At 40.0% G+C, this 72,089-nt stretch overlaps 4 protein-coding genes and 1 long non-coding RNA gene across 13 annotated transcripts in view; 3 read left to right on the forward strand and 2 right to left on the reverse strand.

The window, feature by feature from the left end:
- Positions 1 to 259: 259 nt before the first annotated feature.
- ripk2 (receptor-interacting serine-threonine kinase 2) lies at positions 260 to 46,286 on the reverse strand. Of its 4 annotated transcripts, XM_079651300.1 has the most exons (14): positions 45,941 to 46,286; positions 45,032 to 45,051; positions 44,706 to 44,863; positions 13,035 to 19,293; positions 12,342 to 12,495; positions 10,927 to 11,082; positions 10,175 to 10,332; positions 7,176 to 7,225; positions 6,928 to 7,089; positions 5,026 to 5,111; positions 3,252 to 3,353; positions 2,466 to 2,562; positions 2,177 to 2,380; positions 260 to 1,259 (listed from the first exon to the last, which is right to left on the reverse strand). In XM_079651300.1, exons 4-14 carry the CDS (start codon positions 13,355 to 13,357, stop codon positions 871 to 873), a joined length of 1,881 nt encoding a protein of 626 aa, XP_079507426.1. In that variant the 5' UTR covers positions 13,358 to 19,293; positions 44,706 to 44,863; positions 45,032 to 45,051; positions 45,941 to 46,286; the 3' UTR covers positions 260 to 870. The 4 variants fall into 4 exon arrangements, with proteins under 4 accessions (XP_079507426.1, XP_079507424.1, XP_079507425.1 ...); XM_079651298.1 differs by lacking the exon at positions 45,941 to 46,286 and adding an exon at positions 45,485 to 45,779 and having other exon boundaries at positions 44,706 to 45,051; XM_079651299.1 differs by lacking the exon at positions 45,941 to 46,286 and having other exon boundaries at positions 13,035 to 18,904; positions 19,210 to 19,293; positions 44,706 to 45,779.
- Positions 33,097 to 34,947, reverse strand: LOC307019895 (general transcription factor II-I repeat domain-containing protein 2B-like; the record flags this gene model as incomplete). Its single annotated transcript, XM_079650996.1, has 1 exon — positions 33,097 to 34,947. One exon carries the CDS (start codon positions 34,945 to 34,947, stop codon positions 33,097 to 33,099), a length of 1,851 nt encoding a protein of 616 aa, XP_079507122.1.
- Positions 42,383 to 44,645, forward strand: LOC307020134. The gene is made up of 2 exons (XR_013802777.1): positions 42,383 to 43,671; positions 44,058 to 44,645. It is a non-coding gene; the product is annotated as an uncharacterized lncRNA (long non-coding RNA).
- Positions 46,287 to 50,955: 4,669 nt separating the features above from the next.
- LOC307020435 (uncharacterized protein) lies at positions 50,956 to 60,639 on the forward strand. 3 transcript variants are annotated; one of them, XM_079651772.1, is made up of 8 exons: positions 50,956 to 51,234; positions 51,671 to 51,731; positions 53,290 to 53,356; positions 53,598 to 56,305; positions 57,006 to 58,035; positions 58,893 to 59,045; positions 59,239 to 59,328; positions 59,993 to 60,639. In XM_079651772.1, exons 5-8 carry the CDS (start codon positions 57,022 to 57,024, stop codon positions 60,299 to 60,301), a joined length of 1,566 nt encoding a protein of 521 aa, XP_079507898.1. In that variant the 5' UTR covers positions 50,956 to 51,234; positions 51,671 to 51,731; positions 53,290 to 53,356; positions 53,598 to 56,305; positions 57,006 to 57,021; the 3' UTR covers positions 60,302 to 60,639. The 3 variants fall into 3 exon arrangements, with proteins under 3 accessions (XP_079507898.1, XP_079507900.1, XP_079507899.1); XM_079651774.1 differs by having other exon boundaries at positions 53,598 to 53,671; XM_079651773.1 differs by having other exon boundaries at positions 53,293 to 53,356.
- A 7,549-nt stretch (positions 60,640 to 68,188) lies between these two features.
- LOC307018293 (uncharacterized protein) overlaps positions 68,189 to 72,089 on the forward strand; it is a 4,718-nt gene continuing 817 nt past the window's right edge. The window contains exons 1-6 of one of the 4 annotated variants that reach the window (XM_079648461.1): positions 68,189 to 68,665; positions 69,407 to 69,540; positions 69,651 to 69,793; positions 71,158 to 71,301; positions 71,624 to 71,728; positions 72,064 to 72,089. The exon at positions 72,064 to 72,089 is cut by the window's right edge and continues 239 nt beyond it. In XM_079648461.1, coding sequence (XP_079504587.1) covers positions 69,696 to 69,793; positions 71,158 to 71,301; positions 71,624 to 71,728; positions 72,064 to 72,089 — 373 coding nt within the window. In that variant the 5' untranslated portion in view covers positions 68,189 to 68,665; positions 69,407 to 69,540; positions 69,651 to 69,695. The remainder of the gene's footprint in view (positions 68,666 to 69,406; positions 69,541 to 69,650; positions 69,794 to 71,157; positions 71,302 to 71,623; positions 71,729 to 72,063) is intronic. The other 3 variants (XM_079648463.1, XM_079648462.1, XM_079648464.1) reach the window with 3 other exon arrangements.

Below are 72,089 nucleotides of genomic sequence, written 5' to 3' on the forward strand. Positions count from 1 at the left end.
ACGCTTATGAACGTATCGATTAGGAAGCACAACTACAGTAGAACAAAAAAAGTTGTTAGCGTAAAGAGTGATGTTAATGAGCTCTAACTGTGTATACTGCACTTTAATAAGCCGTTGAACTAAACATGTTCCATCTTCTCTGTTCATCTGTTAGATCTTTAGCAGATTAGCTGTGCCTCCGGAAGAATCTAAATGAGTCCGACATTACAAATACTCAGAGGTGAGGCCACTACTGAGAAGATCAAAGAAATCAGATCACTCTGGTCCACTTTTTATCTTGACACACATGCAGCCCTCTTATTTTGAGTGTTGTATTACCATTAACCTCCAAGAACATGTACTTAGCTATTATTGGAATTGAAGGCTTTTTTTTTTTTACAGATTTGATGTAAGTGTCATGTGATGCTCTTCATTCAGGTGATAAGCATCCTGATTGTTCACCCATGATACTTTAAAATTGCTTTTTATAGGAATACCTTATTTTTGCAGTCGGTCTTCCAGCATGTTAACAGTCCTCTAGCCGACTGAGTGTACACACACTCTCACACACAAACAAAAATACTCGGCTATATTGTGTTATTATCGCACTTTCACATAATGCTATTTTTGGAGACAAAAACATAACACAAAAACCCTGCGATACATCCACTCAGAATGAAGGAACTATAAATTAAATCCATAAGATTGTTAAATAAAAACACAGATTCCGACAACCGTTTTTTTTCTTCTGGAAGATAACCTTTTGTCTCATGTGAGGGACTATTCTTTGAAGCAGTGTTCACCCACAGCGTCTTTGAGGGCACAGTAACTGCAGCGGCCATCTTGCCAACTCCAGGGAGTGTAGTGTAAAGTTTACAAATGGTGTGGCTGCTACATGTTCCTGGTGATGTTGTAAGAGGTGCAGAGGGGGGGTGCAGAGGGGGCGAAGGTGGGGGAGCCCATCTCCGGGGGGTAGGGCTTCAGGCCGTTCTGCTTGTTGTCTCTCAGCTTGCGGACCACGATGCGGCAGAAGTCCTCCCCCTGCCGGCGGCAGTCGTCCAGCAGCTGGCGGACCTTGGCGGTGCGCGTGCTCTGGGTCATGATCAGCTCGTAGTCCTCCTGCATCAGCAGCGTTTGGGCCTGCAGCGCATCACAGCTCTGGTTCAGACACGCCACCGTCATCTGGAGGACGATCTCCTCGCGCCGGGCCTCGATCCACCGGGCGATCGGGCCTTGTAGGGGGGGGGAGTGACGCAGCGGGGGGGAGTAATCAGTTGCAACTGGGGAGAAAGCAATACAAATATTTTGTTTAATTGGACTTTTAAGAACTATATCAGAATCAGAATTCCTTTATCCGTCCCGCAGGTGGGAAATGTAGGATATTACAACAGCAAGAGTAGAGTTCAGATGAAGTAAAAAGAGTAGACTTACATATTATATAAACAAGGAGGCACACTTTATTAATAATACAAAACATAATAAGAAAAATTAATAAGTAAAGTATATTATCCACTGTACTTATTTAATATCTAAAATTAAAAAACAGCCGGCCAGCTAACCAATCAGAGCAGACTGGGCTCTGGTTTCAGACAGAGGGTGAAAAGAGGTGCTGCAGCACAGGCAGGATGAGAAAAATAAAGAGCTTTTTGAACATTAAAGCATGGAGACATGTCACAGTAGAGGAACTAAATATAAATATAAATTGTGAAAATGAGCAGAATAGGGCCCCCTAATGTCCTAAAATGTACTAGACCTATGTTATATATTTAGTTGAGCGCACGTTCCAAAATGTTTTCGAAACTTAGAGAAATGTATTATTCCAATCAAAGTAACTGTCTGTTTATGGGGTCTGCCAGAAGATGTCATAAAAGCCCAATTTTTACAATTAACTTTTTTAAATGTGCTTGTTTTTGACAATAGATTAAGTATTTTAGTCATCAGAAATCTGGACCTTAACTTAGCATAAAAACAAGCTGAGCCAATGTTAGCCTTTAGCTCATAGCCCCTCCGAAATGTCAGTTTCCAGCCATATTGCATTGAAGAAACACTTTATAAAACTGCTTATTCAATGTTTTTACTAGTTTGAAAAACCTGCTCTGTTGGTTTTGGAGAGGAAGAGCCTGAGGAAAGTTGGGCTGCAGGTTTAAAATAATGAACAATAGAGGAATCTTAACCAAACTCTGGTAAACGCTCTTACCCTGTTGCTGTTGCTGAGGCTTGATGGTGAGGTTCTCCAGCTGGGTCTCACAGCAAGTGGCAGGCGGGCCTAGTTTGACGGGTATGTTCAAGTCGTTCATGGGCTTTGCACTCTGGTAGCTGTTCAGGTTGTTGTCTTGGTCCCTCAGAGACGCAGGGGCCTCCAGAGTATTTGCTATAAAAGACGACGGGAGCCCCTCCCCATCTGAAAGAGTGGAAGAAGAGGTGTGACAAATCTAATATTGCATGCAGATCATTGATTACAATAGATACAAAGTTAGTGTCCTCACCTTTAGAAAATGCCATATTGCTGCTGCTGAGGGCCCCAGGGACTGATATGTCTGTGTCCTGGGAGGAGCCAGAGCAGGAGGTGGAGGTGGAGCTCTCCTGTGGCACAACATTCATTTAAACTTCAACATAGGCATCAGATACCACAGACAGACAAGTTTCACTGATCAACATTATACTTCATCTGGATGTAGAGTGGTGCAGTGATGATGTATTTTCATAGCTTGACCCGGAAGTTAACAGTACAAGGGCGCCATCGACAAAAAGCAATACGATTTCCTCATTGGAATTTGGGATATGGCAGAAAATAAGCTCTTAGTCAAGACATGTTTATGGTACGTTTTATTCAGCTGAATAATCTCCACATATTAACACAACTTTTAGATTTTTAAATGCAATCGCCAGAAGTAAAATACATTAAAGTAACGCTAGTCTATAAACAAACTATAACATGTTCGCCTGGCTGCTCATCACCACTAAGCTAAAGAAATAATGGCGTTGGCGTGATGTTGTTTAGTCTTCTCATTTGGCCACTTGTTGTATGACACATGGAAGCTACAGATATTAACGAGTGGGGTATTTACTGAAGTATTTTTTGTCATAGAACCAAACATTTAAATCTCTCCAGCTCGTGAGAACCATAGATCTTATTTCATGCTTCTAACCGCAAACACGCTAAAAAAAATGACGAGACAAGGGAACTGGAATCGGTCAAATGCTAACTGCCTTCTGGGTTTGAGGACTCATTCCTGCACCACTGTGTATCCTCAGATATGTGAGCTACTGACCGGCCAGGGGCTGCTCCTGTCCTTCAGCATGTTGAGGGACCCCTCCTCACTCCTCTTCTCACTCACCGGCTGTGCTGAGCAGCAGGCGGACCCCCACCGCAGCTGGGGAGAGGAAGAGGATGTTAACAACGTGTTCAATCAAATATACCTGACCCAAACGGGAACACTTAATCCAACCTCTCATAAATGACGTAAACATCTTGTGTGATGCAGAAGTGTTTCATGTATCTGCCTTCCCTGTTCCTCGTACTGAATATATGAATATGAAAGCTGAACACCAAATACTACTGGCTGTTTATCCCAGTTCTTATCATTTAAAAGTAAAAGAGAGTAACAATTGATTATAGCATTTTTTGTATGTATTATATAATAGAAATACAATTTAAAAACACGATTAGAATGTGTTATTGATTACAATTCAAAGTCTTGTTTATTCTTAAATTGGCAAGTTTCCAAAAAGATTTTATGAAACAGCATTGTCATTTCAAAATTCTTTAAGTTTCTGAAAATGTAAAGTTACTGAAAGAGAAAAGGAGAAAAATGTGTTAAAGTTCAGCATGAATAAAAGTTTCCTTTTGTCTCTGTGTTTTTACAATATTGTCATAATTTGATATAACTGCTTCAAATATAAAAAACTCCATCATTTTATACACACTGCATCATGTCATTTGTTTACTGGTTCTTAATTTAACTTTATAACAGCCTTACTCATATGTGCACACACACAAACACCAGGACCTGAAAGAGGAAGGACATGCTGAGGGGAAATGATGAATGTGTTATTTTCTCTTAGTCACAGCAAAACTCTCCAAAATTACACACAGCGCAAGATCTACATCCCCTTCTTTGTGTGACGTCATCACATTCAGAATTAGCTTCATTAGCTTCTCATAACTAACTTCATATTCTGAGACAGGAGAATATCCCTCATCCCGCTCTAAAGTCACACTAAGGGTTAATAACGGATGAGGAAGAAACACAGGTCTTTGGAGGGGATACTAAAGCTACAGTTGTGCTCCTTTCAGTGTGACAGTAACACTTGAACAGTTGCATCCTGTGGAACGGTTGGCTGTAAAAAGGGAACAACTGTAGTGTGAGTTCAAAATGTGGAGCAACTGGAAGACATGAAGAGAACATGCCTGGTCATCAGCTTTCATTTCAATTTCAATATATCAGAGTTTACATGTTTTATTTAAATGTGTATTTATATGTGATTTGTGCTTTGTGCATCTGTTTATGAATTAACTCGATAAAGAAAAAGTATTTAAAAAAAATAAAAAAACTGAATTGATTATTTGCAAAATTAAGACTTTTAATATTTAAAAGAGTTTTTATTTACAATGAAGATTACAATTCAAGGATACAGAAAATGCCCACTTTAGGTTATGGTAACTTTTGACAAACCCTTGCCAATTATTTATGTTATAAATCAATAAATAAATAAATTATAGTGAAAACAATTAGTATTTTGCTAAGCACCGAGGCTTTCCTGTAATCAAAATTAAAATCTTTGGAGTATGCTGTTGGAATATACTCTGACAATAGATGTATTTTATACTGTCAGATATTTGAGTGATATTATCATAACTACCGTATTCATTATTGAGTTATGGCCAAAATTCACAGTGACCTTCAACCACCAAAGTCTACTCAGTTCATCTTTGAGTGCCAAATTGAAAGAAGATTGTGTCTTAAGGTGTTCCTGAGTATCGTGTTCACAAAAGAGATAGACAGCCAGAAACCAAAAAAAGCTGTGAGAAGATCCTGGACTAACCTTTGACCTCTTGATCTCCAACACGGCCTCCAGGAAGTCGATTTCGTCAAACGTCCTCACCATGGGCTCCAGCTCGATCAAACACTCTGAAACCACACATCGTAACTTTGAATCACACTGTGAGATCTAGTCAACAATAGAGAACAAAACCTGTTATACTGCTCCTGTATCACACCGCTCTCTGGGCTGAGATCAGGTCCAGAAACGTGCCAATGGAAATGTTACTGCATGTTTGGTATTTAGGGCACTTTCAAGAACAGATGAAAGGAAGCTGGATGGTTAACGAAACCGTTTCAGGGAGTCTGCACTACAAAAACTAGAAGTATATGGGTCTAGTATCTAGTCAAAATAAGTCTTTACACTTGATATACATGTAAGACCTAATGACTTAGAAACTATCAAGGCAGTGAGATATAGGGTCTTGTTTTTAGACGATGCATCTTAAGTATCCTGTTAAGTCAAAGACTATTAAAATCATCTTATTTTGAGTTGTATTTAAGATTACGTTTTTTTTTTTTTTTGATTTTTATTGGAAAATCACCAATTAACATCAGAAAACAGGACACTTCTGAGCATTTCTGGCTTGTTTTGTAACAACGTTTCCTGATTCTGGTCAAATATAGTTCAAAATAAGTTTTCACAGCTAATTACAAGATCTGATTTACAGTATCTAAATATCTTATTTCAAGAAATTGTACCAAGCAAGTTTTAATTTGTTGTATTGGCAGATTATTTTACTTATTACCAGCAATAACAGCTTGTTTTCATAATTTTTTACTCATTTTTGGAATAGCGTTCTTTCCAGTGTGTAGATTTACCACAAGAATGTATTGACAGATACATAACTTTCATTCACTCTAACCACCACACTATGCATTACATGAATGCACATAATGTGTGCTATTCTAGTTCATTTCAATGCAGTGAACGCTGCACATTGTTTAAACCAGTCTGTAGTTAGTCACTTACGGCCCGTCCACACAGCAGCGTTAAAAAAATCTTTCAACGCTTCTGCCCATTCACTTTGAATGGGGTGACGTCACTTGTCCTCACTTTTCGCCGAACTGCATTGTGGGAAGCAAAGCGGAGATTTCCAGGCATCTTCAGGATTGTCGGGATGTCGGGGGCGGGAGATTCATGTTATTGGTTGTTGGTCGCGTTGCTCGCAAAAAATCGCCAAGCATCAGACACGCCCACCTCCAAGATTTTTCAAGATTTTGTTCATGCCTGTGTGTGGACGGGCCGTCAGGATTCAAAAGTTTGAGCAATGTTCAACTTTTGAATCTTCTGAAGCTTCGGTGGAAGCGTCAGCCAATCAAATCATATGCCAGTTCAAGCTCTCTAGCCAATCAAACCGCTGCTTGTGTGTCAGGGGCGGGAGATTCATGTGATTGGTTGTTGGTCGAGCTTCAGACACGCCTGCCGGCAAGCTTTTTCCAAATCCGCTGTGTGGATGTACCGTGAGTTCGTATATCTGCTCTTTGTTAGTGATCAAAAAGCGTCTCTGATTACTTCAGTTTATTTCAAACTAGGAAGTCATTTGTGAAGTTCAAAACAGGAGTTATCGATACCATTTCACTACAAAAACCTAAAATAGGTGGCAGGTAAGTGTCCTTTCCAATAATTGACCCCATTTTTTTTAAATGAACTGTGGATTAGGACAGATTTCACAATTTTTTAAAAAGGCAGTCAGAGGACATTTCAGTAATGTGACCGGAGGCTGACACTGCTTAGTCAGAGTCAAAGTTAGCACTAACTAGGAGGATTTGTCTGTTACTCAGCATAAAAAAAGAAAAGTCATCCCAAACTGTGAAAAAGGTTAACCTGGTTCGACAGACTGCAACCCTTGGAGACGGCGGAATTTGTATTTTTCTGGCAATTTAGTTATTTCTGGGAGCTTACTGAGGAAGGAAGGTCTTTCGTCGGGGTTGGTGGTCCAGCCGCAGGTCATCAGAGTGATGAGGGTCTCTCTGTTGGGGATGTCGGGGGGCAGGCTCTCCTCCCCCGTGTCAGGACGCATCCCACGCAGCACACTAAACATGATCTGCATGACGTTGGTCACCTCTAAACACAAACACAGATGTTTGATTAGCCTGCTAGCTCCATAAAAGGTCACTCAAACTTGGATACAAGTTAAAAACAAGGGTTACCTTCGAATGGAATCTGCCTGGACAGTACTTCCCACATGATGATGGCATAGCTTCAATGTAAACATGACAGAGAGAAAAAGTGAGGAAAAGTTAAAGTTATGTAATTCTTTAGGACTGGATTTCCCCCTCAGAGCTGAGGGACTTTACATTGAGCTAACCATAGAGGTGGCTTTGAGGAAGGAAGATTACTGGTTGACCTGTTGCAGAAATCCAAAGCTATTGTGCAACTTCAAGTTCCTCCCCACACATGTTGAAAATAATGTAAAAATATCCTCACATGATACGCTCACAAAAAATCATCAGAAAAGCTTGATAGCATATCTACTTTACCTCCCTCATCGGGAAATTCTGGCTAGATGAATATTCAGATATATAAATATCTATATCCAACGTCAGAGAAGATTCAGCCAAACATGTTTGAATTACATGAGTCTGTTGGGAACCGAAATCGGCTGACAGATGTAACAGGATTGTACGGAAGAGGAATAGGGCCAGATGTGAATTTGGTTTTGGATCAGAAGTGAGTTTTTTTGTCTGAAGTGCAAGAGCTGAACGAAAACATTTATAAATCGCTTTTGGTCAGATCTCAAACAAATCTTCACATGTGGGTAATGCTCTTCCATAGGAGTGTAACTATAGCTAGCATTGTTTATGTTAGCTTGTTAGCTTGTCAGCTTGACACTAACAGTGGCTGATACAACGTTAGCAGTTGACAGGATTTTTCTTGAAAGAGCATTTCAAATAAAAACTGCACGCTCAACAGGTTTGGTGTCAAACTTGAACATGCTAATGCTAACTAGCGCTTTAGTCTCAGTAAACTTTGCTTGATGTTTTAGGTGATTTTGTCTGTGTTTGGGATTTAGACCACAATTGGCTTTTACATTTGTGATGCGAGTAAGATAATTACGTTATCGACTTATCATACGATATATAGACATTACCTTGAAAACGTTTACGTTACACATGCTCCATTATTTTTTGCTGACCTCGATTGTGCCTGCTGTGTTCACATGTGTGTTTGTTTCAATAAGAATGTCACCAACAACTTATCCAATATATTGCTAGAATCATTTCAGGATTCTTCCAACCATTATTAGATGAAAATGCGTTCTATTTATTGCTTTTGTTGTGTCGTTTTATTGTATTTATCTTTTATTTTTATACTTTTCATATATTTTTCCCACATTTTAATTTCAATATCTGAATATTAAGGAATAGGGATAAAAAGTGTAATGGTTAAAGGGTGAATGCATTATTATGCCATTATCATTATATCATCTTAAAAAGACAGTACTGTTGTTTTATCATGATTAGTTCTTGTATTATTGATTAAAACAACACCTGTGAAGATGTCAGAGATTACATACGCTGAAAGGCTGTGGACTTTTACACAGGTATACTTTACTCTTAATGCATTTAGTATACCATTATATTCCCATATACTGTGTATTTCATATATCTTACCTAATTTAACCAATGTGTAGACTGATTAAATACATATGTTAGACCATAAGTAGTTTAGTTTATTAGGGTTTTTGGTTAGTGTAATGTATTTTTGGGGATGTGATGTTTCTGTATGATACATGAATTCTCTTTCATTCTAGACGTATTCATATTATATAATGTAAATACTTTCTGTTTAGCGTCTGGGCCCATGTTCTCAAACTTCTGATAGCTTATCGTTGCATCCCATTTCACGTAGTTACATTAAGTCTTTTTATAATACTTATTTTTATTTAAATTGTGAATTAACAAATAATGATGATGAATATATCGTCCAACAAAAGTTGTTATTCTGAAAGTCCTAATACTTAATTTAGCCTTCCCGTGGTACATTTGAATCTCAGACTTTAGGGAGAGCTCCACCTACTTCCTTTGAGTAGAGGAATGTGGAAACATCTCAACTCATCTACTCAACAGAAATGATGAGCAGCAGACACCAGAAAACACATATTTTAGGGTAAGGGATCTTTAAGAGACTGCAACAGCCACGGGGGAAAGTGTATTTCTTATTTATACTTCTTATGTAACAGTTACCACTCCCTCTTTGACAGATTCCTGAAATCAAACCATTGTCCCGTCATGACTGACAGAAGAAATCCGCAGCACTGTTCTGTTTTGGTATGCTAACAATCCTACACCATGCCAGCTCATCGTCACACCTTGCCATTAACAAAACTTCCTTTCGTGCTGAACATATATTTACTATCAGATGGAGTCATCAAGAGCAGAATAATTATACCACTGACCATTTAAAGATCATACACATATAACATATCAAGATTAAACTCATGTTATAGACAGGCTTGGGGATCAAATGTATTGGTTTATGTAATCAGGATACAAAAAAAAAGGTAATTGTTACATTTCTAAATATTGGGGATCACTAGCAGGATTACAATGTTACTAAAAAACTAAAAAGAGAATACTCATGTAATAGGAGCTGATTTTGTTTCTGGTTAATGCTCTGTACTATCTGTGAATCGATACACCTACTGCCTGGATCTGCTTTATGGTTTTCCTTTGGTTCATTTGTTCTCCTTTTAATTTAGCAGGTGAACCTGTTCATAAAATAGTGTGTAGTGTGTATGAAACTAAAACGGAGTATTTCCTGTCAGCTCAGATCTTATTTCTGCTTCTTTAAACTGTAGTATGTGCTCATGTGTATCATTGTCACTGTATAGCTACTTCCTGTATAGGCTTCATGAAAGGCAGCTTTTCCTATCAATAAAATAATTTCTGATCCTAAATATCTTGGTTCCTTCTTTTCTAAGGTCACATTGTTCTGTTGTCTCGCATAACACACATAATAAAGAAAACATTTTATTGACATTTTGAGGTAATCCAAAAGTAACAGAAAGTAATCGGGTTATATTACAGCTTTATTTTGTTACTCAGATGAAGTGACATTTCTTTACAGGTAACTAGATATTACAGAATACATTTTTAAAGTATCCCCCCTCATTTCTAATAACTAGTCACTGAGTCTCGGGTCTCACCTGTACACGTCGTGCTTGACGTCGGCCCGGCGGCTCTTGGAGGGCTCGTACTTCTCGGGGGGCATGTAGATCACCGTGCCAACCATCTCTGTGGGCTTGGACCCCGACCCTCTGCTGACGGACAGCTGGCGCCACTTTGAAAGACCAAAGTCTGCAATCTGGACAGAAAAACAGCAGAACATCAGCATTACTAGATAATACTATATGTGTTTTTTTTTACTTTGATTTTCTTCGATATTTTACTAACCACAAACAACTGAAAGGCTTTGTTGTGGGAGAATTGTTCTCCTTGATATAATGAGAAGCCGAGATCTGTTTCTAAACACTACATGCTTCTGAAGCAGCATTTTCTACAAGTTAAGTAGACTTTAATTATAATACAAATTAAAAGTAGGGCTTCAAATAACCTCTTTTTAACTATCCAATAATTTGCTGATAATTCTTCAACATTGTTTGATAAAGTATGTGTGAGTGTGTGTGTGACTTCTCTGTGTTTGTCAGCAGCGGATCTTGTAAATTACTGGAACGATCCGCCTTATCTTTTATTGGCTCATTTATTAATCCATATTGCGCTATGACCTCTCATAGTTCCCTCCTTGATTCAGAATTCCAGAGCAATAATGAGTTAACAAGGGAAATTCCCTTAACATCTGATTATTGTACACATGATGATAATGCCAGTAAGACAACCACCCTCGGTGACACCTATGCATTCAGTTCATACCGTTCCATATGCTTGCCCCCGCACATACCTTTACATGAAACTCCCCATCCATCAGTATGTTCTGCGTCTTTAGGTCGTGATGTAGGAGTGGTGGGTTCATGTTGTGCAGGAAGTTAACCCCCAGCGCAATCTCATACAGGATCCTCAGCCGCAAGGGCCAGGCCAGCACGGGGTACGTGTCCTTCTGTAGCCGGGGGCAACACACCGGGAGACAATGTTAATATAAGTATCAGTTACTATTGTATTGTAAAGTTGCCGTGTACATTTGCTTCTCTACGGGTTTTTTAAAAAAGGGATAGGAGTGGCTGTGTGTGTGTTTGAAAGAGATAAAAAGGTATAAAAGGTACAGGAGCACCTACCGCAGGGCACCACAATTTGGAAAAAACGATTATATTTGCTATTATTTAAAGGAATTACCAATTTTGAAACAATATTCATATTTGTATTGGAAACCATAGTGAAATACGGATATGTACCTATGTATTATTATTAAATCTGTAGAATCCTTTTGAAGGCTTGAATATTCCCGCAGCCCCACAATAATCAATTTGCACAATTTCTAAATGTTATAGAAAAATACACTTACTGTAATTTAAATGTTGCACCAGTCTATAACGCGATTTCGATCAAATTTAGATGAGTTGTGAAGCCTTACCCCACAGTATACGTTAATTAAAATGATTACACGACTTAGCTTGATACTCGATTCTAATTGGTCAGTTGGGACATTTCAGAGGTTGTTAATACTTGCTACCTCACCACTGCTAAAGAGCTAAAGGGTCATTATAACTGTTTATAATAATGATATTAATAGTATAATAAAGTGATATTATGTCATACTTTTGCAACCAATTTTCCACAGTGCAATGAGAACACACTGGAGTGGGGATTTCCCTGACTGGTTTTGGAGCATGTGATGTCAGACAAATGTGGGAACAGACATATGAGTATTATTGTTTGTCTCTCTTCCCCTGCTGGTTTTGAAGACTGTGAAAACTTCCCAGTTTCACTTTGTGCTGCTGTAGAAACGGCTGTCCCACAGGCATGAAGGCCATTATAGACAATACACATGAATCATTGAACTTTAACAATTCATGCTCCCTTATCTTATCTTATCTCTGTAACTTTATAATAAGAGAGCTCTTTTCAAGAAGATTCTTTCACTAAAGCGCCTAAACAAAAATGTAGCACATTTCTGACTGTGTATAGAAGCCTTATAGTCTAGGAAAGTTGCAATCTTTTTAAATAGGATCATGATTAATAAACTTTGGGATTGGACCTATTGCAGAGCATTTACATGCACAAACACCTGTATACAGTAAGACACTACAAGAAAGGCATAACAGGGCCTCTTCAAATGAATTGATTATGATGTTAGGATTAGATCAGTTTCTAAATGAACTTCTCTAATTGTTATGAAACGACTCAATGACATAAATCTACCTCGTGGAGCAACTGGTCCAGGGAGCCATTGCTCATGAACTCGGTGATGATGCAGAAGAACTCGGGCTCGTTGCAGATGCCAAAGATCTGGATGATGTAGTTGAACCTGGCTTTGTGGAGCACCTCGGCCTCCTTCAGCAGGCTGTTCCTGTGTCTGAAACACAGCCAGGGACACACCGTCAGTCTCTGCTCTCACACAGAGAGATCATCATGCCAAAACACTGAAGCCATTTGCTGTGGGTGCATACAGAGTTACAAAACGCCAAAGGATTGAAACGTGAAAGCTGAATTTCATCAGGGCTGATATGGAAGTGATGTTGATTTACAGTACATCTTGATGGGCCAAATCCCATGTTCAAGGATTCATGGTGACCTGTGTACAACTGTTTTCTTTAAATGGGTCAAGTTTATTCATTCATTTGGACTAGAGAAAAGCAATGACAAGCACTTCAAGTGTTGCATAAACAACAAGCTGTCACAGAAAAGTGTTTAAGGTGAAAATCACAGCATCAACACTGGACATTTTGGAAGTTTAAATCAAGTATGAGGCTTGCATTTGTAGCAGATGTAGCCACACTGTCCCAGGCGTTATTTATTCTTTGTGGACATTCAGTTTAAAAAAAACAAAATTCTTTAAATATAAAGCTCTATAACATTGTAGCTTATAAGTGTTGGTCACATGATCACAGGTACCTTTCTTCAACGGGATTGTCGAGTTTCAGGCACTTGATGGCCACGGTGGTCCTCCAGTCGGAGTGCTGCGCCTTGAACACGGTGCCGAAGCCCCCCCTGCTCAGGTAGTACAGGTCCGTCAGCTTCTGGCAGGGGATCACCGGCAAGGTGCTGGTCAGACTGCCGATGTTCACACAGCCCACAGCCGGGTACGGCTCCATAGCAGCTTGTGAGCCTTTACGGGAACTCACTGGGGATGTATCCTCCACTAGCTCAGCCTCTGAAAGCTGAACTGCCCCTTTATGGTGAAAGCAATGAGGAAGAGCTCTTCCATTCACACGCATGAAATAATGTCGCTAATGTCTGCTAGCAAGCTAAGCTATTGTAGCGGAGGGCTGTCGAAAAAAAGAGCCTCCGATAAATGGTTCACCCGTTTACAAAAAGCAACGCCCAGCCAAAGACTACAGGTAACTGCGGGACCTCTCACCCGCCTGTTTATTCATGGTATGTTGCCGGCCCGCCTCTAACTAGCTGTCACAGTCAGAGGAACAACAACTGCGGGCTGCTGAGCGCCGCCAGGTGGGTTTGTTGTTGCTAATGACGACACGCTTCCGGGTTTTTGAAGATGCGTTCAGGTACAAACTCAAAAGATTCATTTGAACTCGTTTTTTTTATTGCGGGAATTATTTTCCAAACAGCCCTCTGATAACAAAGGAGGAATTATATATAGGGGCAAGTCCAAATATAATGATGTAGTAGCCTATGAATATGTTGTTTAATAAATACTCTGCTTCAAATTCTCTCTTTGGTTTCACTTTCAAACAAAAGTCATATCCTCCGAGCTTCACTACCAATGTTCATGTCTGTTTTTTGCTGGTGGAGTTTCCCAAACATGGGGAATTCCAGCCTAATGCTGATCTTGATGTGACGACATTATTAGCGATAAAAAAGTAAACACGGGATGCACCTCCAACTCTACCAACTAGGGGTCACTGGGAGCATTGGAATCATTTTTGGTTTGTGGCTAAGGCTGAAACAAGATAAAAAGTATATTTTTTATAATTAACATAAGTCTACATTTGTTAAGACATTTGAGTGTTACCTATTATATTACCAAAACAATTTAATATCCTTTTAACCTTTGAAATTCACGCCTCAGAAAGAAAGGAACTGACAAAAGCGAGTGACATAAGTTCTTTATGTAGGCCTATACAAGTCTATTCCAATAGTAGAATAAAATAGAGTAAAATAAAATGGATAGATAGATAGATAGATAGATGGATAGATAGATGAATCGAGATAGATAGATAGATAGATAGAGAGAGAGAGAGAGAGAGAGAGAGAGAGAGAGAGAGAGAGAGATAGATAGATAGATAGATAGATAGATAGATAGATAGATAGATAGATAGTCAATTATAACTGTTATACATTTCAAACTTATTCTGTAGGATAATAAACTTAAATCGTAAAAAACACATTCTGTAGGTCTGTCATTTTTGTTTCCACAGACAGATAAACCCCCTGGGGGACTGGAGCACATGACATGATGACTCACTGAAGCAACTGTCAGTAAGGTTTTGATTATCAAGCCAGCAGGACACTTTGAACAAAGAAACCCTGCTGTACGTCATTCTTACAGCCCTTACAGACGGGGATCATTTGCACTAAACTGATGTAAGAAGACTTTCACACTTCTGTGTGTTGAAGTACAAACTCACCAAGCATGGACGGTTCTAAAAGGGGCCAACAGGGGCCAGAACCCCTCTAACACTGAGCTTGGACCTCCCTGTGGCCCCCATCTAAAAGAAAAATCTAAAATAATGCAATTTGTAATAGTATGTAAGCAAAGAGTGTGCTGTAACCCGGGCCAAAGGAACAGGAAAGCTTTTTTTGCCAATTGTGTAATTTAATAGAATTGTTACTTACTGAAGCAAATTCATCTAAAACAAATACCAACACTTATCAGAAATAAAATTTTAAAAAAGGGTTGAAAACTTGAACGAATCTGTAATATGCTGCTCTCCTTAAATAACTGGCCCCAGCACTGCCCCACCAGTAAAAATGGTCTACTAGAACCGTCACCAAGACAACCAAAGATGGCCGTGCACTCTTTCCATTTCCAATCCAAGTGGACAAAACTCTAACATGGATCAAAAGGGGGGCCTACTGTGTTCCATGAAATGTGTTATAGAAACATAACATTATTAGATTTTTAATATTGTGGGGTGAAGTGGCATTTTATCATGTTCCGAATCATAATAATGGCAACTTTTTTTTTAAATAGTTTGTTTTGAATTGGATAATTTGACTTTATTCACCTCAAACTGCTATTTATTGCTTAAATGTTTGGAATCACATTAGGTCAACATTTTATCACATGTTTTTTCATTGTGAAAAGTATCTAAAGTGCAATTTAAGTTAATGTAGTAGAGTAAACAACACATAATGTCCCTTTAAAATGTATGGAGAAGAAGTAAGCATTCAAAGTACTTTTAACAGTACATGAGAACAGTACTTGAGTAAATGTTACTTTCCACCACTGTTAAAGACACACTTACTTTGATTGACGCTGAATGTGATGTCACACTAACATCATGTGACTTCCTCACTTGAAAAACCTTACATAACTTGTGTGATAGAGGACTTTTTTCTTCTTATCACATTATTGTAGTTATATATATCCAAATCCTTTTTCTATTACATCCATCAAGCCTCTTTCTTCAGAAGAAGAAGTATTAGCACAGTTTGTACTTTCTCTAGCTTTAGGCAGCCATCTGCCTCTTTGTTCCCTAAACGGATTTTCTTTCCCCCAACATCAAGGGAATGTAAATGTACTTAAATTGTATAACGCTGTTCACAAGAATGAACATTTCCCTAAATTATTCCGGACGTATAGTTCAACTCAGGTCTTCCCTTTTACCAAACCAGACGTTCTTCTTGTTTAAACCCTCTTAGTCAATTTACCACAGAGGACACAGTGGGTGAAATTTACTAAAAAACACTTTTGAAATGTCAAACTTTTGAAATGTAGTTAGGGTTAAGTCTTATTGCACCCTTTAAAGAGAAGTCTCACTCAACCGCTCACACAGTTTTATGGGTTTGGAACAAGCGGTGAACTCTGGGGCAGAGTCGGGAGGACAATAAGGAAGTGCCTCACACTGCAGTTCACCTAGTGGCCAGTAGGAGCAGTCTGCAGAAGGGAGCAATTTCCATAGACCCCATGTTAATGTTTTTTTATTTAGATTTGACGAAGAAACATGATTTTTTTTGTCAGCTTTCACATGTCAATGTATTTAAGGCAATTATTTTTTGACTTTGTGAAAATTACTACCATATTGTCTGTAAAAACGTGGTAAAAGTGGTTCTTGCAGTGAGACAACCGAACAGCATGAGACTACAGTTGCACTAAGTTCTGATAACAGTTGAATATTATTTTAATAATAACTTATATTTTAATGTTGATTAACTGCAGACTGTTCATTCATAATCTGATTGTCTTTGTAGTACAAAGTGATGAATTAAAAAATGTATTTATTTATTTATTTCTACAGCCTTCTAACGCACCTCTTTCATAAATAACACACTTACTGTTAGAGCCAGTATTTTTATTTGATAAGAAAGGCCACCTAATTGTGACGTCTGTAGTCAACGCACTATAAAAGACTACAATTCCCACGGCGCCTGTGCTAACGCCACAGTGATGGGCAACCTGTTGAGAGACGCCGTCGAGGAACAGTTTTGAACCGTAACGTAACCGTACTCGTACCGTACACTTACATACAAACCGTACAAATACCATTTAAGTTTTGAAGTTATAAGCATTATCACGAAAGACAGAACACCTAAGTTGTTTGTTTTATTTGAGTTTTGCCTATTTCTTTTGAATATTGTAAAGGCCTATTTTTCTTTGTTGCATGTGCAAAAGTTTGTTATTTTATTTTGAGCAAACACATCGCAACATCTTCTAAACCATCGGAGGCCAAGCAACACTTCAAACTGTGAGTAATTTAAGGAAAGAAACGAGTTAGAACTGTCTGTATAAGGCGTCTAGTCTAGTGGCTTGATGGAAAAACAAGGAAGGAAGCCACGACATTGTTAAAAACTCTCGCGACAGACAAATCCGTGTGGAATTAAATGGTTGCCACCACATTATTATAATGAATGAAATACTCTTGGAAATGAATGGATACGAGCGTATGTGAATCGTGAGTTTACAAATCACGGATTTCATAGCGAACAAGGAAGGACCGCATTGACTTTCTGGATTGTGACCATTGGTGCCGCCAGGGATTTTGGGCCCCGTGAAAAGATATCAAATTGGGCCCCCCATCACCAGGCCCAGAACACGCCAACCAAGCACAATTGCTAACCACACCTCCAGAACCCAACCCACTCATTTATGCTTTAAATAACTCCACCTGTACAGGCTTGCATCTATCTTGTAGTCAGTGGCGGCCGGCCCATAGGGGCGCTAGGGGCGCCGCCCCCCCTCTTCCCACATGTTTGATTGTCATTAAAAATTAAAAATAAATTAAAAAATATTTCCCAAATCTTTTTTTTGTTTGTTTTTAAAGAACAAGGTAAATATGATATAGTTGGTATCAATAAAATGTATAATCTACAATAAAATCTCGTTTTAAATTGTTTTACAATGTCTAAAGTTACTGATAAGTCACATGTTTCGTGCCTGGCCGCAGCGTGTATCATTACCCTCTCTCGTCCGGGCGGTAGAAAAGAGCCCTCAGCCAGAGCAGCTGCAGCCAACAAGCTGACTGTTGCTATCTGTAAACTATGCGGCCGAAACATAATTTCAGCCAATCTGCGTCGTCAGATCTGATGCTCAAAGGGCGACCTTTCAGCGCCCTGGCCTGTGTGTCTGTGAGTTGTTGATTTTGTCAGAAATCGGGAGAAATGCGGGAGTGTCCCGCAAAAATCGGGAGGGTTGGCAAGTATGACACACACACACACACACACACACACACACACACACACACACACACACACACACACACACACACACACACACACACACACACACACACACACACACACACACACACACACACACACACACACACACACACACACACACACACACACACACACACACACACACACACACACACACACACACACACACACACACACACACACACACACACACACACACACACACACACACACACACACACAATGTTCGTATTTAGTCTCCTGATTTTAAGTGCCCTACTTTGGTTTTGTCACCATTTCCATAGCCCACCAAAAATATTTTCCACCAGCCGCCACTGCTTGTAGTCCAATACTAACCGCACAATATTTACTGACACTGAGCTGTGAAAATATAACACTGTGTAGACATAGAACATTCTGCTGCAGTAGAATTCACTATTTGATATAACACTAACATTCCTGACAATAAATATCAATAGTCATCTTTTATGGTGTACATGCCTAACAATAACATTTATGAATGGAACATTCTCAACATGAATGCATAAATCCAAATAAATATAAATTAAATATACATGACCTCTTAAATTAAAATAAAGTGAACATTACCACCAACAAAATCATTTATAAAATGCTATAACACAAAAAATAACATAAGCAGCAGATTTTAAAATTAAATATACATAACAACTACAAAATATGCAGGTATTAAAGTGGAATACAACGGAAATGGAAATGAAAAGGCCTTATGGTGGTGCCAAATCAGAGCCTATTACCTTTTCTCAGTCTTTTTTTTACAGCTTCCTCACTTTGTCTGTCCTTTTCCTCACTTTGTCTGTCCCTTTCTGTACACCTTCTCTTGTCTTCACTGGAGCCTTCATCCTCATCATCTACACTGGTACTGCCACTGGCACTGTCACTGTCCTTCACCTCTTCCTCCACTTGTGTACATGACACATATGATAATATATTCTTTAATATTAGTATTAATATCATAACCAAAATGTTGGTGATTAACATTTTATTTACCTAATACAGACTGATCACTCAACGCTTCAAACATCCTAAATAGACTAAAAGCAGTTTTTTGTCTTATATAGATCAGTGGCTATGTGGGAAAATACTGTGTTTGAAATGTATAATTTAAATTAGATGTTAGCTTTTTGTTTTGATATATATATGTGTTGTATTCCAGTCTCCCTTCAGATATGTTAAGTGGCATGTCATTCAACACAATGCTGCTCACCTCCTTCAGTTGGGAGAAAAGCTGGTTCAGGTTCAGCCTTATAGGGGGACAGGGCTGCTGAGCCTGAAGATGGATCTGTTGGTCCTGGCACCAGGGGGAGGGACAACTGATTTAGTATGAATAGCTGATAAACATGTACCTGCATTTAATGTCAGCTAAAAGAGCAGTGAAATGAAAAACCTCTGAATTTTCTGTGAAGATATTAACAGTAGCCTACTTAAAGAGCCTGTGACACGAACCCAACAACTGTTGTGCAATGAAATAGTGGGCTACTAGTAATCTCGAACCGTCAGTTTAAAAAGAAAAAGCGATACCGTTCCGATAAATATCAATAATTTCGAACATCGCGGGAAAATTCCTTCGACTCATTTTGAGGTTTTGGGGGAAGCCGGAAGTGACGTCAATGCGGGAACGCTTCACTGTGCGGCGAGAGAGCCAAACACGGACAAAGTGTGTTGTCATGCGTAGAAATGGTGAATTACTGAGTTGAGGCATGTTAATAACGTTTTAATGAAGTTGACTACAGTATATTCATATTTGTCAGTGCTTTCATGTCAATTCGGCGAACATAAACATAAATGATATTGGTGAAGATGATGATTAAATTAGGATTAAAAATCGGTAGTGAGAGCTGCTGAATTTCCTCCCGTCGGATGTGATATAAAAACAAATCGATTATTTTTGTAGTTGTAAACTCAAGTGGATGAAACTACATTTATTAGTGCTTTCATGTCAATTCGGCGAACATATGATACATTAAATGATCGTGAGGATGATGATTTAAAAATCTTTTGTTTGAGCCGGTCTGCATTTCCTGATGAGAAAACAAACCTTAGCTTTTTGTAGTTGCAGTCAGTGGTGTAGTGGGCGTTGGACGCGGGGGTACGCCGTACCCCCACTTATTTGAAGCATGATTTCTTTTTTTAATAGTCTAATACATCTAAAATCATTGCCAGTGTTATCAGTTGGAAGTGTGTGTTTGTTGTAATAATGACGAAAACATAATAGGCAGATTTCACAGTAATTATAATAAAAACGTAGCTCAAGCATTTATGCAACTTGATTTGAAGCGTGTGTATGTGAGGGGCAGAACTGTGTGTGTAGGGTGACCAGGTGTCCCGCACTGTGCGGGACTGCACACACAGCATTTTTATTATTTGTCCCGCGTCCCACACTGAGACTATGTCCCGCATTTGAGTGATAGTCGCGCAGAAATGCCGGATCGGTTCGCTGACAGCCGGCACCGCCCTTTATTATTATATTGTCTAAACGGCATCATGTAAGTTGCGCTGACAGGCGACACAGAGGTCCCCAAGCCCCCCCCCTCGTTGACAGTTCACGAGCGCGTCCATAGTGTCTTCCGTCCACCCACCACCCCGTCCACCCAGTAAAAACATCCCCACTACACCACTGGTTGTAGTAGTACACCAACATGGATTAAACGTGTGTTTTTTATTTACCACAATGTTGGGGAAATTAATGGATAAAATGCACGGATTATTATTATTATTATTATTCCCACTCCGATCGGGACACTAGGTCCACCGTTTCCCTGCAGCGAGGCTCCCCCCGTTGACAGTTTACGTGGGCTGGGCTGGGTGCAGTGGCGGATTGGCCATCGGGACGAATCCCGATGGGCCGGTACCGAAGTGGGCCAGTCGGATAAGTCACTAGCACATCCCCCACTCCCCCCGTTGACAATTTACTAGTGGTACCGAAGTGGGCCGGTCGAGAGTCCCGGGCTGATTTTTAGTCCCAGTCCACCACTGGCTACATGACCGTATGATCGCCCATATTGACGCACCTAATTCCTAAACTTCTAACAGATACAACATAAACCGATCCTTCAGCCTCATATGAGCTCTCAGACACGTTCAAAATTAAACTGTCATCGCTGTCTGAGCTTGCTGCTGTGTGCCCCATCGTGCATTTACATGCAGATGCTGGGATCCTGAACGGTGCAGCTGGAACGCTGTGCCCGCAATGACATCACACATAATTTGGCGGGACTTGAAGAATCCCAGAGAAGATCTAGAAAATTGTCAACATTGAAGGGCAAATTAATGGTTATCAAAGTACAAATATCCAAAATCAGTTCAGTAACGGTTTTCAAGAGGACAATATTTACTCAAATTGATGGGTTTGGATGATGGGGGAAACTCGTGTCATAGGCTCTTTAATGTCATCTTAGTAAAAAAAAAACATTACAATTTACAATGGACTACGTTTAGCTAACAGACTAAATTCCACCACTCATGGACCACACCTACCGCATCCCTCCTTACATGCTTTCACTCTGCGAGAAAAGTGCTGTGTTTGGAGGCAGGAGTCTTAGGACCAAACCATAACATGTAAATAGAGGGGGGTGTACAGAGGCTTTGGATAATTAACTTTTGGAAGAAAATAAGTTAAATGAATCGTAAGTTTAGTGAGTAGCCTACTACGCAATATAACGTTATATTAATGTTAATTATTGATGAAAGGGTACTTACATTTTTTTCCTTAATGTTCTAAAAATGTTGGGACCCCCTGCTAGTCATGGGCCCTTAGAATCGTCCTAACCTTTCACCCCCTTACGGCGCCCCTGATTGTGACAACGTGGATTTCTGTGGAAAAAGGCTTGTGCCGCATGTTGTGGATGTTGCAATACAGTATAGTCTCATGCTGGAAGTGGAATAAATTCGCTTATGACTAAAGTGTGGAACGTAACTCAAGGAGAGCATCTTGAAAAGCGCTTTAATACGTTTGTCTATCTGGCTTACTGTCGCGGATCCAAGCCGCACACTAACAAAGCGCAACATTAAAATAAGGACAGCTGTTTACAAGTGGATGTTTAATGACAATAAAGCATAACAATGGCTGAAAAGGAAAATGTGGAAACGAATGAAACTCCTATGGACCTTAAATTGAATGAACGTGAAGTGCCTGTGGAAAATGCTGACGTCAGACCAAAAAGAACAATAAAACCTACAGAAAAGGCTTTGGAAGATAAACTGGCGTAGTTAATTTAAAAAATGAGAACGAAATTGGGTCAAGTCTCAAGGGAAAAAATGAGATTGATTCACTCATGATTGATTATGGGAATATCATTGAGATGCAAGGTTGTCGTGGGTTTTTCAAATACTCTCCAAAGAGTTTTCAAACTCACATTACTCAGTGCAAGAAATGCTGTCGGAGCAAGAACAAGAAAGTGATCATGTTGACTGGTATCTCCCAAAAATGGCATATTTCAATGAGTTTCAAGATGTGATGAAGTAATGGTTAGCTAGAGCTGCCTCCTTTGAGCATGTGCCTCCTTCTGACCATGGCTCATATACTGCACTTATGTCAAGTCCACATAAAGCAATATCAGTGGGCATGATAAGCAAAAAAGGTAAAAGTTCTAGTGGCAGCAACAAATCTTCAACAGCTTCATCAGTAAGAAGAAAGGCAGAGGCATACAGATGGAGCACTGAATTTCGGACTCCAGCTTACAGCTTCCTGCCTACCACCAGCCAAAGACCAGTATAGAGGAATGTTAAGCCCTCCCACTATTTTCCAAGAGGGCGTTGCCAGATTTTCAATTTCAGGTTTTAACCAGGAGATGGCGCTTCATTCACAAATACAGAAAGACAAGTTTCATGGACTTTCAGTTGTGTTTTAAAGAGCATTTTAACACATCAATATTTTAGATCAACTAAAGTATATCTAATCTTGTAATTCAATAATATATAGTCTTTATATATTAAATAATCATAATTATAATGTAAATGTTTACATTACACTTCTTTATTTGTTATGCTCATACTTTAACCTTTACAATCGTTTGTTTTAATATGCAGTATATTTTTGTGTTTGCTTCCTCCTGCTCCCTTTCGGACACATACTGTATGATTTATTATTATTATTAATATGAAGATATTATTAACATAAGATAAGATGTTACTTTATTGATTGAACATTTTAGTTTAGAATGTGCTGTCCCACGGTAATTCAGAAGGCTCACAGGTCACATTCCGACCATTATTTAAAACAATAGGTGCTTTCACACCTTCTACAGTTTGATTTGTATAGAGGGAGCTCTGTCAGTTTTCGAATTACCCATTTGCTTTCGGGGAGCCCTATTTTTCAGAGCACATCCTGCTTCTAAATATGTCACACGCACGCTCTGTTGACTGGCGCAGCAGCGCGGATGCGATCAATTGCTATAAAAACACTCTTCTACTAATACAGACGGTGTCACTATGCCGGCGGATGTGGCCGTTGTTGAAGCCTCTTCAGGCTCCGCATCGGCAGGCCTCTCCCTCGGTGTGGAGCTGTCAAACTCGACCCTAACGCCGCTTACAGCCGGCCAACTAAAAGTTGTTTTCCGTTCACGTTGTCATTTTTAGACTCCTTCGCTTCTTTGCTTGTGAATCCAAAAGCTGTGACGCTTGGCTGTTTTCGTTTTGCCATATTTTTTTATTACACAGCCAGAGTTAAAAAAATATCAATATGAACATTTCAAATACCGCGCCGGCATCACCGCCATAATCATAGCAACGTAAGTAAGAATGCAGCGCCGCCACATACAGATGGCAACACCCAGACATATTCACAAATATAAAACAAATATTCAGAAACTGTAATGAACAATGACTATTATTTATTTCAAGAACTGTTATTTACAGAAACTCAACATTTCTAATCTGTGTGACACAAATATGCACGATTGTTTTGGGCTCCCCCTATTTATCTCAAAGTCAGCCTTCAGGGGAGCTCCCTCCCTCTTCGGGGGAGCCAAGCTCCTCCTAGCTCCCCCCCATTTCGAACAGTGTCTGTGGCTGAATGGCCAGCGATTAGGTGCGGCGCATTTGTCATAGGTGATCAGAGCTAACTGCCTGCCGTCAGATTTCATTTAAAAAACAGATCTGATTTTAAGACTATTTCTGCGCTCATAAAGAATGATAAGAATAAGAATAATGCGTATTGAACTGGTTTCATTAATTAGTGAGTTTATTTAATACTAGAACCGCCAATCGGGTCAATTTGTGTGATGTGTGTTGTGTGTGTGCAATGTAACTGTTTTTCAATAAAATATTAAAGTCTCCCAGTCCCTGACTTTTCCTGAAAGTGTGTTATGTAGCACCCTATGTTGTTAAAAATTGCATTCTAATAGCGGGATTTGACGGGTTTAGGTAGGCCTATACAAAAACCTCTGGCGGTTCTAGTGTTAAGGTAATTAGGTACAGTAGAAGCCCTTTTTTTTTATCAGTAACGAATTTAGCAGTTGAACATAAAAGTCAACTAACTGAGGGTCACTTGCAATGACAGTGTTGTGTCTAACTGTAAGCTTGTCACTCAGAGTAACCTACCGTTAATTTAGCTGCTGGAGAAGAAAGATCAAGGGGGGAGGGGGGGAGAGAGCTGTGGTTGATGGGCCATTAGTTGTGTAAATACACAGCTGAGAGCTGCCGTTTCATTCAGACTGTTTAAAAAACTGTAACAACGGACTATTTTTCTTAGCGGATGCATGTCAATTTAAATCAATACATACAACTATTTTTTAAATCAATACATACAACTATTTTTTAAATCAATAAAACATTTTTCTAAATCCATAAAAGCATTTCAATTAATATTGGGAGTCATGTCGTTACTTTGTTGAGAATTTGGCCGTGTAATACGCGGGATGATTTGCAGCGACTTGTTCCTTATGGGGAAAATAACACCCGTCATGTGTGTGTAGTAGAGGTGTGTGTGGTTAAAACACTTTCATGAAGTGAAGGAATTTCCTTCTATAAAACAGCTGTGGGCAGCAGTGAGTGTCACGGACATGAATTCATAGATCAAGGCAGACTGGTGCACACACTCTCCTGTCCTGCCAGGCGACACGCCCGTTCTAAGCCGTGTCCCTCACTCCTCACATCCCAAGCATCCCCACAAGTGTATTATGTTGTTACATCGTTTCAGATGTTATGTTTCAGTTGTGCTCTGTCTATGTTCAGTGATGCAAACTTGTCACCTTTCGGCGAAATTCGCCGTTTTGAAATCCAAAATAAGTCGTTTGTGTAATTCATGTAGATGTATAATAAGGCTCTGCTGCTCCGAGATGATGGTCTAGCTTCAGCAGCTACATTACCTACGGGTGCGTTCGTTAATATTAACTGTGCGTCCGGAGTCACTGTGGCACAGACTGGACCGCTGGTGAACAGCTGTTAGAACAGGCCGTTCAGGTGTTCAGAGCAGAGCTCCCTGTCGGAGCGGCAGAGCGTGATGTGAACTGAAAAGTTTTTCTGTGGCAATATTATTTAAGGAATCGTTGAGCTAGCTAGCTAGCATACATTGTCACTATCTGCTAACGTTAGCTTTAGCCTTCTATTTCTAATAGTTTTTTTCATAGGCTATAAACAGAGGTGGTATAAGTATATATATTGTACTTGAGTAAAAGTAGAAGTACTCAGATCTTGTACTTGAGTAAAAGTAATAGTCCCAGAGTGTAGGAATACTCTGTTACAGTAAAAGTCCTGCATTCAAAATGTTCCTCAAGTAAAAGTAAAAAAGTATTATCATCAAAATATAGTGAAAGTAGCGACAGTAAAAGTAGTCATTGTGCAGATTGGTCCATTTCAGAACAATATATATGATATGTTTTATAATGATTGATCATGAAAGTGTTCTCAAAGCTGCTAAAGGTGCAGCTAGTTTGAATGACTTTGTATACTGCAGGGTAGCTTGTGGATTTACTCCAGGTGGAACTAAAGTCTGATTTAACACTTGATTATATTTCACTTAATTAATCCAGATCTGTGAAGTAACTAAAGGTATTAAATACATGTAGTGGAGTCAAAGTACACCATGTACCTCTGAACTGTAGTGGAGTAGAAGAATAAAGTAGCAAAACATTGAAATACTTAAATAAAGTACAAGTATCTCAAAATTGTGCCCAAGTATAGTACTTGTTGAGTTTATGAACTTAGTTACTTTACACCATGTGGCTATAAAGATAAAAAGACTTAAGCCTTGCACAGAGGCCTGAAAATACATTTTCAAAATGCTCAACAGTGCTGCCAAGATTATAAACTGACTGCTCCACAATTTGAAATAAATGCTTTTATATATTTCTATTATGTGACTCTTTGGCGTTTCTGTTATTATTAACACTGCTGCTTTAGTTGTTCTGACTGCTAAAATCCTCTGTCATTCCGTGGGCTGGGGGAGCCGGGGGCTCGGATCCTTGTCACCTTTTTCATACCTGACGAGTTTGCATCCCTGTATGTTAAAAAGCCTCAGTCACCTTAATTCATGTAATAAAAACATCTCAGGTCAGTAACACTCAAAGCTAAATGTGCAATACCATGTTCAGCTATGTTACTATTTATAATATTATTGTTGTTACATCAGAAGATGTACATATTGAAATGATTTCTTAACTTACAGTAGGCTATTTTTTACAATGTGTGTTGGAAGGATTTATTAAATTACAATGAATATTGTCATTGTTGAAGGCTTTTAGAGAAGGGTGAAATATAAGCCTGAATTACATAACATTTTATACCTAAAAACATAAAAGTCACAATAAATAAATCACAATTATTGTAGTTATTTTTACCTCCCGTATTGCTTTCAACCCACCAGCTTTTATGGTGTTGTTACGTCACTAACTGTAAGCTTGTCACATACAGTCTATGGTCACTCAGAGTAACCTACTGTTCATTTAGCTGCTGGAGAAGAAAGATCAGGGGGGGAGGGGGGGAGAGAGCTGTGGTTGATGGGCCATTAGTTGTGTAAATACACAGCTGAGAGCTGCCGTTTCATTCAGACTGTTTAAAAAACTGTAACAACGGACTATTTTTCTTAGCGGATGCATGTGAATTTAAATCAATACATACAACTATTTTTTAAATCAATAAAAACATTTTCTAAATCCATAAAAGCATTTCAATTAAACATTGGGAGTCATGTCGTTACTTTGTTGAGAATGTGGCCATGTAATAAACGGGATAATTTGCAGCGACTTGTTCTTTATGGGGAAAATAACACCCTTCATCCAGATGAGGATCCCTCCGCTACACTTTGGGATCCTGATCGACCGACGAAACTCCATTAAAATATACATATTTTTGGTGAATTACTGAGTTTAGGCACGTTAATAACGTTTTAATGAAGTTGAATACAGTATATTCATATGTGTCAGTGATTTCATGTCAATTCGGCGAACATAAACATAAATGATCGTGGTGAAGATGATGATTAAATTAGGATTAAAAATCGAGAGCCGGGCTGCATTTCCTCCCGTTCGTTTTTTTCGAATAACAAAATTATTTTGTTAAATAACAACATGTTGATGTTTTGTAAATGATTACATGTGTCTTATTTAGCACAGAGTATGATATCCGTGACATATGGATCTTAACAAAGTTCCGCTGTACATCCAGCGTACTGTATCTGACTTTATTTCACATGAGCTCCAGTGTGGAACCCCACTGCACCTCCTGGTGGATCAATGATCCATTGCAGCTGGCTTCATTATAAATACATTTATCTATCACGGGGGCGGTCTCAAGTCAAGCTGGAGGTTTTCCCTTGAGCGAGGGCAGATCACGTACCAATCACGGCCCTCGCGTTTCAAACTGTCCGAAATGAATCGCTCCATCTGTAGAGAGCTGCGCTCAGATCACGCGCTGCTGCCTTATCACAGAAACACTCATTTGAAAAACAAGAAGCTGACCTGGAAGCAATGAAAGCCAATATCAGAGCTGAAATGGAAAAGCTTGAGCTTCAAACTGATATTGATGCTGCAACAGCCAAAATTAAAACATTGGAAGCTTCTGAGGATGATGACTCTGACCCTGGCCCTCGTGTGGGGGAGGAGCAGTATGACACGGGTCAGCCAGATGAAAATGATGATTTCCAGGATGAAGAGAACCAAGGAAAAGCTTTGGAGAAAGATAATAGAAAGAGTTTCATATACTCAAATTCAATTAACTCAAGTCATGCAGCCCCTAGTGGTCATGTCTAAGTAGTACAACCAGGGCCCACAACAAGGACAGCAGCATCAGCACAGCAGCATCACTCCATCCAAGTCAGACAAAGCTCTCGGACAGAAAGCAATGACTTTATTCAAGTAATGCATCGACAAACCGAAATCACTGAAATGCTAATGAAGGAGCAACGCTTAACATTACTCCCATCCAGAGAAATACCCATCTTTAAAGGAGATCCATTACAGTACCTTTCATTCATCGGAATGTTCGAACATACAATAGAAGATAAAACTGACAATTTCAAAGACAGGCTGTTCTTTCTAGAGCACTATACAGAAGGCCAAGCTAAAGACTTGGTAAAAAGTTGCCAATACATGGATTCTAAAAAGGGCTTTTTGGAAGCCAAAAGACTGCTCCAAGAGAACTATGGACATCAACTCTTAATCGCAGCAGCTGGTTTGGACAAAATGTTGAACTGGAATGCCATCAAGAGTGAAGATAGAAAAGCATTGCATTCTTATGCTATCTTTCTTCGTGGATGTTGCAACACAGATGTTGAGTTTTTGGATGAAATGAATAGCACATCAAACATGAGAAATGTGATCATGAAACTCCAACCCAGTCTCACAAAAAAATGTGTAATAACAACGTTGGTCCACAACGTAGGATGTAGTATTTCTACAAAAACGCCTCTGAAATTGTAAGATCCCTACGTTTTTTTCACCATTCATTCCAATGGCTGGCGTCTGTCACGTGATCTTCACATTTCTCCCTGCAGAAAAAAAAAACATGGCCGAACTTCGTTTTATTCTCGGTGTAAAATGCTTATTTTAAAGTTAGTTTGGTCATTAAAATGCGTTTTGATGTCATTTGATGCGAGAAATGTGAGTTGTTATTTCAGATTATGTGTGCAGTGGATGTACATGATCTTTAGTTTGCTAGTTATTAAGAAGATTACTTCAGGAAATTGTGTCTATACAACGTTTTCATTGTTACCAAGGTGGTTGCTAGGGACGCTGCTATCGATATTATTTCTGTTATGTTGTGTAAAATGGTGTTATCTTTATTGCTACCCCCTTCCCCGTCAATGTTGGTTCACAGCGCAAACGTATTAGTTTAACAAAATCCGCAATTGTGGCATAGGCCCTGTCTGAGGTCGACTATTTTCATTTCCTCGCTCCTCGGTCCTCGGTCTCACCGGAAGTTGATTTGTCTGCGCCATCTTGAGTATCGTCCCATGGCTCTTATTTCTGCCGGAGGACCGAGAATAGAGGATAGAGGAGCGAGGAGCGATAATGGAGGAGCGATAATCGAGGAACCACCAGTCGATCCTCCGATGAAATCCTCAGATACTCACCCCGCCCTCTTACTGTGTATCGCTCACTGATTGGACGATGCAGTGCATGCACTGATCTCATGCTTCTTGTTCTTGACATGAGAGCAGTACCCCAGCGGAGTGAAGAAAATAAATGAAACTCACGAGAGTCACTCCTCAGTTTAAACTGTGTTTTTTTTCAATTCATGTATCATTTAGTTACAAATATGTGATATATCTGAACAACAAAGTGGTCAAAAATCATTTTATTCATTTATTGGAAACATTTTCATGATCGTTTTTTTCCATTTATATTTTCATTTACTGTCATTTCCATTCAGTCAGTCATTAAGTGCTATTAAAATGTTAATGTGCTACATATCCACACAAACAAACAAGGTGTGCAATCCAATGAATGTTAATCTAACTGGGTTTTGATAGATAGTATATATTTTTTTCTTCTCTCAATTATTTTATTTCTATTGCACACTCTAGTCAATATTAATCAAACTATTGTTCGTTTATACATTTTAAGAATGGCGTTTATCTTTTTTGAGAATGAGTTCTTATTTGATTTTATTTATTGGGGTCTACAACAGATGATACAAATGTTTGTGTCAGTAAATGTGTGGCAGGGGTGTTTGTAAAAATAACGGGGACAGAGCTGCTGTCAGACGAACAGCTGTGCGGCGTCATCACAAACGGACGTCGCTTCACGTGACGCTCCGGAGGAAAGGACGTCCCATTGCTCTTAAAACTCATTTCCCTGCTTCTCGTGGTTTCCTTGCGTCCCTCCATGCTTCCCTGGGGGGAGGGACTAAACACAGGGAAACGACGCAAGTGAGGGAAGCAAGGATTTAATTTAACCGACCTGAGACGGGGCCACAGTGTGGTGCCGAGAGATGGGAGTCGGAGGCGGGGTATCAAAGGTACAAGCTAGACTTTTATTTAGCAAAATCAGACCGGCGGAGACAGGAAGTCCGGCTGACTAAAATGTCCGTGCAGAACAATACCCTAACCCATAGATCCGTGGGTGAATAATGTCAATCACCACAATAGATACGTTATTTTCCCCTGTGCAATTCTCAATTTACTCAACAATAACACATAATTATCCTTGTGTTTATGTATTTGTTTGATTAATAAACACAAGTTGGAGTCCGTCAGGACCAATGGCCGGAGCAGCTCATTTGCTTTACAGAATATTACACCCGGAAGTAAGTATTCTCTCCGCTTCGCTTGGCAAACCCCGTGATAGTCCTCAACCTCTGTGATTGGAGAGTGTGCTCCGAGGGTTACGCCGAGCGCCGAACAGCACTTTGAAATGGGATGGAACCACGGCAGACTGTCCAAAACTGGATTTGAAAGGGTCCACCCCGTCCCCCCCTCCGTCCCCAGAACTACACATGCTGGCTATTGTGTTTCGCAACATGTTCTCTATCTATGGCACGTCTCTACTGGGAGTTGTAGTTTTAAAAGACGTTTTCATATTTCCCATAATAAGAAGTTGCCAGTATTAAACTGTGTACATCCCTGGAGGTTTAGGGGATAGGAAACACTCAAATTTAAAACATATAATTAATAAATGGGTGAAAATTGCTTGTGCCCATAATGGGCAGCATTAATATATACCCACATGCTGAGACGTATTATGTGAAATTAAAAGTAAGATGTTGTTTAATTGCTGATATATTTATGATCCACGTCACGTTTTCAGTGTTGGCGGCGGTTCCTCATGTTTGTCTAGAAGTCTTCTCATCAAGGCTCTATATATCAGCAATTGAACAACATCTTACATTTATTTTCACACAATACATCTCCTCACAGTATCAACACTAATTCGGCTGACTTTTATATTTGATCCAATTGGTAGATAGGCTGTATTTACACCATAAACGTGCACTCCTGATATAAAGGGACACCTGGTGGTTAAAGCATGTTATTGAATTTCATTATTTTTATTATTAGCTATTAATAGGATCCCTATAAAGTATATTCATTACTCGTTATTCTCTACTAATAGTTAATTAAAGACTGTATATAATGACTATTTTGCACATCCCTTTCAAGATTTCAAGATTTTCTAAGGTTTATTGACATATACACAAACGGTGTAGTTATGCAATGAATGAAAAACTTTGTGTATACCTCCAGCAATGTTAACTATGTTGAAGCACTTATTGTAACTGATATTATACATATGTATTATACTCTTATATAAGATGTATGTAGATAGTATAAGAAATGTGCAGAATATGAAAGTTTAATGGTGGAGGTATACACAAATATTGATAGATGTCTTGTGATGCACTGTTGAGGAACCTGCGACCCAAGTTTTTCATCTCCGGCCTTGTCAGGTATTGAACAATCAATAAATAAAGAACACAGAATTATTCACTATGAAACACAGAATTTGTGTGATTATACTAAATGATTTACAAATAAACACCACTGCATATTTACAACTGTTACACATGCTGATGTAACGCAAGTGTTTCCAACTTGGGATCAATAAAGTATATCTTATCTTAAGATGATCGATGGCTACTGTCATATTTGCAAAATGTGCCTCTGAACCTTGACAAGTGCATGTTTCAGGCTTATCAATTAACAACAGGAGGGGTCACAGACATAAGACCAGCTGTTAAATAAAGCTCTTCTGACCTTAGCTGGCATGTGGGTATATATTAATGCTGCCCATTATGGGCACAAGCAATTTTCCCCCATTTATTAATTATGTGTTTTAAATTTGAGTGTTTCCTATCCCCTAAACCTCCAGGGATGTACACAGTTTAATACTGGCAACTTCTTATTATGGGAAATATGAAAACGTCTTTTAAAACTACAACTCCCAGTAGAGACGTGCCATAGATAGAGAACATGTTGCGAAACACAATAGCCAGCATGTGTAGTTCTGGGGACGGAGTGGGGGAAGGGGGGACGGGGTGGACCCGTTCAAATCCAGTTTTGGACAGTCTGCCGTGGTTCCATACCATTTCAAAGTGCTGTTCGGCGCTCGCGTAATCCTCGGAGCACACTCACCAATCACAGAGCTTGAGGACTATCACGGGGTTTGCCAAGCGAAGCGGAGAGAATACTTACTTCTGGGTGTAATATTCTCTAAAGCAAATGAGCTGCTCCAACCCTCGGTCCTGACGGACTCCAACTTGTGTTTATTAATCAAACAAATAAATAAACACAAGGATAATTATGTGTTATTGTTGAGTAAATTGAGAATTGCACAGGGGAAAATAACTTATCTATTGTAGTGATTGACATTATTCACCCGCGGATCTATGGGTTAGGGCAGTGGTACTCAACCTTGTCCTAATCAGGAGCCACATTGACGAAAAAATATTTTTGCAAGAGCCACAATCCAAAAACGCTCCTTTCCTCCCTGAAACCTTTATGCATTTGAGAATATGGATAATAGTAATATGTTACTTAAGAATGAAAAGCATAATGTACAGTGCAATAACTGTGATTTCTTATTTTCACTGCAACCACAAAACACACAAAACAACAGATAACAGACAGCATGTTTACTGATAATCACAGTCCATATAACAGCAGATTATACACAGCAGGGGTTGTCAGAAGAGTAATGTTGACCTGCTTACTTCACACTCAATGTGATTTCTGACACTCCTTCTGCCGCACAAGTGATTTGAAGTCGGGCTCTGCGCTGGAAACGGCGATCCGGAGGGCCTCTGTTGTGTGCTGCAGACTCAATCTGTTTCGGTTGCGACATTTTATTTTTGTGAGCGCAGAGAATGCTGCTTCACACCGGTATGTGGACGGAAACATTGAGATGATGCGTCTTGCCAGTCTGGAGATATTTGGTAGATGCCCCACCAGTTTCCAAAAGTCCACGACATCTGTAATCCGAAATTGACGCTGAAGTTCATCTGAGCTCTTTAACTCCACGAACTCCATTTGAAGCTGCACAAGTCCGAGCTGGTCGCTTATTTGCTTCATTTCATTGACTTCAATCAGGAATGGGTTTTTCACAAGTAGAAAAATATTGCTATGGTCCTTGAAGTCGTGGAATCTGGATGTGTAGTTTTGCTTGAGCTCAGTTAGCACCTCACAGAATTGAGATTGACAGGTCAGGAGAGCGTCTGCATGCCTCGCCATCACTTTCTGCACGGTGGGGAAGAAACGGTAATCAGAACCACGGACACTTTGGTCGAGTACATCCAGTTTGTCAGAAAATACTTTGACAGCCGCGTAGAGCTCATACACGGTCTTGTTTCTTCCCTGCATCTTGAGATTAAGTTTGTTCAAGTGGTGCGTAATGTCACACAGGAACGCAACAGACAGCACCCACTCTTTATCATCCAAAAAGGAAAATCGGGAAGTCTCCCCTTGGCCGACAATGAAGGCTTTCAGGGGTTCAATCAAGTCCATTAAATGTGCAAGCATACGTCCTTTAGACAGCCATCTGATCTCGGTGTGTAACACCAAATCTCCATAGTGAGTGTCAAACTCCTCACACAGCAGTTTAAAATTTAAGTGGTTTCTTGCACGGGCCCTGATATAATTAACCACTTCGATTACATTTGCCATCACTTCATTCAGACATTTGAACTTAGCAAACAAGGCTTGTTGATGCACAATACAATGGTATGAGAAAATACCCTCAGCAGCAACCCCGCCGTTTTTAAGCGTCTCTTTCAGCAAGGCCACGGCTCCGTTCCTCTTACCAAGCATCGCCGGTGCGCCATCTGTCGTGAATGCTGTGATTTTTTCTGGGCCAATGTTAAACTTCTGTAATGTTTCCAGCACAGCGTTTTTTATTTCAATGCCCGTTGTTCCATTTTTCAGTGAAACCATGTCAAGCAGTTCCTCTGTAATGTCAAGCTTACTGTTGACCGCCCGGATAAAGATTAGTAATTGTGGCGTGTCATTGACATCCAAGCTTTCGTCCATTGCAAGGCTGACAAACTCAGCGGATGACAGTTTGTCCTTAAGAGTATGTGCAATGTTCTCTGAAATGTCTGATGCCCTCCTAGCTACAGTAGAATCCGACAGTTGCATTTTTTTGGCCTCTCGTTCCAGGTCTTTTTTCTCAGGAAACAACGTTGAACAAGCCAGCAGTATGCAGTCCTTCACCATTTCTCCATCAGTATATGGCTTCATCTTTTTCATCAGTTCATGTGTGATTTTGTAGGATGCCTCTGTCGCTCTTTCACTCGTATTAGTGTGGAAAAAGTTTTTTTGAGCAGTTCGGTTCTGTTTGAGTCTAGCCAGCTTTTCCGCCCTCAGCTCTCCACCTTTCGGAAAGTCGGTACTAAACTTCGGGTGTTTTGTGTCGTGATGGCGCTGCAAATTGGACCTTTTAAATTGTGAAATGATGTTGTCACAAAGCAGGCAGGTGCATTTTCCCGAACCGGTGGAGACGAAGAAAAACTCCAGTTCCCAGTCCTCTTTAAATGTTCGATATTCCTCTTCATATTTCCGTTTAGTCGTAGCCATTTTTGCATAGTGCTGTATAGTTTTCCCAGTGTGACGTAGCAATTATCTCGCGCGAAACAATCAGAGCGCGAAACCTGACATAATATTTGATTGGCTATTCAGAGGGGGAGGGGCGACGACTGATGTGTGACTTGTGAGTGATAATGAAATGTTGATGAATTCTTCTGACTTTGTTTTTCGTTTTTCAAAGATTTTTTTTTTTTTTTTTATTTTTTAAGTGGGACTTAAAAGAGCCGCAGTTAGTCTTAAAAGAGCCGCATGCGGCTCTCGAGCCGCGGGTTGAGTATCGCTGGGTTAGGGTATTGTTCTGCACGGACATTTTAGTGAGCCGGACTTCCTGTCTCCGCCGGTCTGTTTTTGAGATGCTAAATAAAAGTCTAGCTTGTACCTTTGATACCCCGCCTCCGACTCCCATCTCTCGGCACCACACTATGCCACAATTGCGGATTTTGTTAAACTAATACGTATGCGCTGTGGACCAACATTGACGGGGAAGGGGTTAGCAATAAAGATAACACCATTTTACACAACATAACAGAAATAATATCGATAGCAGCGTCCCTAGCAACCACTTTGGTAACAATGAAAACGTTGTATAGACACAATTTCCTGAAGTAATCTTCATAATAACTAGGAAAACTAAAGATCATGTACATCCACTGCACACATAATCTGAAATAACAACTCATGTTTCTCGCATCAAATGACATCAAAACGCATTTTAATGGCCAAACTGACTTTAAAATAGGCATTTTACACCGAGAATAAAACGAAGTTCGGCCATGTTTTTTTTTTCTGCAGGGAGAAATGTTAAGATCACGTGACATAGATGCCAGCCATTGGAATGAATGGTGAAAATAAACGTAGGGATCTTACAATTTCAGAGGCGTTTTTGTAGAAATACTACATCCTACCTTGTGGACCAACGTAATTACACGTTTTTTTGTGAGACTGGGTTGGAAACTCCCATTTAAACTTAGGGAAAAGTGGAGAACAACTGCATATGCATATTATGAACACAATAAGACAAGAGCAAAGTTTCCAATATTGGTCAACTTCATTGAAAAGCATGCACGCATTGTATCAGACCCCATGTTTGGAGACATACAGGATGTCATGCCAAAAAGGGATATTAAAGTGTACAAATCACCCAGCAATAAGCCTGCTCATTGTTATAAGGGAAGTAGTTCTGTTACTGTGACAACCCCAGGAGTCAATGAAGAGCAAAAACCTTTCCAAAACATCAAATCAGACCATAAAGGCATTACTGTTCAGAAGCGCTGTGTATTTTGTGCAGGAGAACACACCTCTGAAACATGTAAGATGAACAAAACATCTTACAATGAAAAGATTGACTGCTTAAAAGCACAAGGAATTTGCTTTGGCTGTCTAACGAAAGGACATCTAAGCAAAGACTGTCAGAAAAGAATGAAATGAGAAGTTTGTTCAATGAAACATCCAACAATATTGCACATCTACAAGAAAAGGATTGAACTAAAAGAAAACTCTGATAAATACGCCCAAGCAGCTTCTGTAAGCAGTGCATTAGTCTCTTTAAATGGTAGAAACCACACTGGGGCCGGTGGTCAACAAACCCTACCAATTATCCCAGTTCAAATAAAGTTGTCAAACTCGAACCAGACTCTGCAGACTTACGCATTTATGGATCAGGGAAGCACTGCAAGTTCTTGTACTGAAGCCCTTCAACAAGATTTGCATGCCAAAGCCAAGAGAACAAAAATCCTCTTAAAAACAATGGGTCAGGAGAAAATGATTGACACTTCCTTTGACAAAGGTCTTGAAGTGAGTTGCATCGAAGGCAATGATTTTTATCAGCTGCCTAAAGTCTACACACAAGAGGAGATTCCTGCTGGAAAAGAGCACATTCCCACTCAAGAGACCATAAATAAATGGAAATATATCTAAGAGAGATTAAGTTGCCTGAATTGGATTGTGAAATCGGGTTGCTTATAGGAACAAATGCACCAAAGCTAATGGAGCCGTGGAAAATAATAAACAGTCAAAATGGAGGACCCTTTGCTGTTAAGACAGTCATGAAAGCTTTAGCGCAAGTTCAATAAGGAAGACCTAACAATGAGTCACTTACACGTCACTCTATTGCTCTCTCCCCCCTCATTAAATGCGTGGGCGTCACCCCTCCGCAGCCAATTGCTGAACATGTTAAATTCCTTAAATGCCTGCTCTTCCTTCCTGTCAGTTGTCATTTCAGGTGACCACACGCAACAGCAGCAAGGCTTCGTCCCAGCTCCAGGTATATATATTCATCAGCTCCGCAGTCTCGCAGATTAAGCTACAGGTGGCGTTCCCCAGTTGGCTAGCGGTTCTAGCCGGCCACCCCGCAAACCCGGACGCGGGAGGAAAGGACAAGGATATCGGGCTCCACGGAAGTTCCTCCGGCTTAATGGAAATGGGCTACTTCACGCAAACAATCGACGCACGCCTTCAGTCTCTCGAGAGGGCATCACTGGCATCAGGGCCGCTCAAATGCGGCTCTTCCGGCCTTCACACGGAACGGGCCCTCATCGCTTGCGAAGCTTAACCCATTTCCGGCTTCAACCACAACCCCTCTTGCAGGCAGGCAGGGCTTAAGCTATATCCCATTGAAGCTACTTCTCCTCCCGCCTCAGTAGCCAGTCATAGGCGGCTAGCAGGCTCATTGCACAGCCCAGGCTCTCGCCTCTTTTCCCTGCGCCTCACCTCTAAAACAGGCGTCAGGGTAGCGCTGGCAAGAGGCAGTTTGCAACACATTCACGAGATGTTCGTTATATGCATTGCTGCCTTTAGTTCAGGGTTAAGGTGAGTTCCAGGCAGCGTCGGGTGTAACGTGTTACAGCATGGAGTTATGCAGTTCGGGTAACTACTACCCGTCACAATGCTCAGTAAGTACCGCAGTTTCAAGCTTCAACACAGCCACGGATGCTGCCCCATCCGTTGGTTTTGGGGGGTTTCTTTCAGGGAGAATGAGAAGTTCACATAAGATGATAGAAGACAGTCACCCAATCAAGCATATCAGCATCTATGTCTCACCATGGCGTAATTAAACTGCTAATTAAGCTAGTCCTATATCGCGGGTCGTGTTTCAGTATTTACCTAAGCGTACATTATTTTATGCTGCGTATATTGCACCTCAATTATATTTGGTTTCATGCTCAGTCACATGGCTTATGATAAGCCAGGGTACGATATTCATGCATTATTGTACTCAAGCTAACAGCTGCATTTCACTGTCTACATCTCCCTCTTAGCCCGGACATCGGCTCGTGCCGGCAATCCAAGATCTCTCCAGTTTACCTATGGTAAACATGCATATAACTGGTGGTGGTGTCTTAATAGCATTTCAGGGCTTCGTTCAGGATAGGTGCAGCAACCCTGCCGCAATCAAGGTAATTATACCTCATCCCTACAACAACTAGGACGGCGGTCCTCCTCCGCCTTCACAACCTACATTCGCCCGGACATCAGCACTGTACAGGCTTCCCAAAGATCTCTCAGACCCTAACTATGGTATTTATGCATATAACTGGTGGTGGTTCATAACACGTTACACGTATACATGTCTCATTATGGTATCGAATTTCAAACTGCATTCCTGTCCTAGTCCACGGGCCCCCGCCAACAGGGAATTATGCCTCGTCTCACGTTGCATCTACATGTCACGGGCTACATTCTCCTGCACGCAGGTATCTAATCCAGGCCCGTGCTCAAATGTGTCTGTGTAAAATGTATACCCTGCGACGTCAGGTTGTGGACTGTGTGTCCCCGTAGACTTCGGTCTTGTGGACTGTGGGTCCCCGTAGACTTCGGTCTCGTGGACTGTGCACCACTGTAAACTTCGGTTTCGTGGACTGTGGGCGACCGTAAACTTTGTTTTCTGTTAAAAAACAAGATCCCTGCTTCGGCAGGACGTTCGACCTTCGTGGCGGCGTAGTCAAGCCCTGCTAGCCAGGCAGGCGACCCTCAGGTCGTTTTCAGATAAGACCGGCACTGATTTCAGCCGTCAGAGTCTCAGCATGACCCGTTAGCTCCGGCAGTGATTCCGGCCTCCTGCCGCATACATGTGTTAATCTATTATTTCATCCCCAGATCACCGCAGTCACCCTACAAGGTAAGAAACTCAGTTCAACTCAGTATTCTATACTTCACTGGTTTTGGGGATTTCATCGGAGCGGTTCTTTCCCTCCTGAATGATTATCCTGCAAACCGGGGCCTAATCGCCAAACACCGTTCCATTCTCCTGTTGTATTATCATGGCAATCATTTCATTCATACGACGTGTAACAATAAATATGTATTCCATACATCACGTCTCTCCGGTTTGAACTAGGTTGGGTTGTCAATGGACTGAATCAGGAAACCACTGAATCTGAGAATACTTCATGTGCTGTTGTTAATCGGATATCAGTGACAGATTTAGGTGAGCTGCTGGTGCAGCAATACAATCATGACTTTCCAGAGAAAGGTTGTGATGAGAAGAAAGAGATGTCAGTTGAAGACAAACAATTTTTAAAGATTATGTCAGATTCAGCTCAAATCAAAGATGGACATTATCAGCTTGAACTTCCAAACAGAAGAATATCATGATGCCAAACAATCGCAAACTTGCAGAGCAGAGAGCAGGATCATTCAAAAGGAAATTCAAAAGGAACAAAGTTTTCCATGATGAATATAAAACATTCTTGGAGGCTGTGATAGCAAAAGGTCACGCTCAGCCACTGCCCTAAGAGCAGCTCAAACCTGAGAGTGGAAAGGTGTGGTACATACCACATCATGGGGTTCATCACCCAAAGAAGGGCAAGATTCGTGGGGTGTTCGATTGTTCTGCATCTTATCAAGGATATTCATTAAATGACAAGCTTATTCAGGGTCCCAATCTTACCAACACGCTACTTGGTGTGCTCATTCGATTCAGACAAGAACAGATAGCTTTCGTGGCTGATGTCGAGGGGATGTACCATCAGGTCAAGGTGGCTCCTGCCCATCAGGATTATCTTCGCTTTCTTTGGTGGCCAGGAGGAGATTTCAGTTTACCTCTCGCTGAGTACAGGATGACAGTACATCTATTTGGTACCACTTCATCAGCAAGTTGTGGAACCTATGCTCTCACTAAAACCGCTGAAGACAACAAAGATGATTTCTCAGCAGAAGCTGTTGACACCGTCGGAAGAAATGTCTATGTTGACGTAGGCCTGTCGCGATAATCGATAAATTGACTTATCGTACGATAAATAAAAATGGACTCGATAACTTTTCTGAGCTCGATAAATTGCCGTTTACATAAAGATGTGACCAGCATTTTAGCCTGGAGCGCTGTGGCTGCCAGGCGCGCTGTGAGGGGCGGGGCTGACACACAGCCAGGTCAGGACACTCCGCGTGCACGTGCAGCAGCGTCGCAGCCAAATTAATAATAGAGCGACAAGCGGGAGACAACGTGTGACTTACTCGCGGGGAATTTAAAGTGAAATGGAATTGGTTACAAAACCTAACTACACATCTCGATTCTCCGGTGTGGCAGTATTTTGGATTCAAACCAAATCAACGAGGCAAACCTACGGACTTGAATGAGCCGGGCGGTGTGTCGCATTGGTTTAAAAAAGGTAGCGACAAAAGCAGGCAATACCACGCATTTTAAACCACCTAAAACACAACCACCCCATTCCGTTTTCCCAGCTGGGAGCAAACACGGCAGCTGGAGATGGAGAGCCCCCGCCCGACAATGCAAACATGTTGGTGTTCCTTGCTCGAAAACTTAGAAAAACTGATTTGGATATGGCCTGTTGAGGAATCTGGGTCTTTGACAGTGAACTGTACACTTGACTTGTTTTAAGGAGGTTTTTTTTGCTTGTGAGATAATGTGTGCTCATATTTATTTATTTATTTATATATATATAGACAGAGAGAGAGCTCTGTTTTCCAGCCTGACTCTATTTAATTTATTGTTTTGGTTGTGTGTGATTTAATTAATTTATTATAATTTAATTAATTTGTTTTATTTATTATATATAATTTATATATTTTAATATTATTTCACATTTCATTTGCAATGTTGAATGTTCAATAAAAAGTTATGTTTGAAAGGATGTACTTGAATTATTATTATATATTATCATCATGTCTAAAATGGTCTTAAAACGGCGCCGACAATATTATCGTTTATCGCAATAATTTCCAGAAAAATTTATCGTCCAATACAATTAATTATCGTGACAGGCCTATGTTGACGACTGCTTAAAATCTGTCGCTTCTGCTGATCAAGCTTTGAAGTTATGTGAAGAACTCAAGGATCTTTGTGCAAAGGGAGGTTTTAATCTGACAAAGTGGACAAGCAACAGTAAAACTGTCCTAAAGAGTGAAAAACCCAAAGAGGTAAAAAACCTGGACTTAGAGACCCAAGACAATCTTCCAATAGAAAGAGCCCTAGGGATACAGTGGCATGTGGAGGAAGATGTTTTCAAGTTTCAAGTCTGCTTAAAATCTCAACCAGCCACAAGGAGAGGCATCCTTTCAACCTGTCTGCTCTGTGTATGACCCACTTGGATTTCTTTCACCATTTATCTTCACTGCAAAGCATGTCCTACAAGAGTTGTGCAAACTCAATTTTGGGTGTGACGAAGAAATCCCGGAGGCTCTCATGAAACAGTGGCAAAGATGGCTCATGGGATTAAAGCAGATAAAAAGCTTCAAGATTGATCGATGTATCAAACCAAAGAATTATGGACAAATTAAATCTGCACAATTGCACCATTTCAGTGATGCAAGCGAGATTGGATACGGTGTTGTCACCTACCTTAAGAAGACAAATGAAGATGAAGACGTTCACATATCCTTCATGTCAGGAAAGTCACGTGTCGTGCCTCTGAAAAAGGTCACTGTCCCAAGATTGGAGCTCACAGCAGCAGTACTGGCAGTACGCATGGACAAGATGATCAGAACCGAGCTGCAAATCCCATTATGCAAATCTGTCTTCTGGACTGACAGTACATCTGTTCTGAGATACATCATGAATGAAACGCTAAGGTTTCAGACATTTGTAGCCAACAGAATAAGTCTGATCAGAGAAGCAACAGCAACATCACAGTGGAAATACATCAACACTAAACTGAATCTAGAAGATTATGCATCTCGGGGATTAGCAGCAGAATCCTTCTTGAAATGTGAGACTTGGATAAATGGTCCATTGTTTCTAAAAAAACCTGAGGACAAATGGCCTGAGTTTCCGGACGCACTTAAAATGGTCAATGCTATCCTGATGATCCAGAGGTGAAGAAGGAAAAATTCAATGTGAACCTAACCATTGCAACTGACCTAAATGCCACAAGCAAGCTAGTGCATCACTACTCTGATTGGAGGAAACTGAAAAGAGCAGTTGCATGGTTCCTTCAAGTAAAACATCTCTTGCTGCTTTTAAGTAAGAAGAGGAAGGAAGTTACTTCTACTCAAGCAAAAGAACCAAATCGAATAAAGCTGATTGAGAAGGAGATGAGAGTGTTTAAAGACTCTATGAGAGGTCTCATGCTCTCTAAGGATAACTTGGATAAGGCTGAAGCAGCATTGTTGTGTTTCTGTCAAAAACAGTCTTTTCCAGAGGAAGTGGAAACTTTGAACGGGGGAAAACCTATCAAAGGAAGTAGTACACTGTATAAATTGGATCCAGTGTACGAGAATGAACTGATAAAGGTGGGAGGAAGGCTGAATAAAATGGCAATGCCTGAGGAAGCAAAGCACCCAACCATTCTTGGAAAACACCACCATGTCTCTAAAACCATACTTCGAGATATTCATCAATAAGTTGGCCACAGTGTGGAAGGAATCATATGTTATCCAGGTTAAGACAAAAATACTGGATACCATGTGCCAATGCATTAGCCAGAAAAATGATATCTGAATGTACTGTGTGCAGACGCATGCATGGAAATGCAGGAGAACAAAACATTTCAGATCTACCAAAAGACAGAATTACACCAGACCTACCAACATTCACATTATGTTGGAGTGGATTACTTTGGCCCACTGGAAGTGAAAAGAGGACGAAGCATTGTGAAACGATATGGAGTTATCTTTACCTGTCTAACAACCAGAGCGGTGCACTTGGAAGTAGCTCATTCGTTAGATACAGATTCATGCATTAATGCCTGCAGACGTTTATCAGCAGAAGAGGACAAGTATTGGAGATGAGGTCAGACAATGGGACTAATTTCGTTGCCACTGAAAGAGAGCTGAAGGAATCTATAAAAGAGTTGAATCTGAGCAAAATAGAACGAGCCCTCCAGCAAAAGGATGTGAAATGGACCTTCAATCCTCCTTACGGAGCACATCATGGCGGAGTATGGGAAAGACTAATCCGGCTTGTAAAGAAAATTCTGCTCTCCATCACAAAACAACAAACACTTGATGACGAAAGCCTTTCAACAGTTCTGTGCAGAGGTGCGGGAAGGTATTTTGAGTGGGGGTGCTGAGGTGCTGGACTCCAGTGAACATAGAGCACGCACAAAAAAACTCCTCACACGCAAACACACAGTAAACCCGCGACTGTTACAATGAAGGCTCGATAATCAGCTCACGGCATATAGGCAGGGGCAGCGCCGTATAGACTGAGAGTTATGTCATCTCCGTTCACTCCAATGGACCACTTTTTTACAGCAATGGCGGATCGTGGAGCCAGTAGAGTTGCAGCATAATAGACCGTTCGTGACGGACTTTTGAAAGGTAAGAAGAAGTTTAAAGATTTATATTGCGGATATTATCAGTACATCTGATTCAAATTAACATGTGTATTAAAGGATGTCAGTGGATTATCCCTAAATTAGTAGATTTAGGGAACGTTTACAGATAACAGATAAAGCTACCGGATCAAGTTAGCAGCACACGTTGAACAGCCTTTTAATTGTAAATTCCGTTCTCTTAATGTCATTTCGTCCAACATTGTTGAATTAGAGAAGAGGGGCTTATAAACGGGATTGTATGCGGGGGTGGAGGGAGTTAAATATTAGATAAATATAAAGTTTGGTGCGTGTAAGAGTGAGTGTTTTTAGCAGAGCCATATTGTGTCCTTGTGATTATGTTGATTATTACCTGTCTGTATTATGTTGCAGCTCAGCTGATTTTGGATTGATGTCAAAGGGAGAGGGACTTAAGTGAGAATGAAAACACAAGGTAAGTTTAATACTACTGTTTTATATAAGTAAGCATACTAAACATGTATTCTATCACTGTATTATATAAGTAATCTTGTTAGTAACCTACTGTATGGCAGGTAGAGGGGCAGTGATGTTACAGGTGGAGGAGCAAGACTGCAAACTCACAAGACAGAGAAATCAAAGTTTGTTCTCCAGAGAAGAGGTTGATTTCACTTCAATTTTTTATTTCATATTTTCTAAAGATGTATGATGCCATTTGTCATACTTTGTTAAACTCACAAATAATGAAGTTCCATAACTTCAGTTGGGAAAAAAGACCACACCTTATCTCCCCAAGGCAATTTCCCATCCAATAGGTGTGCTATATAGGTGTGTATAACCCTTTCTCCTGTCTGTTACTCCCTCTTTCAGCACAAGAACCAGAGGGGGATTCAATGGAGCCTGAATACCTGCACTGAGACCCTCACCCTGCACCCTGAGTCTCAACTCTGTGTTTTTCAAGCCTTTCCCTGTTTTTTTGTATTAAACAAAACATTAAGCTTTCCCAATGGTGTGGTTTTCGTTTTGTGAAAAAGTGCAAATGCAGTGTTTGTGTATAATTACCTCACATATTTTTTTGCTGTTGGTCGTGAAATTGCTCCTGCTGACTTGAGCCAGCCATTTTTTCCTCCGCTCTGTGTCAGTGGGGAAGCCGTACATTCGTACTCCTTTCTCGGAGCGATTTGAGCATCCCCAGGCAGCACAGCAAACCATGGTGGCGACTAGGAGGCAGCACAGCAAACCAGGACAACACGGAGGAAAAGGCACAGACAAACTGCATGATATGCTATTCAATTTTTATTGAATTCCATGTATTTGCAATGGATGTTCCTAAAACAACACATTTAACATCATCATCATGCTGCTGCTGCTAGTCCTTTGATAGTCACCTGTCGGTCTCCTGTCCTTTCTGAAAGCCATAAAGATGACATTAGTCATTTCGATAACTTGTGTCCTCAATTACAATGGGATTACTGAAACTACCATGAATTTAAGAAAATGGTAGAAATTAATCTAACCTGAATTTTGAAGCATTCCTTTAGATCCCCTCCCTCTAAATATATCAATAAACATTAGAAAGTGATGCTCCTGACTACTATACAAGTTTAAGAAGATAATATTGGTTTGAAAGAATTCAAAGCTATAAATAAACAGCAACAGGCTCTTTAACCAAGGCACTGTTAGCCTAACATGTAAACTAGTTGTTCACACTAATCCTAATATTATCACTTAATATTAGCAAATTCTATTTTATTTTTTAAAACATATTGATGTAAATACATACACATATCGATTTGTTGTATAAATATTGCAAATCAAAACCTTTATTCACTAATAATTACCAAAAGTCGAAGTTCTATCTCCTGTTATCAATGCATTCACATTGCCCGCCATGAACTTCCGGGGAACGATTCTCGTCTACATGAACCACGTGACGATAACCGTTTTTGGACTTCCGCTGTCGTAACTCTTCTATCTATACGGCGCTGGGAGAGACGGGCCGGCAGCAACACACAGCAGAGGAGAATTATCGAAACAAAACAAAGAGTTTTTATCTATTTATTTAAATTATAACTACAATCCGAAAAAACAGGGGAAGCCTGGCTTCCCTTGGCCTCCGGGAGAAAACGCCACTGCTCTACAGCTCCTAAAGCCAGGGGCGGCGCCAGGGGGTTGCTGGCAGTTGCTATAGACAAGTTTACGCGCCAAAACACGGGTAGCGCCATAACCCTACACAAATGCACTTCATTTCCGCCGGAAGTTAACTATTTAAACACTCAGAGAGTCCTTTAGCTCACCTGAGCCTCTCAGTCTGAGAGGAGAGCTCTCCTCCAGCTTGTTGTGGAACAAACAGCTCCGTATGACCGTTAGTGGAGCTAGCTAACCAGATGTTAACAACACGGTCCCTGCTGCTGGCACCGGTCCCTCTCTCTCTCTCCCTCTCTCACACACACTAGTGATGTGTCGGTCGCGAACGAGCCGATTCTTTTGAACGGCTCTTTGGTATGAACGAGGGGAACCGAGTCGTACTTGGTGAGAGCCGTTCTTGTTATCGTTCAATTGTTAGTCCGCACTCACTGCCTGCCAAAATCCACTCGCCTGTTAAAAAGCTTGATTTTGTTCCCCAAACGTATTCTGTGAAGACCCGCCCCTACTCTGATTAGTAGGTTTCATCAGGAGGAGTGAGATGGGGTGGGTCTTAACGGAATACGCGAGAGAGAGAAGTCATAACAAGTGGTAGGCTACAGGACAGGTAGACGACGTGTTTTTCGGATGGAAAATGAGCCAAAGGCGAAAACGCAGCAGCATTTTGATGCACTTCAACCAAAAAAGCGCACCATTTGTAAAGGCAAAATATCCTTTAAAGCAGGGCCAACAAATGATCTCCATCGCCACTTAAAAACACAGTATCTAATATTAAGAGTTGCGTGAATTTCATTCAAGGCAAGGCAACTTTATTTACTTAACAAATATACGGAGGGTAAATTCAAAGTAGTACATTCACGGACATGAATGACATGGATATGGCGCCCCCTTGTGTCGTGTTTACAAAGCAGATTATTTACATTAGGTCTGGCAATACAGTCAATCATTATCCTGGTGATTATTTCACAGACAAACCAAGTAACCCCGCCAAAAAAAACGGCTTTTTTGAACGGCTCTTTTGAACGGCTCTTTGAAAGGAACGGAGCCATAAGATCCGGCTCCCTTCAAAGAGCCATAAATCCCATCACTAACACACACTAAATGCGCTATTTCCGCACACACACAGAGCCGCGAGTTTGAATGACAAGCACACTTTTATTTCCATCCAACTTCTTTTTCTTCTTCTCTTTTTTAATGGCGGGTCGCAAACAGCTTTTGGTTGCATACCGCCACCTACTGTACACGAGTGTGTATCATCATGTCAGTCCTCTAATACAGTGGTTCTCAAAGTGGGGTCCGCGACCCCCCGGGGGTCCGTGGCACTCTGCCAGGGGGTCCGTGAAAAGTTTTCAGATTCATTAATTTAAATTATCATGATATCATTTTTTTTTTTTTTACAAAAGGCTTCATAGTTCAACAAATAATATATATATATTTTTTAATCTAAAATAGTTCATAGATTACGTTCTAATCTAACAAATCTATACATTTAAAAATCAAGCGCGTCACTCGTTACCATGGAAACAACAATAACTGGTACGTCAGTCAGAGAGCGCCACTGCTAGCATCATAGAGATATAACACGGCTAGCATACTACGAAGATGGACCGATTTTTAAAACGACAGGTTACGGTTACAAATGAAGTAAATGAAAAACAAAAAACAAAAGTAAGGAAATACGATGAGGAGTATCTCCAATAAGGATTTATTGAAGTGGAAGGGAAACCGAAATGTCTGATATGCCTGCGGTGTCTTGCCAATGAGGCGATGAAGCCTGCCAAATTGAAGAGGCACCTCGAGACCAAGCATCCAGATTATGTAAAAAAAGACCGGGCTTTTTTTGAGAGGAAGGGCGAGGACTACAGCCAGCAACAACAACGGATGGTTAATGTTACGTCTGTTTCTGCTAAAGAGCAGATGACGAATTTAGGACATGTCTGCTGATATCAAATCACAACTGCTGCAAAGACTGAGAGGGTCTAAATTCGCGGTTCAATTGGATGAGTCCACTGATGTGTCCGGCTCTGCGCGGCTCATCGCACTGGCGCGAGAGGAGAGGGAGAGCCGCAGAAGTGAGACTGACTGAGATTACTTTGAGCAACATGCATGGGAATAAGTTACAATATAATACATTTGTGTATATTTCTCGCTATTCAGATGGTCTGCTGCCTGGTGCTGCTGTTGCGCAATGTGCAGTAGTGTCCTCTTTTCGCACCATGACATTATCAGTTATGAATTTGTTTTTCACTGCTTGAGAAAATGGACTTGTGGCTGAGAGCGTGTGAAAAATGTCAATTGTGTGAGAGTTGGCAGCCCTGTGAACTCGCTTGACATTATTATGTATGAAACTGCCAATCAGATTATTTACTTATTAATCGAAGGTGCCGAAACGCTGTTCTGGATCGTTCCCGCCCACTTTAAACCATGTGTGTGTGTGTGTGTGTGTGTGTGTGTGTGTGTGTGTGTGTGTGTGTGTGTGTGTGTGTGTGTGTGTGTGTGTGTGTGTGTGTGTGTGTGTGTGTGTGTGTGTGTGTGTGTGTGTGTGTGTGTGGTTATGTGTGTGAGCAACAGAAATGTCAGATACTGTATGTTGCATTTATTGATTTAGTTTGATATGTGTGTCTTCACTTGCAGAGAGAAGCAATCAGCTTCATGGACTGCCTTGCATCACTCCAATAGTGTCCAGAGCTGGCTGCCATTACAAGTAGTGGTTTGGGATTGTAGCAATGCAGTTGCAGTTGTTTTGCAATTTACTTGATATATGTTGCAATGCAGGCATGTGTTCAATTGTTTATAGCCTGCATTTATTTTGTTATTAGACTTTTATAAATCATTTAATTTTAACTAAGAGTGAAACACTTGATGTGTTATCTTTGTGTGTGTGTGTGTGTGTGTGTGTGTGTGTGTGTGTGTGTGTGTGTGTGTGTGTGTGTGTGTGTGTGTGTGTGTGTGTGTGTGTGTGTTCTGAAATGCACTTCAAATTATCACTTTTCTCTTGATTTCCCTTTGATATTTTGTTTAGGTGCAGTATTACTTGCAGCTAATTGATTGATTGTTTTATGGGTATTCTGTGTTGAGATGGTGCAAATATTTTTAATACATATCTAATATATTTCTAATACATTGCTCTTGTGTTCTTCTTTCACATAACTAAGACTATAGAAGTGTAAAAAATAGGCTACATCAGATTATTCCAAGGGACATACATGTCGAGTCAGGTCAAGTCAATTTTTATTTATATAGCCCAAAATCACAAATCAGAATGAGGGGGTCCTTGGTGTATTCTCTATCTTGTAAGGGGTCCTTGGCTGAAAAACAATTGAGAACCTCTGCTCTAATAAACCAGCATATCAAAAAGAAAACCATAAAATAAAATAAAATAAATAAAACAAAACAAAAAACAAATCATCCATGGTCTACTGTTAAATTCTTTTCCCTATCCCAGTTTCCCTCAAAAAGGTGAACAGTGCTTTTCTGATAGCTCTTACTCCTTCTCCTTCTGTTCCCAGAATACCCGCTACATTCCACTCCCTCTTTGCCTCTAAAACTGTATCCCTTAATTTCCCTCTTTCAACTCTATAGGTGACACAATGTAATAAAATATGTTCCACATTTTCCCTAACTCCACAGTTCCCACACTTGTCACTGTCACTTTTCCCCATGACATACAGCGTACCATTTAATGCAGTGTGATTTAGTCTGAGCCTAGCTATCATTACTTCCTCCCTTCTGTTTCTTTCTTTATAAATATTAATTGTAATTGTCTTTTGCACTTGATGGTATTCTTTGCCTTTCTGGTCTTTCTCCCACCTTTTCTGCCAGATCTCCATCCCTTTCTTCTTAATAACTGCTTTTCCTTCTCCTTTTCCAAGTTGAACTGGTAATGTGATTTCCTTTTGTAGTGCACTTTTTGCTAATCTATCAGCACACTCGTTCCCTTTCACCCCCTCATGCGCAGGCACCCAGCAGAACTGCAGATCTATGCCGCCTCTGTGAAGTCTTAACAGGCTGTGATTGATTTCTATGAGTATGTCTTCTCTGGCAGTTGTTGTTGACTGTATGCTTTGTAAACTGGATAATGAATCTGTGCATATCACCACCCTGTCTGGTCTGACCTCTTCCACCCACTGTAATCCTATTACTACTGCCAGCATTTCTGCTGTATACACTGAAAGTTGGTCTGATGCTCTTTTTGATATTGACACTTTAAATTCTGGGATATATATACCAATTCCGACACACTCTTCTTTGTTTTTAGAACCATCTGTATATATTTTGAGGTAATTGTGATAATTATTCCTGAGGTACAAACTTGTTTTGAGTCCTACTTCATTTATTTGCCACTCTCTTTTCTTTTCTACAATACTCACATCTATATTTACTATTGGAAAGAGCCATGGGGGTACACTACTGAATGGATTTGATGGTGAAAACTCTAACTCATGCATGCCGTATGTCCTTATTTTTTCTTTATTTGTCCATCCAAACCCACGCCCCTGAAACTTAGAATATTCCCAGCACTCCTGTAGTATTTTGTTTGTGATATTTCCTTCCCCACTTCCTTTTAACCTGACCCAATAAGCAAGAGCAATTTTCTCTCTTCTTAGCTCCAATGGAGTCTCTCCTGCTTCAACTAATATTGCATTAGTAGGGGTTGACTTAATTGCACCTATACACAACCGTAACGCTTTATATTGTAACCTATCAATTTTTAGTAATGACGTTTGTGCTGCTGCTGCATATATTAAACACCCATAATCCAGTGTTGTCCTCATAATTGCCCGATAGATGTCGATTAATGCCTGTTTGTCTGCCCCCCAGTCACATCCAGCCACTGCTCTTAATAGGTTCAACACTTTTTTGGATTTTGTTTCCAACTGTTTAATATGAGTTTTCCATGTACATTTACTATCTAACCATAGCCCCAGATATTTAAATTCATTGACCTCACTCATCGGCTTTCCATATAATGTAAGCTTCTCAGTCTCCATCTTGCGTTTATTCGTAAATTTCATAAAGCAAGATTTGCTTGCTGACAGCTTGAAACCCCAGTTGTATGACCACTTCTCCACTTTCTTTATAGCTTTCCCTATTTTTTCAAACACATATGGAACATTTCTTCCCCGTATCCATATGGCCCCATCATCTGCATACACTGAAAAAAGGGGGACTGGCCATCTGTTGGATTTATCCAAGCCTATTGTGTGAATGTTATACAATTGCCTCATGTTCCGAAGCAAAATGTAATAGTATTGAGTAGAATCTACATTTTATGTGGAGAGAGTACATGAACTTGTTTAGGTCATGTTGGGATAAAATGAGTCAATCAAATAAATGTATCAATTCCACCGCAATATACCCCGCGAAATCGCGCAATGCATTTCTTTGTGGAAGAAGACAGCAGCAAGGAAGGCAGCTCTGTCCCGCCATTACCCAGCTTGGATCGGTAAGTATGGATGGTTGGAATACATTGGAATATTAGTTAATGCGTAACTATATGTAATATAATGCATTGAAAGTCACCAACATAAGTTAATGAACTGTCATGAAGTTATTTGCTCTCGTACTGTTGAATTAACATGTGCTACGTTTCCTCTGTGAAAATGGCGGGTGGGGCCCGCCGCAAGGTGTTGGTTCGTAGTTACTTAATGCTATCTGTTAATTTAGCCATTGTTAGCTAACGTCGCATTAGGATTAACGTTAGCTTTCAAACGAAAGCTTTGGTCAACGAGCATGCTCGTACGAGTTTACATTACTGTCTTTTAATTAAGAGGCTGGGGCGCTCACTTTTTAACCAAGCCACGCTCCAAAGTTATGCTAAATTTTAGCAAGGGAAAAACGGCAATACTTTTTTAATGTCAATGCTGTTGTTGCTGCTGCAGATTGCTGCTGTAGATTGCCGTCAGACGACCGTAGTGCCTCTGCTGTGGCTCAAGTTCTGTGGTGAGTATGTATTTTATCTGTAAATAACAGGATTAGAAGTGTGTGTATCGTTTATCAGAATTATGATACCAGTAGGCTACCCTTAAAACCTGATTGGGGTATGTTAGAAATTAAAATCAATGTTTTAATGGGGAAATGTAGTTTAAACATGCCGTCAGTTTTAATGCTCTTTTATACTGAAAAACCAGAAATTCTTGTGCACAAGCAGTTAAGCTTTTATTCTGAAAATCCTTCATCTCCGGTTAGCATTTAGCATGTGGCTAATATACGATTTCCTAAAGAGGTGAATTTAGTAGCGAAATGATATGGAGTGGTGCAAACCGAAGCCTACTGATTTAACACTACAACTATAGATGTCGAGATACTACCATGCTGAATATTAAATGAAGGTACAGTTTATTTGAATACATTATTGTTTACAGACGAGAGTAGCATGTGACAACATCCGGAATGACCGGAAACCAAACGAGCCGAGAAGTATTGTTTAGAGTATTGATTACAGCGTTTAGAATGTGTTAAATGAAAAGTGATGAAAGAGAATATGAGGAGAAACGGCGTGTTAAGCATATATTGAATGTGAAAAGAACCTATCCTCTGTTTAAATGCAATAACGGACATTGGAGACGAGGTGAGCCGGCTGGCGGGGAGGAGCCAGCAGAGGATATATAAACAGCACCGGAGGAGAGATCCATTCTCTTCTCTTCCCTATCGAGGAGAGCCAGATCACAGCTGTTTGTCTGACTGAACAATATCATGCTTGTGACCAACCCGCGCCTTTTTAAATTAAAGTACCCAATTGAACTTTCACAGAGACTCCATTTAGTCTCCTATTTTAAAGCTTCTCTCCTGGTCGGGAGAATAACGAACACAGTTAACAGGTACTAACGGGGCTAACGGCTACTTAGGGGCTAACGGCTTAGCATGGTTAGCAGTCCGGTGCATCAGCTTTAGGGCATATATGTTTGTGCGTCATTCTAGGTGATACAGACAGGCTATATGCTCTAGTTACGAGAAGCACATGGCTAATTATTATGCAGCACATGGTTAATTATTATGCAGACTGACATCATCTGACTTTCCCAGTGCCCCATGTAGCAGTGATTATTATGATAAGGATAGGTATCCTTTGACTTGAGAAGTCGATACTACTTGGTACCAGATTATTTCGGTAGGTACCCAGCCGTATATATACATGTACATTGAAGGGAGCAATGGTGTCATTTACATTTTCAGATGCAGACATGTATATTGGCTATTTGTTGATCTGCTATAAAAAAGATTGGCATCATCCCTCAAAATAACATAATCTGTTGACCTGTAGAGTCATAGCCGCGGGAAGTCATTTTACTTAGGGGGTGAGGCCAAAAGTGGGGAGAGATTTCAACAGTAACATGAACATAATAGTAACCATTAAAAAATGTACACCATTCACCAACAGGGGGTGCTGCAGCACCTCCAGAACCCCTACTTCCCGTATGTGTAGAGTATTTACAATTTTTGTCTATAGAAATACTGTTTTGCATTGTATAAGTGTTTTTTGTGTTGCTCTTTGTTGCAGCAGATTGAAACGCGAACTCTGTGCGTGTCTGGAGTCGGCGCTTTTACTGTGGGCTCAAATTGATGTGGTGAGAATACAATTGTATTTTGGTTTAACCCTGTCCCACTCGGTGTGATTGGCCATTGTGTGATGTGTCATACTTTTTGAAATGCTTTTTATAAACAGTTGTGTCACTACTGTTACTTAGACCTTCCCCATTTTATTATTGATTGATGTTTGTTATTTCATTTTGACAGCTTGTCTTACATTTTTGTCAGAATTTTCTCATTAGACATTAATCCTTCTTTGTTTCCATTTGTCTTTTGCAGTGAATGGTGCTGCAAGTTTGCCAGAATGTTGCTGTGAATGTGGCGTTGTAAGGCCTGCCCCTCAGTTTTACCAAGTAGGTCCCAAATATTAAAACATTATCGAGTGAAACATAGATATTATGGGAATAATAATCGTTTTCCTTGTGTATATGTAAGCTGCCCCTGCACTTTTAAAACGTGGAATGCGCTTTTAATTCATTTGAATAGATTTCATGTGACTAAAACCAGTCATCAATCCAAGAGCTGTATATTTAGGTGCCAGTTATGTCCTTGTAAGGATCTTGTCTCGGAAAGGTATTACTGGGCTCACATTAATGCACACCTTAACAAAAATGAGGTTGTAACTTGCATGTTTTTAGATTGCAACTTTCAAACAAATATCTACGGAACATTTAAATCCCACTGGAGCAGAAAACATACTTATTATTCAATTACAGATTTTAAACCAGAAATTGTGACATCAACCACCTTTGTTTCTCTGGAATCTGCGCAAAATACTTCAGATGATGAAATAGGTGAGGCATACTCTGATGCACAACCAGATTGCAGTGTTTATGCCCCGAATGACCTTCCAAATGTAATTGAACAAACTTTTGCAGCAGCTTTGTTAAATTTAACCCATGTACCAAGCACAGCAATCAATGATTTTTTGCTAGAGCTTCACAACTTAACTAGCTCTCTCTCGAGTTCCCACACTGATGGCGTTCTAGTTGATATTTTTCAGAAGCACAAACTCCAGGTTGACAGAGCTATCATAGAGGAAATAACCACTTCTCTGTGCACTGGGAATCCTATAAATAAAGCCATAGAGAAGGGTGGTCCTTTGAGTTCTACATATCAACGTAAGCAGTATTACAAGGCAAACTTTAATATTGTTGAACCAGTTGAATGTATTTTGGATGCTAAAGAGAAGAAAACCTTCCAGTATGTCCCCATTCTTGAATCTCTACAGGTGCTGTTGAATAGGAAAGATATTGTGGACAAGTTAGTTTGTAGTCACAAAACGCAAAGGGAAACAGAGACAGCAAAAGAAATTGTGTACAAGTGTTTCAGGGATGGTCTGCATTGTAAGCAAAACAGTTTATTGTCAGGTCAAGAGTTAAGGGTATATCTATTGGTTTGTATGTTGATGACTTTGAGGTCTGTAACCCTCTTGGCACCTCCCGTAAAACCCACAAACTTTGTGCTGTGTACTGGGTGCTGAGTAACCTACCCCCAGGGTCTCATTCCTCTTTGTCCTCCATTTACTTAGCTATTTTGTGCAAAACAGACAATGTTAAGACCTATGGCTATGACAAGGTTTTAGAGCCACTTCTACGTGATCTCAGGTCTTTGGAAGTTGATGGAATTTTTGTCCCACAACTGGGAACATCGCTCAAAGGTACAGTTCAAACTATTGCTGCAGACAATTTAGGAGCTCATGGATTAGCGGGTTTTGTTGAGAATTTTTCAGGCACCTATTTTTGTCGTTTTTGTACTGCAACAGCTTCAGACATTGCATCAAATGAGGTTAGAGCAGGAACTTTCAGCCTCAGAACAAAAGAAATACATGACACTCATGTCAGAACAGCCCTAGATAGTGGCAGCAGCTGTTTTGGAGTTAAAAGAGCTTGTCCTTTGACTAAAGCGCTTTCTCATTTTAATGTCATCAGTGGCTACCCTCCTGACATTGCCCACGATCTCTTTGAAGGCATTGTGCCTGTTGAAATAGCACATTGTCTAACATTTCTAATCTCAAAGAAGTACATAACCTTGGAAGATATTAACAATTCCATTCTACATTTCCCATACAAGTGGACAGACAAAACAAATAAGCCTCATATTTTGCCACAAAATCTCTCACACAGGAAAACCATAGGTGGTAATGCCCATGAAAACTGGTGCTTGTTAAGATTGCTCCCATTTATAATTGGGCCTAAGATTCCTGAGCATGATCCAGCATGGCAGGTCTTGTTGGACCTAAAACAGATTCTTGAGCTTGTGGTTTCCCCAGTTCACAACGACGAATCTATTGCATACCTTGAGAGCAAAATTTCAGACCATAGACAAAGGTATCAAGAGGTTTTTCCTAACAATAGACTGCGTCCCAAACACCACTACATAGAACATTACCCACAACTAATAAGGTTTTTTGGGCCTCTTGTGGGACTTTGGACTATGAGGTTTGAGGCAAAGCACAGTTTCTTTAAAAACATAATCAAACACACCAGTTGCTTTAAAAACGTGCCCCTATCTCTGGCTTTGAAACATCAGTTTATGATTGGCTACCACTTATCCAAGTATTGATAAACAAATGCTGGATGTCTCAGATGTATCTTCTGTCCCCTTAGATGTTTTGAAGGAGGAGCTAGTTCAAGCTTTTAAACAGAAAGATCCTGACATATCTGAAATACACCTTGCAAAAAATGTTTGGAGCAAGGGAATAAACTACAGGACAGGTATGGTAGTTGTCCATGGGTCGGAAGGTGGCTTGCCCGAATTTGGGGAAATCCATCAAATATGCATTTTGCATCAGAGAGTGTTTTTTGTCTTGAAACTGCTGTGTGGATGGTATAGTGAGCACTACAGAGCCTTTGAGGTGACTCCATCTCCGTCACGAGAACTTGCTCTTGTAGAAGTCTGTGAACTGGTCGATGAGTATCCCTTGGCCGCCTATCTGGTTGGATGTGTGCGGATGGTGACCTTGAAGAGATCAATCTGTGTCTGAGGTAAAGCAACAAATTAAACACTGCTTGGGCAGGTACAGACTAAAGTACAGAGAATAGGGGTACTGGTTGGGTACTGGTATCGGTTCAAACACATATATATATATAAACAATAGATGGCTCATGGGAGATTTTCCAGCGTAGCTCACCGGCCGCCATCTTGCTGCAGTCACCAGCTACTGTTGTAAGGTGAGTGATCTGCACAAAAATACTCTTAACTCGCTGAAATCTTGACTGATTTACAAACGGTTTGGTTTATTATAAACGTTATTAGCATGGCTATGATACAGGAGACAACAAGACATGTTGAAAAAAAATTCATAATTATAAGTATGCAGTACCATAACTACATCTTTGATGTTTATAACAAACCAACCCGTTTGAAAATTGAGCAAACTATGGTTATTTAAATAGTAAACCATAATGTTATGAATGAGCGAGCTGACTGCAGCAAGATGGCGGCCATGTTGCAACGTCGGTCTCCATTGGCCAGCAGCATGGGTGAGCCATCTATTGTTTATATCTATGGGTTCAAATGTGAACAGTACCCAACCCTATACATTGGTCCAATAACATTGTTATTGTTCTTCACAATGAACCCTTTTAAAAAATGACAAGCATTCACTCTTCTACCAAGCCCCATGTACTTGAAATAAAACTAATTCTAAACCTTTTATTGTTTATATACTCTCTTTCCTAACAGACGGTGAAGAAAGACCATGATGACATCAGCTGTTCTCAGAGTAATCCTAGGGGCTGACAGCTGTCAGAGGGTGGTGATTTCTGCTGGCCTGCCTTCAACTGTGAATGAACTGGAGAATGAGATAAAGACTCAGTGTAATGTAAAGGAACCTTTTCGGCTGCAGTTCATGGACACGCTTTTTGGCGATGAATTTATGAACTTAACTTCCATGGGAGAAATACAAGACAAAGCTACAGTCAAGGTCATATACACATCATGCAGACCTCTCAATGCTGATGCAGATCAATGTGTGGACAGTTGCTCCTTTCCACCAACCAGTCATCCTGATGACACCACATCTTCTCTCGGCGACAGCACCGGGATTCTCACATCTCCAGAGTCCACTTCTTCACGGTCTTCATGGCCAGGTGTGTTCCATGTTCCCCGTTTTTCGTATGATGCAGAGATTAAGCTTGAAAAGGCCCACAGAGTTCTCAGAGAAGAAGGGACACTGTTGATCCCTGATTCAAAGCTCAAGTCTGATATACTAGAGGGGTTGATTCAGGAGGTAGTTAAGCACAAAGTCTACGCCACGGACAGGGAGTTTGACCAAGTTGCAGAGGCGCTCGTCATGAAGCATCCATGTTTACAAGAAAAAGGCTCAGCCTCTGGCTATGGGGGATGGAAGACTAGTCTCAAATACAAGTTGTCCAACTACCGCACACATCTCCGGAAAGTGGGATGTCCTGAAGTATGTGTAAATACTTTGAAACATAAACCAGAAGGGAAACGTTCTCCTGCTTTTAAAGTTAAGAAACCAAAGAGGGGTGAAATGGCCTACTGCCCTGACTTTCCACTTGGAGAATGCGCCCAGTCCTTGGAGAAGATGAGGGTTGAACTCCTTTCAGATTACAAGAAGCGTAATAACAGAGAGACAGTTAAGGCTAAAATGGAGAAAACATTTGCATTGAGAAGACAAGAAGTCATTAGTGATGTTCCCATGACCAGTGATGTACAAGAGAGATGGCCAGCTCTCTTTGGTGTAATGGAGGTGAGTACAAAGATAATGGTGTAACTTTTTGTGCTGTAGATGGTATATGCAACTGTTAGAGTAAAGCTTGGCCCCATTACGATGTTGTTCAGAAGTAGGTGCAAATGAATGCTGGATGTTGAAAAGCTGATGCTTCACTGCATTGCTGGCTTAAATGTGTAAGAAGAAGGTGAAGTAGTAGGAATATTTGAAAAAGTGGGAACATGATTGAAGCAGATGAGTAGGGCTTGAGTTTAAGGATGTCCGTCATCCCGGGGGCCGAAAAAAATAGGATTGAGGAGGAGGAACATTTATTTAGCAAGGAATTTGGGCCTAGAGTTAAAAGGAAAAATACCGTGATAACGTCATAAATTAAAATGACTGCAAGTTTTGTTTAGCACAAGTTCTTATTAAACCTCCTTGAGAACAGAAACACACAGCACATACTGCTGGTGTCATGTCCCTACTGGTTTTCAGACTAACTGGTTTCCACATGTTGTGTTTACCGAACACAACAGTTGTGGTCTGCCTCTGTCATCAGATTCGTCACACATTCACAAACATATTATTGGCGATTTTCAGGTCCAAATCTCGTATCTACTGTGGCGAATATGATTGTATAAGTTAGCACTACATCAAAGCCGCCTAAAAAAATAAGTTTGTCTAAAATATATATCAGATCGCGTCAAGCTGGATTACATCTCGGTAGAGCAAAATGCTTTCAGCATTCACACCCAATATTCCATAGCCGAAATCAAATGCTGAGCAAACATGCATAGTGCATACAGTTATGTGATTGGCAGCTGTAAGTTTAATGAAACAAATGTGTGTATGTCAGTGGGCCGTGTTGTTAAAAAATGGTTTCATTTTTTTTTCAGGTTAACGCAGAGTTCAAGCGGATTACAACTATGGCTCTACAGTCAAGGTTCCTGTCACAGCTTGACCTACACTCCGCAAGTCTGCTGAGGGTGTTCTCGAAAAAATCGGGGCAGCAGGGCAAGAAGTTAAAAGACATGGCTGCCATGATGACGGTAAGAACTTTTGAACTGTGTGTATATGTGTAGATATGTGTGTGTGTGTGTGTGTGTATATATATATAATATTTCCTTTTTGGCATTAGGTCAGTCTAAAATCAATTACAATGGTAAATTATCCCAAAATGTGACCACTCCATAGGTTCAATTTGATTAAAATGTCCCTATATTCTTTGTTTTAATCCTTAAGGAAGACATCGATGCTGACAGGGAGTGCCTCATTAAAGGACTCTGCATCTACCTCAATGAGGATCCTGAGGATCTGGTGAAGGAGTACATGGTGAGTGTGTGCTAAAGTAGTAGGCCACATACAAAAAAGAAGTTAGTTTGAACATGTTTTTAAGAAGAAAAATAGCCTCAGTTAAAAGAACCTCATTTGACCAGATATACCAGACCATATTACCAGACATGTTACTTAGCTGTCTTCCTGAAATTGATATTATAATTGGTTTTGTTAGAATTAACATGGTCTATCATGATTTGTGTTCTTCTGATTCCAGAAACACATTCAAATACTAATGCAATAGTCTTAAGGACAGCTCTATCCTCCTCAGGCTGCAGTATCTTCCACCTGTAGGGCTTATATTACATCACATAGGATGAATTATGAATCAGGAGTAGTACCTAATGCTTTGCTCATTAGTCTCCAGCATTTGGTGTCATTTCATTTCACCTGTTTATTCTCTCCAACCTTCTCCTCTTTTTAAAGTCGCTGATATATATATTACCAATAATAATTACCATTCACTCAATTTAATGTACAACCTACAATCTGTTAGCCAGGCTGGTGAAACCCACAGGTGAAAACAAACCAGGTATTCTTCTTCGCAAGCATTGTGCTAATTAGTGTAGTGCCACAGTAGAGTCAAATAAGCAAATTGTGTCTTAATGAGGTCCGAGTAAAAAAAATCTTATCCTTAAAGAAATAATTTGTCTTCCACCAGGACATGACTGAGGCCAACACACTACGTGAGGTAGAAGAAACAACAGTGGGGATCTATGTTGCCAGAGAGACTCCCAGCAGTGACTACTCTGATGTCGGAGTTATCCTCGAGGGTGTGGTGGTGCTTCAGGATCTGGAGAATGTGGCTCTTGCAGCTGTAATGCTGTTTGGACTCATGTATGCCCTAAACATGAATTACCCGTTGAAGCTCCGCAACACCTTAGAAGTTATTCAGAAGCTTATAATGGAGGTGGATGCATCTGACCTTTCAAGAAAGGCCCAAAACTTGAAGAGGAAAATGCACGAGTGAAGAGAGCTCACTGTCCATGTTCACTGTCCATGTTCACGGCTCGCTGTTCCTACACTGTTCTTGTAGTTGAGATGCAGAGTATACATTCCTGGACTGAGTGGTGTGGCTGGTTCTCCCACCATCGCAGTTATTGATGCCTTATAAAAAGCAGGGGATGCTTTATTTATATATATATATATATTGTTTTTTTGTTTACGTTGTTGTTGTTGTAACGAAATTGCTAAACGATATGTAAGGTCCTTTTTAATATTTGTACTTCTCAAATTGGAGATTAGTTTTGGAAAGACTTGAGTGATTATTTAATCTCCAGGTTCTTGAATAAAGGTCTTGAAACAAAACTTTCTAATCGTTTTCAATGCAAAAAAAGTGGGTTATGTTTACTTTTAAAATCTGTTTCATATTTACATAAAATTATATTTATAAATATAATGTATAACAACAAAAATTACAATTCTGAAAACATGTAATAGACATGGGAATATTAAAATAACAAATATTGCTAGAGTTATGTGATCAAATAGTGTTGGAATAAAAGGGATTGAATTGTGTTTGAATAAAGTGATCAAAATGGGTTGGAGTAAAATGATGAAAGTGTTTAATTTACTTTATTGAAACACATTTCAATAACTTTGAATCAACACAAAGTAATTGCGTTGATTGGACATAAATCGTTTGTGTTGATTTAAAACAATTCTATAGGTTGCTGCCAAAGCAAATTATTTGTGTGCAACAAATGTCCACAATTGAATTGAGTAAATCCAATGTGTTCTTTTTTTCAGTGTATAGTGCAGATTTTATGCATCCATCCAAATTACTAAAAATGTCATTTATCATAACATTAAATAATATCGGGCTGATTGAACTCCCTTGAGGAATACCATTTTCTATACTGCACTCTTTTGAAACCTCTGCCCCTACTTTAACTCTGAATGTTCTGTCTGATAAAAAAGCCATGATCCAGTTATACATTCTCCCTCCAACACCCATTCTACTCAATTTGATGAGCAACCCATCCCTCCACATAGAATCATAAGCCTTTTCAATATCAAAATATACTATTGCCATAACCTCTTTCATTTTCACTGTCTTTTCCACCTCATTGCTTCCTCTAATCAAAGCATCTATTGTGGATCTTCCTTTACGAAAACCACTCTGAAAATGACTTATTAACCCTCTCTGTTCTAAGAAGTGTGATATTCTATGCACTATCATCTTCTCCATCCATTTACATAAGTGTGATGTTAATGCTATGGGTCTGTAATTATTGGGATTAGCAGGATCCTTCCCTGGCTTATTAAATGGCAATATAACTGCCATTTTCCAACTCATTGGTAAGACTCCGTTTCTCCAGATTTGATTAAATAGTCTCAGGACTAATTTGAATGTTTCCTCTGGTAGCTGCCGGAACATGGCATAGCATAGCTGGTCTTGTCCTGGTGCTGAGTATCCTGACCTTGCAAAGCTATTTTAAGTTCTGCTATTGAGAAGTCTACATCAAGAGCTGAATTATCATCCCGTCTCTTTTCCCTCACATTTTCATTTTCTCTTAATACACACTCTTTTTGCTGTCTATGTTTGTCATCAAGGTGTTCCCCACTATGCACCGCAGCAAATGCCCTACCTAAACATTCTGCCTTCTTTTCATTTGACACTGCCACTTTCTCCCCATCAATCAAAGCGGGAATTTTAACCGACTTCCTTTTCCCATTCATCCGTTTAAACATCGACCATACATCCCCTAACTTTACTCCTCTTCCAATGGTGGAACAATACTCTCTCCATGACGTCTTTTTTGTGTATTTTACTGTTTTACGGGCTACTGCCCTTTTCCTTTGATAATCTGAAATATTGTCTTGTGACAAGTTTTTCTTTAAAGACCTAAATGCCTTGTTTCGTTCTTTAATGGCTCTGCTACATTCCTCATTCCACCACGGAACCAATTTCTTCCTACCCTCTGTTGTTCTTTTAGGTATAGTTTTATTTGCTGCTTCTTTAATGTGCGTTGTGACTTGATTTGAGCACTCCTCTATACTTCCTTCTAATGTTAACAATTGCGCTGACTCCTTACAGTAAAGCCTAAATGTTTCCCAGTCAGCTTTACCAAAGCACCACCTGGTAAATACACTCCCTTCCTGTCTACATACCTTTGTATTGATGATTGTGAAAACTGGGTAATGATCACTTCCTATGGTAGAATCACTTTTAACATACCATTCACATGATTTAACTAACCTATCCGTCACCAGTGTGAGGTCCAAACATGATTGTGTCCCCCTATTCACGTCTATTCTTGTTTTTTGTCCATCATTAAGGCAAAACAGTCATCTTTCCTCTAGCATTTCTTCTACGACATCCCCATTACTGTCTGTTTGACTGCTTCCCCATAGGCTGTTGTTAGCATTAAAGTCACCACACCATACTTCCCTTCTATGAGCCGTCCCTGCTATTGTCTGTAAGGTTTCAATGTCCAGATTTTTACACGGGTTATAGAAATTGATAAGCTTTATGTTCCCTTCTTTCCTTGGGCTGCATATTTCTATTATGACACATTCCTTGTCGTCAGGGGATGGGACTACCCTATAGGCCAGCCCATCCTTTATGAAAGTAACACACCCTCCACCATTTTGATTGCTAACTCTATCATATCTGATAGAGCTGAACCCTGGAATCATAAAGTCTAGATGAGGTTTTAACCAAGACTCTTGCACACAAATTACATCTGGCAATGTTTGTAACTCATAGACATATTTTTTAAACTCCTGTCCATTAGCTATGAGGCTTCTAGCATTCCACTGGAGTATGTGAATTACCATTAACAACGTGCTAACCCTCATCCTGGTTGTCCGTTTCTCCCACATCTTTTGTTGCGAGTAATTCATGTATCTGGTCTGCTTTTATATCTCTAATGTTAAGGAATTTCTCCGCTGCCTGCACGATGGTTTTGATTCTGTCACTTTTCTTCTTCATCTGTGCTGCAACATTAATGGTATGGCAGATGAATGTCATAAAGTTGACTTTCTTTACCACGAGAATGCTATCATCTTCTTTAATTTCCACAGGTACTTGGCTTTGATTTGTAACCTGCCTTTCTGAAATGTTGCTACCACTCTGTACTAAGTTTCTTTGAACCCTTCCACTAGAAGCCTGATTGTTTGCTTCCGTTTCCCTAACCTTCTTTAGAGCTTCTGCATATGAGACTTTACTGAGTACTTTGACCCTCTGAGCTTCTCTGGCTTCTCTCTGCACTACACATCCACCAAACGCCGCACTGTGCTCTCCTCCACAATTACAGCATTTCATCTTTGCCTCTTTTTCACATTTCCCATACTCATGTTGGCCTCCACATCTCGCACACCTTAGTTTTCCTTTACACTGCATTGCTGTGTGTCCCATTCTTTGGCATGCATAGCATCTAAGTGGTTTTGGGATGAATTCCCTCACACTGTAGTTCATGTATCCTATTTGCACAGATTTCGGTATATTTTTCTCAAACTGAATAACTACTGAAAGTGTTTCCTTCAATGTGCCATCTCTTTTGCTCATAAGTCTGTTTGCCTCAATAACGTTTCCTCCTTTAATCTCCTTTTTAACATCATCCATAGACATATTAAGTGGAACTCCAGATATGACTCCTCTCAACATTGCCATTGCTCCTGGGATATGAGCCTTTATTTTTTCCCCACTGAGTGTCGTCATTTTAAGTATTTTTCCCTGCTGTTGCTTGCTGGTTGCTTGTATCAAAACTCGTTTGTTGTTCATAAACTTGGCAAATTTGATTTTACCCATTTCTTTCTCAATTGATTTTGTCAGTTGAATCGGGTGGTAATGCCCACCATCCCGGTTGAATTCTATTATAACTTTCCACTCCTGCTCTAGTTCTGTATTCGAAATTGCTTGTTTTTCATTTTGACTGCCTTTTGTTTTTTTGTTTAAGCCTGCTCCACTCGACCAATCCGACCAACTTTGTGTTCTTGGTCTGCTAACTTTTTCCCTCAAAGCCCTTTTCTTCCTCACAGCTTTGGTTTCCTCCCATTCCATATCAGCTCTTTGGGTCCCATCTGAGCTGGTTGACATGATGATACAGTCAATGTACAGTTTATGCTAACCAGTCCAATGCTACCGTTTCTGTATGTTTCGATGATTTCCGACTCTCTCTGAACTTTCTGCAGCGTGTCTCCAACTTCACTTTCTTCTTCCGGCTTCCTCCGTCCGTTTCTCCCTCCCTCCGTCAACAGCTCCTCGTGACAGCAGACTCTCCAGTCGTGAGCTGCCACTTCCGTGTTCGCCACGCAACCAGGAATGTGACCAATCTTCTACTACTACTTCTACTTCTTCGGAATAAATGGCTGATCTCTTCTTCGTCTCTCTTCACAAAGCCGTTTTCAAATCCACTCCACTCAACTCTCATCCTGGTCTTCCCTGGCACAGCTTCCATCCAACTCTCTGATTGGTCTGGTGTCTTGCCTCTGTTGCATTCACTGAACACGGGAAATCACAGTCCTGCCGTCCTTTCTAGTGTCTTGATGAGGTTCAGGTAAAGCACGGTTAATGTATTATATTATTGAGGTAGAATTGTCCGGGGCTACAGAAAAAACATTCGGGGAAGGCCAAAATATCATTTTACCAACAATGTGGAATTTATTGGCTACATATTACACAGATTATGCACAGCGGGAGCAGAAATAACCGTCAAATAATAATTCAGACAGGGGAGCTCCGCACCCCCTGCCTGCCGCTAGGGGGTGCTGCAGCGCCCTCAGCACCCCCCTTCCCGCGCCCATGGTTCTGTGTGAAGTTGAAGGAATTCTCAACAGCCGACCAATAACTACAGTGTCAAATGATCCAAATGACTTGGAACCTCTCACACCCAACCATTTGCTGCAGCTCAAGGTCAAACCTTCGTTGCCCCCAGGCTTATTCCATCAGCAAGATACATACTCAAGATGCCGCTGACGACAAGTGCAGTACATAGCTAATTTGTTTTGGACCAGATGGATCAAAGAATATCTACTACTTTTGCAAGAAAGACAGCAATGGAATCGCATTAAAAGGAACTTCATACCAGGAGACATCGTAATAATCATGGATTCAAATGCACCTCGTGGATCCTGGTTAATGGCAAGAGTTATGGAGACGCGTCCTGGATCTGGAGGACTGATTCGGAGTGTTCTTCTTGAGACAAAAACCAACACGCTGGAAAGACCAATAAGTAAAATATGCCTACTGGTGCCTGCCTTAGAATAAGGAAATAACTGAAGATGGACAATTAAGACACCCTGTCTATCTCAAATAGAATATGAAGACTGACTTTGTCTGGCTCTTTTTGAATTTTTGTTTATTGTTATTAAAGATGCCCATAACAATAGGGGCCGGTATGTTAGAGCCAGTATTTTGATTTGATAAGAAAGGCCACCTAATTTTGAAGTCTGTAGTCAACGCACTATAAAGGACTACAATTCCCATGGCGCCTGTGCTAACGCCACAGTGATGGGCAACCTGTTGAGACGCCATCGAGGAACAGTTTTTAACCGTAACGTAACCGTACTCGTACCGTACACTTACATACAAACCGTACAAATACCATTTTAAGTTGTGAAGTTATAAGCATTATCGCGAAAAAACAAAAACAAGGAAGGAAGCCACTTACATGCAATAATGTCATATGTTTCTTGTCATTTCTGTTAGGAAAGGACATACCTGAAGGACCCAACTGCCTCACCGTTTTCTCCGAGAGGCAAGAAGAAAATGGAAAGCTGATATGAGATTAGAGACCAATACAGGACATTCACTAAGAAAATACACTTTTATTGTGAACACAAAGATCTGCACACTGAATAGTGTGTCGTCAAACAGGATTATCATTTGTTTGTGACAGTTGTGCCAGATGTAGTTTGGTGTTTTCTTCATCAGGCCTGGCCCTCCTCCCAGAGAAAGACCGCTCCACCTCAGTCCTCTCCAGCCAAACCCACAGACAGGACATCCGTCACGCTGAGGTTTCTCCCAAAGTCTCTGCAGCTCTCTGGACACCACGATGTCTCAATTGATCCACATTGAATATGAGAGGGAAAAAATGAAAATAATAAATTTAGACAATAAGAAATATAAAGTTGAGTTGCTCAGTTTTTTTTAGATTGTCAATACTATTACTGTATAACTAATATATCAGGTTAAGAAGCACGTTCAAATAAAGATTCTTCTTTAAATACATTTTGTCTTTTGAATTGTTTGTCTAAAGTCAAGGATCTAGAACTGGTACTTAGTTTTAATGATACAGTCTGGTTATTATGCTGTTTGGAGGAGGCCTCACAGGTAAGAGCATTAATTAGCTACCATCACATGTACCTTAGCTTGACTTAAATGTATTAAACATATAGTTAAGTGATATCAAAATATAAATAACTAATGTCATGCAAACATATTAATATTTGCTTGATTCCAGTGTTGAATTTAGCACAATTGCATACAAACGTTAAGCATTTTAAAACGTATGTGGTAAGTTGCCCAAGTGCTTTGTTCTGAACGTTCATCAGTATTATAATCAAAAAGAGAAATATGAACGTTAGTTTTTACTGAAATTATCAAATAAAGTCAACATTTCAGTCTTTACTGAGCTGTGTGGAGTTTGTTCAACTTTTAAAAGATGTTTGAATGGTGATATACACAGTGATAGATGTTAAGGACTAACGTTTATAATAAATACATTTGTATTGATTTTAAGATATTTTCATAGTTCATACAATCATACGTATTGGGATCATTTGTATTAATGTGGACCGGAGGGAGAGGGTGATGAGCATAAGTTTCACTTTCCTTTTTTATTTCAATTCCAACTTTGGTCATGAAGAATATGTTTCTCTGTTGTCCACGTTCATAAAGCATAAAACAACAGCATCAGAGCACGGTGCAGAGTCTCTAGATGAGTTTACAGTAGTCCCTCCTTCTTATTATACATCCATGTTGTAGTCCGCTATAGAAAACTGTAGTTTCCATAGTTTCCCCGCAGCACCAGACGCACATTCATAACGTCCGCTGGCGCATCGTAAACACGTCGGATAGTGAAAGTGCATTCGGATTCTCTAAACTTTAAAGTACCGCAGTCTCTTCTCCTAAATCCTTTTGAATTCTCCTATCCACTATCCCTTAACCCCGTGACGTTTCACTCAGAGGTCAAGGAATAGGAGATAGGGTTAGAATTTAGGAGCTGATTTTTGGATTATCGGAACGCAACCGAGGAGTCGAGGAGGGGAAATTTGAGTATTGAGAAGCCTCTCTTGTGTTTAAAAAGACGATCCACAAGCAGAGATTTGAGATCCACAAGTGCAAAATGGATTCACAAATGCCTGATCGAAAGTTTAAATGTTTCTTTTGAAGATACAGGTGTAATGTATAGCCATCCAGCATATTATGGAATGCCATTTAAGCCAAAATGAAATAAATAAATAAATACATCAATAATTAAATAAATACATATATATATAAATATGCCTATGAAATAAATTATGAAATAAATAAATGAGGCAATAAATATGTATACATGTACATTTAAATACACATTTATTTATTTCATGGGACTTTTATTTCATAATGAGACATTTATTTCAAGAGACTTTTATTTCATAATGACACATTTATTTATTTCAAGAGACTTGTATTTCATAATGACACATTTATTTATTTCAAGAGAATCGTATTTCATAATGACATATTTATTTATTTCAGATGACTTGTATTTCATAATGACGCATTTATTTATTTCAGGTGACTTGTATTTCATGATGAGACATTTCATGATGAGACGTTTCCATTCCTTATATGCAAATGAACGGGGCGTGGTTAGCTCACAGATCCAGAGACCCAGACCAAAGCAACAGCACCACAACACTGACTACTCGAGAAGAGGAAGAAAATGGAGGAGAAGGACTTAAAACAATTTTTATAAACTATATAATAACTACTAAATGAAAATAAGGCGGGGCAGACAACATGGAAGACGTCAGTGGGCTCCAAGATGCTATGCTATCCTTAGCAGATCAAATTGATCAACACGGTTTACCAACAGATACTGTGTTGGAACTTGGCCCATATTGAAGACTTTATCGAAGTACTCGGGCGGATAAGCGCTCTTCGAGATATCGACACGGATGACGAAGTTGTAGATACTTTGACACTGATTGAGCACCTTGTTCGTGCGGAAGATGTTCGAGAAGTTGGTTCAAGCACAGGTGCAGGACGCCCGCCTCTGGATATTCCATGCGATATGCTCGGTACCTATGTGCTGTCCGGTCTATCAACCCGAGAAATCGCGGATCTGTTTGGTGTGTCATCCCGCACAATTCAGAGGAGATCGGTCGAAGAAGGCCTAAGGTGAATTACTTGAGCTAACGTAAAATCAAATTATTGCTCTATCTAGCTAACGTCATACAAATAACGAGCCCATAGAAATAGAATACGAGTAAACTACTATACTCATATTCTATTTATATGGTCAGCCCGCTACAACTGTCACTATGGCAACGGTACACATACAAATGGCCGCCGCTCTGACCATCCTGCATTATCTTAAAATATAATACATCCATTATCCTGCTACGTTGATTTGAATGGGAATGTCCGTTCTACTCCTATTTTATTTCTATGGACGACACTGGTGGGCAAAAACGTGTATAATACAGTTAACAAAATTAAAACATGATTGACAAACAATTATTTAGTATTGTGTAGCAATATGATACGAAGAGATGTTTGAAATGGAGTATGTTAGACTGGTGGATGTTCGTCAATGTTAGCCAAAACGTTTATGTTGACGTTGCACACAAGTTAGGTCAGTTATTATTAACAGCTGCTCTGTCAGATATGACTATTGTTACACCGAAATCTGTTTGTATCGTGAAATTGCGGTTTTTGTTTATTCATCAAAAATGACTAAAGTCAGAGATGTTTCCTGATACACGTGAAGTTGCAGCCACTGTATAAATTAATGTTAAGATAACTGGAGTTGTGTTCATGCTAACTGTTACACCTAACTAACGTTGCTGTCGCTTATGTAATAAATATATAATTGAAGTGACATTACACATATATATGTTTTATGTTTTTCTACTGTAGAAAATCAGACCTATACTCTTCAATTAAAGATGACGATGTAGATGCCTTGGTGATGGAGATTCAGCGCACTAATCCGAATGCTGGATATAAAATGATGCTGGGACATCTACGGTCCAGAGGCATACACATTCAAAGTAAAAATTAACAGTTTTTGTTTAACCTCAATGTTCAACCCAATTCCAAATGACGTGGGTTTAGCCAGTCGCCAATTTGAATAAACAAATAAATCTCCTTTTTCAATCAGGGCATCGAGTAAGGAGTGGAGAGAGTGGATCCAGGAGCAATCTTGATGCGAAGGTTAACCCTCCAGACTACAAGGCGTCGTCAGTACAATGTTCCTGCACCAAATAGTCTATGGCATATAGACGGTAATCACAGGCTGATCAGGTCAGTTTTTCCTGCTGCTTTTTGAGCTGTGTCCATCATAATCTAGTAGGCCACTGCTCTTGAACTCCTGTACTCAAGTGCTGCAGTCCTGCAGTTCTTTGTTCCAAGCCTGTACCACACCACCTGAAATCACTAAATAGTAACATCATGTGAGAAAACAGAGGTGAAGGTGTGATTGCTGAAATAAGTAGGCCTATCTACAGACATTGCACCCTTGGAAGTATTGAGTGTGAGACCAATTTGAAGGCTGAGGAAAAAGTAACATTAAAAGATATACGGCCAGGTCATTAATACTTAAAGATGCCTTTATCCTTTTTGAATACAAAATATAACAATGAGGGTTCTGTATGTTAGTTAGTTGAGGATATGAATTGAACTCCTTGTCTACTCATTAGATAATAATTGAGTTTGAATTTCAAACAAAAACACAATTAGATGCTACTAAAGGCACAGTCCTTGCATGGGGGCAAGCCCTCTACCACATACATCCTAGCTAAATATGAGCTCTTCTGATAGTACCATAATGTAAGTGGTGTCCAATTTTATCCGCAAAGGGTTGGTGTGAATGTGTTCCAACAAAGCAGTGACACATGAACTCACAACTAGTTGGTGCACTGGAATCGGGTGTTTCTCTGCTTGGTTGAAATGCACCCACACTGACCCTTAGTTGGGACATCCATGATGTATTTTAACAAATGTGTGTAAGCTTTGACATACAAAATTATTTATAAGCATTTTCAAAGGTATGAACATGATCCAGAATATGTCTCAATTCCAAACAGTACCATGAAATCATATGTTCACATGTTCACATGAAATCACATGTTTCCTCTTCATATTTACTCTGTTAGGGCACTGTATTAGCACCTGAGGTGGTCAAATCAGTTTTAGCCTACTAACAATCTCAGGACCCATTGGCAAAGTCCTTTTACGGAGATTAGCCTACCGGAAACCAACATTTTAGCACCTTGTGTGATTCCATCTTTAGTAGAGATGAGAGGTTAGATGTTGGAAAAAGGTAGTTTAAAATATAAATGTTGTTCACCCAGCTGACAAATCTGCTTGCCTTGGTAAAGTAAATTAAGCCATTGAATTTTCTTATTTATGTACAACTTTTTTTAACTTAAAGAAGGTTAACATGCAATGTACGATAATGTTGGATATTGCAATGGCAATAATGTTTTGTGATATTGCAGGACATGTTGCTATTGCAATATCCAACGTTATCACCCAACCTACCACAACCATACCCCTCCAACCCTATTCCTAACATAGCTTAATGAACAAGATGTGCCTTTATCAACTGTGATTTGGACATGAGGCCCCAATTCAATAACCAATTAATCCTGTTATATTTCACACAGATGGAGGATTGTTGTTCATGGTGGCATTGATGGATTCTCCAGGCTAATTGTGTACTTAAGTAGTGCCACCAACAACAGAGCTACAACTGTTCTTGAAGGCTTCTTGTCTGCTGTTGGCCAATATGGCGTGCCATCTCGAATTCGGTATGTAATGTCCTACAAATGTCTAATAAATGAAGTACAATGAGACTTATTTGACTAAAATGTATTTTAATAGCATTTGTAACACAGGTACAATTATCAAAAAGAAAATGAGTGTTCGGAATTTCAAACAAGTGTAATGAAGGTGCTCTTCGGTAATCTTAAAACAGAGCTGGGTTACAACCCACGCAGAACGGCACAAACAGCCTTCTTCAGGGTATGCTTAGACCCTGAAGAAGGCTTTCCGAGAGAAGACCTTTCTTTTGAAGGTACAATTATGTTATGATAGTCATCTTCAGATAAATGTACTTTTTTCCCCTTACAGATCTGACAAGGGGGGTGAGAATGTTAGGGTTGCTCACTTCATGGTCCAAACACAAGGGGAGAAAAGGAGCTCTCATATTACTGGACGGAGTGTTCATAACCAAAGGTATGGAGGATTTAAAAAATAGAAATTATTAAAGTACAATGAAACCGAGAGAAGAAGCATGTCTGTCCACCCTCACAAAACAATACTTACATTCAGGCGGGGCAGGGGGTGATAGCGGGGCGTTTTACTGGCAGTTCATAACAAGTTCATTGGTCACTACCTAAAATCCAGCTCTCACTTCGCTCATCATTGTGTTCACACTCCAGTCTGAACATAAGTGTCAATCAGCCATTACTAGTAGAACCTTGTACAACTTTTCCATCCTGCTAACTGTTGAATAATGTGACCTGCCAAAAATACAATATAAAGGCTGTATTTCATTCTTTCTTTTACAGAATTGAGCGCCTTTGGAGAGATGTGT

Source organism: Notothenia rossii, assembly GCF_949606895.1.
Source record: "Notothenia rossii genome assembly, chromosome: 9".
Taxonomy (NCBI): Eukaryota; Metazoa; Chordata; class Actinopteri; order Perciformes; family Nototheniidae; genus Notothenia; species Notothenia rossii.

What these genes read in the sequence shown, in the direction of transcription:
- LOC307020435 (XM_079651772.1), top strand. Translation starts at nt 57,022, where the DNA reads ATGATGACATCAGCTGTTCTCAGAGTAATCCTAGGGGCTGACAGCTGT. An exon ending in CTCTCTTTGGTGTAATGGAG is followed by an intron (nt 58,036 to 58,892) that starts GTGAGTACAAAG and finishes TTTTTTTTTCAG; the next exon opens with GTTAACGCAGAGTTCAAGCG. An exon ending in ACATGGCTGCCATGATGACG is followed by an intron (nt 59,046 to 59,238) that starts GTAAGAACTTTT and finishes TTAATCCTTAAG; the next exon opens with GAAGACATCGATGCTGACAG.
- ripk2 (XM_079651300.1), bottom strand. Translation starts at nt 13,357, where the DNA reads ATGCGTGTGAATGGAAGAGCTCTTCCTCATTGCTTTCACCATAAAGGG. An exon ending in TGGACCAGTTGCTCCACGAG is followed by an intron (nt 11,083 to 12,341) that starts GTAGATTTATGT and finishes CCCCGGCTACAG; the next exon opens with AAGGACACGTACCCCGTGCT. An exon ending in GTCAAGCACGACGTGTACAG is followed by an intron (nt 7,226 to 10,174) that starts GTGAGACCCGAG and finishes TTTACATTGAAG; the next exon opens with CTATGCCATCATCATGTGGG.